This window comes from Metopolophium dirhodum, chromosome 1, assembly GCF_019925205.1.
Source record: "Metopolophium dirhodum isolate CAU chromosome 1, ASM1992520v1, whole genome shotgun sequence".
In the NCBI taxonomy this organism is placed as follows: domain Eukaryota; kingdom Metazoa; phylum Arthropoda; class Insecta; order Hemiptera; family Aphididae; genus Metopolophium; species Metopolophium dirhodum.
Genome location: NC_083560.1, coordinates 129,444,445 through 129,516,533, shown reverse-complemented (window position 1 = coordinate 129,516,533; position 72,089 = coordinate 129,444,445). Strand labels below are relative to the sequence as shown.

At 27.5% G+C, this 72,089-nt stretch overlaps 7 protein-coding genes across 7 annotated transcripts in view; 4 read left to right on the top strand and 3 right to left on the bottom strand.

Annotated features, from left to right (window-relative positions):
• LOC132935183 (pro-resilin-like) overlaps window positions 1–391 on the top strand; it is a 7,740-nt gene extending 7,349 nt beyond the window's left edge. The window contains exon 3 of the mRNA XM_061001655.1: window positions 1–391. This exon is cut by the window's left edge and continues 487 nt beyond it. The gene's annotated coding sequence lies outside the window, so the exon portion shown is untranslated.
• Window positions 392–1,347: 956 nt separating this feature from the next.
• On the bottom strand, window positions 1,348–3,480 carry LOC132953723 (KRAB-A domain-containing protein 2-like). Its single transcript, XM_061026085.1, has 3 exons — window positions 2,409–3,480; window positions 1,895–2,147; window positions 1,348–1,815 (listed from the first exon to the last, which is right to left on the bottom strand). The coding sequence occupies exons 1-3, from the start codon at window positions 3,478–3,480 to the stop codon at window positions 1,587–1,589; spliced, it is 1,554 nt and encodes a 517-aa protein (XP_060882068.1). The 3' UTR covers window positions 1,348–1,586.
• Window positions 3,481–12,698: 9,218 nt separating this feature from the next.
• On the top strand, window positions 12,699–17,657 carry LOC132934753 (pro-resilin-like). Its single transcript, XM_061001092.1, has 3 exons — window positions 12,699–12,852; window positions 15,359–15,541; window positions 16,910–17,657. Exons 1-3 carry the CDS (start codon window positions 12,838–12,840, stop codon window positions 17,393–17,395), a joined length of 684 nt encoding a protein of 227 aa, XP_060857075.1. The 5' UTR covers window positions 12,699–12,837; the 3' UTR covers window positions 17,396–17,657.
• An 8,014-nt stretch (window positions 17,658–25,671) lies between these two features.
• LOC132934300 (max-like protein X) lies at window positions 25,672–29,941 on the top strand. Its single transcript, XM_061000585.1, has 7 exons — window positions 25,672–26,275; window positions 27,353–27,426; window positions 27,508–27,615; window positions 28,253–28,464; window positions 28,786–28,953; window positions 29,376–29,489; window positions 29,763–29,941. The coding sequence occupies exons 2-7, from the start codon at window positions 27,405–27,407 to the stop codon at window positions 29,844–29,846; spliced, it is 708 nt and encodes a 235-aa protein (XP_060856568.1). The 5' UTR covers window positions 25,672–26,275; window positions 27,353–27,404; the 3' UTR covers window positions 29,847–29,941.
• A 16,361-nt stretch (window positions 29,942–46,302) lies between these two features.
• On the bottom strand, window positions 46,303–47,178 carry LOC132935633 (calaxin-like). The gene has a single exon (XM_061002228.1). The coding sequence runs from the start codon at window positions 47,176–47,178 to the stop codon at window positions 46,303–46,305; it is 876 nt and encodes a 291-aa protein (XP_060858211.1).
• An 8,494-nt stretch (window positions 47,179–55,672) lies between these two features.
• Window positions 55,673–59,436, bottom strand: LOC132936449 (uncharacterized). The gene is made up of 2 exons (XM_061003180.1): window positions 59,245–59,436; window positions 55,673–59,126 (listed from the first exon to the last, which is right to left on the bottom strand). The coding sequence occupies exons 1-2, from the start codon at window positions 59,279–59,281 to the stop codon at window positions 57,697–57,699; spliced, it is 1,467 nt and encodes a 488-aa protein (XP_060859163.1). The 5' UTR covers window positions 59,282–59,436; the 3' UTR covers window positions 55,673–57,696.
• Window positions 59,437–61,078: 1,642 nt separating this feature from the next.
• Window positions 61,079–70,764, top strand: LOC132934509 (probable ATP-dependent RNA helicase DHX35). The gene is made up of 11 exons (XM_061000822.1): window positions 61,079–61,325; window positions 62,117–62,334; window positions 62,628–62,807; window positions 62,879–63,019; window positions 63,088–63,250; window positions 63,318–63,477; window positions 64,768–64,916; window positions 68,646–68,787; window positions 68,871–69,466; window positions 69,533–69,686; window positions 70,415–70,764. The coding sequence occupies exons 1-11, from the start codon at window positions 61,298–61,300 to the stop codon at window positions 70,530–70,532; spliced, it is 2,049 nt and encodes a 682-aa protein (XP_060856805.1). The 5' UTR covers window positions 61,079–61,297; the 3' UTR covers window positions 70,533–70,764.
• The last annotated feature ends 1,325 nt before the right edge of the window (window positions 70,765–72,089 follow it).

The following is a 72,089-nucleotide window of genomic DNA, read 5'->3' as shown; positions in this document are numbered from 1 at the left end:
TAATACATTTGAAAAAATTACTTGGGCACAATATTTGAATTATTTAAATACTATTATTCTATTACTATTAATACTATAATTATTCAAATACTATTTTTAAATACTTTTTTCGTCTTACTTTGTTTACAGGGACGCCAAATTTAAATTAAATTATACTAATAATTTGATATTGTACAACATTTTTATTTATAGATCGTGCATCATTGTATTTTGGTATTTTGGTATATTGTAATATTTTTAGTGGTATAAAATACTAGGTATCCATTTAATTTAATGTATACAATCCGTCAATTTCCTAATAAAATTGGAAATACCTTTACTCGAATTATGTATATATAAAACATAACGATAGTCGATAGTTATAATATATTATATCTATACATTATACACGCAACCCGCATTCGGTTATTATTATTATTATTATTTTTTATTCCTGGTCATCCATCCTTGCATTATCGCAGAATATGATTGAATATAACATTTTACATTTGTTACCGTGTTAGACTGAATTATGGAGGGTACTAGTTAAAACTTAAAAGCATCAATACTTATAAATATCAATACGTCATTTGTATCATGCTGGTTTTATTATATTTATTAATATTTAAAACTAGATAGTGCTAAAACTGACAATGTCCATAAGCAGCTCAAAAAAAGTCAAAATATTTTCAACATTTTATAGCGTATAGCAAATGAAAATATAAACATTCAGTAAAATGTTCACGTATCTATAGTTATTCTTTTTTGAATAACAATAAAATAACAAAACCACTACCTGAAAAATCGAGTGAATTTCCAACATTGAGAAAATATGAACTTCAAACGCTCGTAAAAATTTAATTTGACTTTCTTATAGACATTTTTTTTTTTTTTGATAAAGGTAGATAATCTTATAAGGAATCTTGTATTACATTTTCAAATTTTAGATTTAAAAAGATAAATTTTTATGAATTCTCAACTCAAAATAATTTGCTAATTTTCGTGATTTTTCCGTATTTTGTCAAGATTTGAACTTTAAATGCTTATAAATAAAAACTGTGACTAAGGAATTTTAATTTTTTTCATCTGCCTTTGAAGCAATAACCTAGGAGCCTTTTATTAAATTGTCAAGCTTTTTTAACCAACAAATAAAATTTTCTCAAAAACAGATTTTGCGTAAAAATTACCGTTTTTCCTTAATTTTTATGTTGTTTTTCCCGGTGCTTTTGAAAACAATTGGAAATTTTAAATTTTGACTTCCCAATGCACTAACGATATTCACTTTCTCATCAAACATGATACTGAAGTTGAAAATCCAATCATTATTTCGACTACTTATCGTGTATATGTTACAGTTAAAACCCGAAATCCGTCGAAACTAGTTTTAACTAGTCAAAACTAGTTTCCACAAATCCCTTTAGTCATTTCTGGTTTTAACTAGTTAAAACTAGAATTTACTAAGACCTATAAAATATATTGGTGAAAACTAGAATTATCTAGTTAAAATCCTTAATTTTTATATTGATAGGTTAAACTAGTTTTAACTAGGGAAAAGTAGAAATATAAGTACACATTAGAATAATTATTATAGGAATTTATTATATTATTTATTTAGTATTTTGACAGGACAAACTATTGTGGCATTTAGAATTGCATAGTATTTTATTTTTTCTACATAAACAGCGATTTGTTCCGCAGGACGTTTTACATGTGCATCTTACAAAGCCTTGCCCCGACCCCGTCGATGCTTTTGTTGCGGCTGCACGGAGGGAAATATGATTGTTTGGAACTTGATTCTCTGTGATGAATTTTTCTTCGCATGTTATAAATTCAGATCTGAAACAATTTTTACTGATTAGTAACTATTTACTAATTATATTTTATTTGGTGTATGAAAATGTGATAATGGACGTACCTACAATAAAGTTTTTCTAGAATTCCATCCTTACTTCCGATTCTGTATAGATCGTGCTCTGTTTTTTCTAACACCACTCCGATGAGATTAGGATGATCTGTTTTGCCTTTGTCAACATCTGGAATGCGGATTACTACGTTGACACCAACATCAACGGCGGGAAATTTTTTTTCTGATCGAGTCATCATTCGGGCTGCCTGTTTTTCCAAATTTTCATGAGCTTCTTTTCTAATTGCACCTATAAAAGAGGTATCTGAAACATATCAAAGAAATAAACCGTGTTTATGTATTTATTAGATTTGTTGGTTACAGTATGAGCTATTTATACTTAACTATGAAAGTTGATTTTTTTTACAATTTTTCTAACTGAAAAATAATTTAAAAGTTATCGAAAAATGTTTATGGTTTTTAAATTATAAAATATGTAAATAAAAAATGCATTTTAACCGCAATATAATGTCGATAAATAAATGTCTAAAATATTAATGTCTAAAAAAATAATAAAAATGTTTACCTGCAGCTTCCTGCTCAATCTTATTTTCACTTCCAGTTTCAGTACATATAAGATTTTCCAGTTCATCCTCGACGTTTATAGTAGCAATCAAATCATTGGGGAGGTTAGAGGTTACGAGCCCCACTCTTGGATCAACCCCAAACATTGCTTTATAGGGCATCATATTTATCCCGGCGTGGTGTGCTCTATTTTTCATAAATTGTACGAACTTTAATCCGATAGACCAATTAGTGGATTTATTGTCTGTCATCCAAGAAGCGAGCATTCGTTCCACGTCTTGGTTGGCTCGCTCTACGGAGCCTTGGCTTTGTGAATGCCTAGGTTTCCCGTGCACGATTTTTAACTCTGGCCATAGCCCTGTCAGCTCTGTAATCACACTGTTAACAAATTCTCTCCCATTGTCTGAATGAAGAAGAACCGGAGCACCAAATGTTAAAAAAATGTCTAATAAATGGCTTGCAACTTCTTCTGCACGCTTGGTCTGCAAGGGGCGGAGCAGAACGAATTTTGTCAGATGATCTTGATAATTAAGTATAAACTTAAACTGTGCATCAGGTTGTGACTGCATGTCTATCAAATCTATTTGACATCTACTATTTAATTCAGTGTGCAAAATTGGTTTCGAAACGAGTCCTTTCTTTCCTAGTTTTTTCTTTTTCTGGCACGTTTCACAGAGAGACAAAAAAATATTTATCATGTCAGTGGTAATGTTGGCGTACTTTCTTGAAGTTTCAACCTTCAGACGATCTCTCCCTCCATGCCCTACAGCGATATGTGACAAATCAATGACATCAAAAATGTCTTCCATCGGCAAATAATATTTGACTGGCTCTCCGCGGGTTACCAGCTTTTTTGTATCGCCAAATTCCAAAACATTGAATCGCTTGATCCTTCTATATTGAGCAGAGGTTTTTTTAGTGGCTGATATCGCATCCTCAACCTCTTTTAGAAGCGAATCATAAGCATCTTTAGTAATGATATTATAATGATTGTCTTTTTTTCCTTCCACCGATTCCATAAGCTTCTTAAAAAACCGTTCTCGGGTACTCATTTCTCTTTCAGTTTCCAACATGATACCAAAGTATACAGTGACGTTAGGACAATTTTCAAAACCGGCGAATGTCAACAAGAGCGAAAAAACAACTTAGAACGGGCAATTCACGACAAAAACACGTAGGTACAACGACTACGACGAACACAATCGCACTGGCGAAACACAGCCGACGATATAAGCTGACCTTCAGATCAATATCGTATTATTATTAATATTATTGTAGGTATAATCTGTCGAAGTTATATCGTATCTAAGTGTTGGACGACTAGTTATCTTAATTGATTTGATAGTCGACCGGTCAAACAATTATCGAGCAATATTTATAGATCGTCTGTGGTCGCGTGAGTTTTATGTAGTACGAGTTTAAATACAATATAATATTATTCTATACTAAATAAATAATATAATAAATTCCTATAATAATTATTCTAATGTGTACTTATATTTCTACTTTTCCCTAGTTAAAACTAGTTTAACCTATCAATATAAAAATTAAGGATTTTAACTAGATAATTCTAGTTTTCACCAATATATTTTATAGGTCTTAGTAAATTCTAGTTTTAACTAGTTAAAACCAGAAATGACTAAAGGGATTTGTGGAAACTAGTTTTGACTAGTTAAAACTAGTTTCGACGGATTTCGGGTTTTAACTGTAACATATACAGACACAAAAAAAAAATAAAAAAAAAACACATCATTATAAAATCAATACATTCATTGTTTCACTCAGAATCTAAAATTAATTCAGTTTACTAACGATTCAATTTATCTATAAATGCATTAGGCCAAGGTAAAGAGGTAAAACACATTTAAAATAAAAAAAGATAGTATTTAAAAGTAATGGTAAGTATCTGTAAATTCTTTTTAAAAGATACTTTTTTTCCAAGTATCTATATCTGTACTTGAATACTTTTTAAAAGTATCTTTTACATGACTGGCCGCAAGTTATCTCGTGTGGATTTCGTCTTTTCCAAACGGTGTTAGAGGATCTTCTCAACCCAAACCCAAGAAGGATTCTGATTACATTTGATAGCAGTTATTTAATTGATTAATTTTTAATATTTTAAGCACTTGTTTAATTATGTATTTAGTTTTTAATTTTACAAGTTTTTTGACCGACAGAATAATCTTATATCAACAATATTTAAAAAAAAATAATAAAACTAGAAATTTTACGCCTATAGATAGTTCAAAACTCTTTGGTGTAACTAGAGGAGTGCAAAAGTGTTTTTAGCATTCCCAAGTTCTAATTTAGCATTCCTTGTTTTTTTAGGTTTAACTATCATTATTATATTTAAATACCATAAATTGTATGTTTTTAAAATATGAAATATTATAGCACCCCACGTTTTAGAGGTCTAGTTGCGCCTATGTTCAAATTTTTAAAATCCTTATTTAGGTAAATATATGTGTACCTAACCATGTTATGTGTGAACACCTCATTAAATTGTGAATTTTTGAAAATCCTTTCTTAATAGTTCACAATTGCATGATTCGGTTACTGCCAAAATGTCAAGTATATCTAGCTATCATAGTTTAGGTTCAAGGCTCTACTTTGATCAATGATCAGTCAGTCAGGCTACATTTGATTATATAAATAGATTATAGTAATTTATTTTACAATTTATAGTACCTAATACACCAATACAAATATTTATCATTTATCTAAGTGTTTTGAAAATATCATTGTGTGTATAAAATATAATAATATACATACAAGAGTTTTATAAAACCCCACGAAAAATATTTATTATTGTTATCCTTCGTTTAAATTTTGACTTTCGTACAAATTTTAATTTTAATTGTCCACAAGAAAAAAAGTGCTGAGAATATATTTTTTAGATTTTTGATTTCAGTAATTACAAGGAACCTTGTGTTTTAAATTGTTAAACATTAGCTATAAAAAATGAATGCACGTAATCGTGATCTTGACAAATTTTGTCGATATTTGAACTTCGAATGCAATGAAAACAATTTAACATGTATATCTTTCGTACCTACTTTTAAATGGCTTGTCATAATTTAAGTTAAAAGGAACCTTGTACTACATTTTCACGTTTTTTGAGTTTTGACCAATTTAAAATGTCTATAAATAGACAAAAGAGTCAAATTTTCAAGTACTTATACTGTTATTGGTTTTTGAATTACCTTCAATAAAATATTAAAAACCGTTTATGGAGAAATAGTTATTTACAGGTGAATATTCAATTTCATACAAATTGAATATCAAATGCTCATAAAAAATGATTTGTGGCTTTCCAGTGAACTTTGTTTTTTATAAAGGTAGAAAAACTTATGAGAAATCTTGTATTCGTTGTCATACCCTATAGATATAAAAAGAAATTTTTTAATGAATTTCTAACTCAAAATAATTTGCAAATTTACGGTTTTTTAATATAAAATATTAAAATGTCATAGCATATTATGATGTTTTGCTAAAATTTAAAGAATTTAAAGTTTAAACGCTTATAAAAAATATTGTGTATATTTTTTTAATTGATACAACTTATGAGAATTTTGGTTTTAAATTTTCAAATTGTTTGACCAAGCAAACATTTTTTAATCGATATTTATTGGAAAAAGTCAACTGTTTGTAATAATAGCTCAAAAAGCTTCAAAATATTTTCAAAGTTTAATCGTGTACAGAGAATGCTAAAATAAATAAACATTTGGTGAGAATTTTAAGTTTCTATACAACTATTCATTTTTAGAAATATATAAAAAACAATCAACTATGTCAAACACTGCGCAATTGTTTCGTAAATATTCTCTTTTTTTCCTTAATTTTTTTCCGGATTATTTTGAAAAATAGGTACTTGGAGTTTTCAATTTTGATTTCTCAAAAGTACCAACTAAATCCAATCTACTCTCAGAAACCACCATCAAAGTTTAAAAACAAAGCATTTTTTCCACTACTTTTACTAAAAAGTATTAATGCATATTAATTTACTAAACTTTAGAGGACCATAATTAATAAACTAGCGAACCAAAATTGATGATTTGACTATCAACATTTTCAGAAAAAAAGCTTTGCCAGAATCCATTAAAAAATATAATAGTTACCATTTGAAAAATAAAGTTGATTTTGCTATTGGTACACCTGCGTGTTTAAACATTTTTAAATTGTTATAGAAAAATTACCTGTTAAAAATAAAGAAACAAGTCTTTTTTTTGTTTTTACGAAATTCTATGTCATCGATCCAAAATCGTTAAAAATTCCCGCGTACAATGACATAAGATACACCCTGTATAATACAACCCTTTCTATACCAGGTAGGACCTCGATATTATAATTTTTTTTTTATTAAGTATAAAGGCTTCAACTTATAGGTTATTACTAATATTACTAATAACTTATTAGCCTATATTTTTGTTCATATTAATTAGTTGGGTAATTACGGCGATAGATTTTTTTTTTTTTAATTTATTTAGAAGTTGGAATGTTACTTTAACTTATTTTATTTTAAATTTTTATATCAATACCAATGTTTTTGAAAAAGAAGTTTTCCATGATCGTTTCGTATGAAGTGCTATTTTTTTTGAAGTGAAGAAGTCGAGTGTTGATTTTATGAGGTATTTTCCAGAAGGGATTAATTGTAAAACGAAAAAAGTTTCAGTGTTGATTTTCTATAGGTACATGGTAACATTTTCAAAATATTTTGAATCGTTTTGATCTATCTATAGACATTTTCAATTGTATTTTTCGATAAATGTCAATACAAATTGTTTGTTTGGTCGAAATACTTAAAAATGTAATACTTTCCTCATAAGTTGTTAGTATTTTTATTTATTTTTATAAGTATCTATTCAATGTTCAAATTTTGACAAAATTCTTCAAAATCTTGAAAATGTGTAAATTAGTTTGTAGTTATAAATGTATAAAATGTTCATTTTTTATAGCTAAGATTTGAAAGTTTAAAACAAGTATTCTCATAAATAATTCTAACTGTAACTAAAAAATCTAAAAAATGTATAACAGTTTTTTTATAGACATTCGAGGTTAAAATTTGTACGATATTAGATATTATAATTAAACAAATAATAACGTTTTTAGTTATTTTTTTGTAATTTACAAAATATATTATTCTTTGGTATTTGAAACTTTTAAAGTATAGTATTTTTTTATACAAACAATGACATTTTCAAACGCAATTTTTCGTTAAATATTAATTTAATATTATACTCTAGTACTCATAGACAAGCGCACAGGATTTGACACACCCTGTGGACTGTGGCTATTTGTACGACTTTTATTCATTCTGGGGCTTTGTTTAATGTTTTAGTTACAAATAAATAGTACAACGATAACCCAGGAGGATGAGGTATGAACAAATCTGTATAACTAGTTAAATAAAACAACCACTAATAGTGATATAACTCATCACCATTCAATGTTTAAGATCGATCGATATATCGTGATAATACTTCTTCCTATAAAAACTCATACCTGAGTAATACCTATAACTTTCTATTATTAAAAATTTGAATTTTTGTTGAGTGATATAATGATTTTATTTTATATTTTAGTGTAGTCGTTTTATTTTTTATTTATAGGTAGGTACCTATAAAATTATAATAAATTATGGGTACCTATTTGTTTTTTGATAATAATCTATTTGTTGAAACATATAAAAACATTTTTGTGAAAGACAAATAGTTACTATAGGGTAGGTACTTCATTTTCTTCATGGCACGCCCCATACCGAATTCCGTTGCACGCCTATGGTTGTACTAATGCCTAATAGTAAAATAAATTACTTTTATCCCAATAAAATCATAAAATATACTTAGTATAAGATGACTTAACTGACAGATAGTCTTCGATCAGATCGTTTTTCGTATACAATTATTTTATATCATTGAATTCAAATTTAAGTTTATTTAAGACATCCATTACAGTGACTTCTCTAAGCACTTAATGTACAACAGAGCGTTATCGACTTCTCCGCTTTTATATCATTGAACAACAAGATGCATATAGGAATAATATTTATTTTACAATGATTACTGTTGTCTAATTCGTTATATGACGCACGGATAGCCCCCAAATAAAAGTTTAAATTCCACTGACTGAGTAATAGTTGCTAATAGGTATTAATTAAACAAATCATCTTCAAAATGTACTAAAATAATTTTAAATGTTGCTATCCTAGTAAATATTAAACTTGCCTTGAAAACATTATATTTCAATTTAAGTATGAAACAAACGTGGGCCACCTCTAGTTATGGTTATGAATACCTGTACGGCTGTACCAACTACCAACTACAGTAATTATTCAAGGCATCTCTGATTCATAATTTTACTGAAATCTTTTAAAATTATACAAAAGACAAAAAATAAATTAAAATGTTGTAATTGGCATATTTAAATAAAAAATATCCAATTAAAACTCTTTGGATTTATGTTTGTACTGATTACTTAGCATTCCCATTCAAACCTACACGTAATTGCGCCTTGTAAATTCAGTTTTGCAATATTAAAATCATTTCAGGTCACATGCAATGTGGGCTATCAACATTCACGAATCGCACGAAAAAATTTAAATTTTTAATACGGAACAAACATCCACGTTATTTTGACGAAAAATAATTAGTCAGATAATTATTTTTATCGTGCTTAATTTGAATAGTAAAAATGTTATCATACTTGGGTTTTGACCTCTGTGTATTTAGAGTCAAAATTCGAAACTATAATTATATTAAATATTTATATTATCGATGTTCTTATCGGGAGCCTAAGACGTTATAGGTTAGGTTAGGCTCAATAGATAACCATTTACCGTGAAAACCATAACAAGGACATATTATACGCTATTTATAGTATACTATATTTACCGGATCGGATAGCGGTTTTGCTGTTTACCCCGTGGACACGATACATCAAAATATTATACATATTACCTAGTATCTCTTACCGCTCTTATTCTTTGCGTTGGAACCTGTGGCAGTGAGATAATATAATAATTATTATTATTAGGACCGATGCTGCTAGGTAACACTTGTTACGAATATTTTTATGTATGTGGGTATTATATATTTTGTATTTTCAATAGCACCACACCGTATATATACTTATATATACTTATATATAAGTATCTACTATATAAACCTATTATACCTATTTATAACTACTACAAGACCATGATTGCGTGCTTATAATTGCTAATCATGGATAACGAGCTTAGATGAGGAATGTACTTTATTATTATAGTATATAGTATAATGTACCTACTATAATAAGTAAAATTGTAAAAAAAAGGTACCTATTCTAAGTATTATTCTGTAGAATAATATAATAAAAATAAAAAGTGTAGTAAATACACCTTTCAAAAATGCTAATTGTTGACAACTTTTTTAAATTTAATAAAAATAATTTGTACATTACTTGTTTGATTGTGTATGTTAGTAGTTAATTTTATCTCATGCTAAATAAGTAAATCCTACGACCATTACTCTTATAAAGTTATAAGCGATCCCTAACCCCGTGAGGGGAAATTGAGCTAAAACCCACCTACACAAAATACAAGTATCAAATCCTAAGTCTTGAGGACAATATTTAATGCTTCAGGGTGTGTTCGTAATTTTGCACTCCACGACGGCTTTTAGCTACCCACAATAGCTGAGTAGGAACATGAAAAAATTAGCAATCAATTTCTTAAACAACATAATATTATATTCGGCTCGCAGTGTGAAATTCTACAGACCAAGTGAGTGACCCGCTTTCTGTACGCCGACTCAAGCGCGTGGACGCCCCCAAACGACCATTTATTATATTTTTTTTGTAATATTCTTGATTGTAAATACATTAAAACGTAGTAGGTAGTAAAATATTTTATTACTGATGTCATATTTAAAACACAGTACATTCACCAACTCTGCATATTATCATCATTACCTAATGACATATGATACTACTATTGTTATTGATATCTATTTTCCAAAAGTCAAAAATATGTAATGTTGAAATCAATAAGTTTAGATGACAATATCAGGGAAACTTTAATTAGTAGAAAAAAAATCAGTAATTGATAGCACAATACAACTTTGGTATTTTTATTTGAATTTATTTATTTTTTTTGGTACAAATTAGTATTTATAGTTTGCGAAAATAAGTAATAACACGTTTATGTTAGCTTTCATATTATGATCATGGACGATGAAGTATATTAAAAATAATAATGTGATATATGATCCTCATTGACATCGTATAATTAGAGTTAATAGTTATGTGAGCGTAAACAAAGTACATATATAAATATAAGATAGGTACACTATACTATAATATATAAATATTAAATATTATATATTTATATTAGATTCTGGGTAGAGTGATAAATGTACCAATTGGTTTTACAATGATATGTATGTTTTTTTGTGTCCGTCACTACCTAGACACTTCAAGTTCAAATGTCTATGAAATTGGATACCTATTTAAATGAAAAATATCTATATTAGTTATTTTATTGCAATTCAAAATAGATTATTCATTTAGGATTTGAAACTTCTCTCGCCACTACGCGTATACTATCTATAATATGCAATGCAATTGTCTAAATATTTAGATTAATTTTAATTTTAATAAAGACCGTCTTTGGAGGGGGCATCATTAATAAGTATCCAGAAAAATAATTAAAATTTTTCAACTGTTAACATTTTGTATTATAGGTGGGTATTAGGTAGACAAACTTATGTGAAATCTTCTATTATAGTTTTCTATCGCTATGAAAAGAATATCTTTTATGAATTTCTAACGGAAAATAATTTACAAAATTTGAAACATTTCTCATGGCTATAAATAGTTCAAAATTGTTTGAAAATTTTACCATGTATGGAAAATGGTAATTTTGACATTTGATTAAAATTTCAAATATTTAAGATTACCTACTCGTTTTTAAATTACAACAAAATATCAAAAATTGATAGATGAAAATTCGTTAATTTATCGATGAAAATCCAACATCGTAAAAATTTTAAATTCAAACGTTCATAAAAAACTAATATTACTTTCCAGTAAACTTTTTTTATAAGGTAGGGAATCCTCTATTAAAATTTCTAATGTTACCTATGAAAGAAAAATCTATAAATTTTTAACCAAGACCGGATCTGCCTCCCGGGCCTCGATAGTTGGAATTTCTTTAGGGGCCTTAAATTTGTCCATTACTTTTTAGTTTTTTCGTTATAGGCTATAACAGAGCATAAATCACCTAAAAAAAAAAAAAATCAATGATTATTTAGTGAGGAAAAAGCTTGCAAATTATAATTTATAAATAAAGTGATATATTATTCATTATTTATTGCTATGTACCTAATATCTATATATAACAGGTACCTAATATTAAATAATATATACATTATTATTTTTCTTTTTCGTACAGGGCCTTTAAAACGTTGGCCCCTGGGCCTCAAAATAGTCAAAATGTCTTAATTCGGGGTTGTTCTTAACTACTTAACTGAAAAATAGTTTCTACATTTTCAAAATTTTGATAAATTTAGTCAAGATTTAAAATTTTAAATGGATGTAAAAATTTTTCATGCCTATATATATTTATATTTTTGAACCTATATCAATAAAACTTTTAAGGAACCTATCATAAAATTTTCAAGCTTTTTTACTTAGAGAAAAAGTTTTAATTAAGAATAATATAAAATGTTACCATTTATGTAAAATACTAATGTAAATATTTGGTAACATTTTCAAGGCTCTACGGTTATTAATTTTTGAGTTAGGTTCACCAAAAAAACCTTTTGGAATTTTGACCAAAAGTACTAACTAGATTCACTTTTCTATATCAGAAAAGATGCTGATCGCGAAAATCGAAGCATTTTTACTTTTCCCACAATGTCGCTCCGCTCAGAAACTAAAAATTTTATTTTATTTTTATAACTGATAGTGTCTAATTTGTCGCTCCTAGATGGCGAATCTAAATGCGGCCCTGATTCTATCCCATTATTATACCACAAACAATTCAAACCTGCAGTATAGGTACTTACGTCGGTAATTCGGTATTGCCTTGGGTACAAAATTAATATCAGCAAACGCTAGTAATATATTACCTATAGATGACAAAATATATTATGTATATGAATATAGCCTGTGTAGATGGACTAACCCAGTGCCATCTCGGTCTTTTTTTTTTTTTTGTACAACCTACATCTTACAATATGCTAATTTCAGTTGCACTCCGTCGACGACTATCTATAAGACGTTCCGCCGCAATCAAAGTAAATCATTTGTGATAGTGCGGTCGAACGGGGAATATACCAACTCCTCCGTTGCTGTTTATAACTATTCCAGTGTGCGAATATCTATCGTCTACCTCCTGTAAATACTAAAATACTGTTCACACTAACATATTATTATCGCCCTCCACTACCATGAGCCAACAGAAGGTAAGCGAAAAACATTATTACCTATGTTATAGCGGTATACACACAATAATAATATATATACTGCACAACGTGTATATATTAATGTTATACCTATTAACACAATAATTTTCCATATTAAAATATTATTATTATTTCTATATACGCATGTAATTATGCCATCATAATAAAATATAAAATAACACTTAGTGCGACATTTGAAAATGTAATAATCATTGAAATGTTTACATATATCGGATGAAATTATAATAGTTAATCATATTTTACTCTCGGAATTTCGTGTTAAGTATTCAAAATAATATGGGTTGTACCAAAGTTACAAGTTACAACAATTGTATGTGCAATACCTACAATTACATTTAATCATACAATTCATTCGTTGTTATATTTTATTTATCACATAAAATTAATTAAAAAATATTCTAGGTACCTAGATCTGCTAGATATAAAAATATGCCCCCAAGTTTATAATTTATTGAATGACCATTTTCATTTTCAATTAGGTATTAATATTATTTTATTTTGAAAAGCTTTTTTTTTAAATCATATTCAACCCAAATGATTTTAAAGTACCTGTATGGCTGTACTTTGAAATGTTTACGAACAAATATTAAAATTCATAGCAGTTTGGGAGGTATCCAATCATAATACTAAATAATATTATTGAATAATGATTTGTAATAAATATAATGTAAATTGTTTGATTTAAAACTTTTTATTTATTGAATCCAAAAATATTTAATAGAATACATTTTCTATAGAATGCATACAAGTATCTACAAAATTAGTTTGTATAGAAACTATTGTACATTTATACGATTAAATTTGTCCATATAATAGACACGTATAATAATTTTTGTAACGATTATTATCCATTGCCTATTTGTTTATGACAATTTTAAAATTGCATTACATAAGTATCCACTGTACATATACTAATAGACGCTTAGCAGTTTTACTGCAACCTACTTTATACATATAATATGTATATTGTATAATATTATGATATATTGATACGATAAAGTATAAAAATAATAATTTGATAATTTTAATCTATAATATTTTTTTAAACTTTCTTATGATAACTTAAAAAATGATATAAATATTTTTTTATTGAACTAATAATTCATCGCCAGTGCACACCACGTATTTGTTTATATATTATTTTGTATGTGTACTTGTGCAGTACTGCAGTTGTGTAAACTACTTTTGTTATTTAAAACAAATATTTTTGTATGTATAAGATATTTAAATGAAGACAAAAAATCTATAATAGTTACCTACCATATAATATTATAATGACATGTTTAATATACAGTATTATAATATTTATATAGTTAATAACTTAAACTTGGATAAACTCGCATGGTTATATTTTAAATGTTGATCTTTTTTTTTGGTTCAATTATTATCAATTTCATAATTCATTGGAATATCGATAAAATCATAATTTTACCTAAAACAACAGTTATATTTTCTCATATCTCAATTTTCGTGTTCAATTTTTGTAATGCAAAAACATTTAAGATTTTATTAAACGATGTACAATATCCAGTACTTACACATTGTAACTTTAGAGTTTAGTTTACAATATGTACAATACTTGAATACGTATACGTATTTAATGCGACAATGATAATTTAAAGCTTTTAGAGTTATAACCTACTAGATGACCACGTCTCCGTGCACTTCATTGCCCATTAAAATGCCAACTCTATATATGATTCAAACTTTGTGTTAAATTCGTTACTTTATAACCGGTGTAGTGATGTTTACAACTTAAAAAAAAGATTTAAGTTTAACTTTGATTTTTTACACATTAATCACAATATTGCACATTTCTTAGCATTTAGGACTGGGTTTATTTTTGTAAAGATTACGCCTAATACGTTAACCTAAAGAATGTAATCATTTTATTTTTATTTTTTAACAAATAACGTTATTATTAATTTAATATAGAAGCTATAGGTGTACCAATCGTGCCGCTGACTTTTTTCAAAATCTATTAATGACCGATGTTTTTGCAGTACCTACCTACATTCTTTTAAATTATATACAACCATTATAATTTATTGAAATAAACCATTCACCGTTAATTTATGCCCGTCGATTTATCCCATTTTAATCTCCATTAAAAAATTTTAACACAATAATTTTGATATGTTATACCATAGATTATATAATACAGGTGACAGGTCTAAAATTAGCTTAATTCACTAGCTATTCACTAAATTATATTGTAACTTGTAGGTATCAATGGTACTATTTGGTACAGTATAAACAATTATTACAAATTGTATGTATTTTTAAATGTTTACTTCAATAATTTAAAAACTGGTTGAACATTAATATAATATTAATTGTTAGCTATTGGCGAGGGAAGGGTACTTGCCCTCTCTCCCAGCCATCCCATGGCTACGCCCTTGCATGTAGATATTATGTATACATTTGTATAATTTCAAAACTAAATTCATAGCTTTCATAACAAATAACCATTTCGTCTATTTAGGTCGTTGTCATTCTATTATTGAATGTATATTTGACATCATTCGTCTATGCTCAATATGGCAGTAATTTTGGCAATAGCAATCCCGGATACGGTGGTACAGGTACCAGTGTATCATCAGAAGATTATGGACACAAAGGCCAAAATCCCGTCAGAGGACCTGTTGAATCAGATGGAAATTCAGAGGTAAGTTCTATGTTTATTTGCATATTGTTAAAATATAATTTCACAATTAGCCGTTACTATTGGCAAACTAATCGTCATTTTGCATAATACAAATAAATTTCATAACAAAATATTAATATGTACCCACGTCTATATTGTCACTATTATAGTAAATTAGTTAACTACCTATAAACAATGGTGTCAGCCGTCAGGTAAGGTAGGTATTTTCGTATTAAATATACACAGATTATAGATAGGAATATTCTCAATTCGAATTAATTACACTTTGGTATAATTATATAGTTTTTAAATAGAATTTACTTAAGACTGTTAACTACCATAAGTCAATAAAACACAATAAGTATATCCATAAGGATTCTGTATTCCTCCTTCTTTAAAAGGCATAATTTATTTATCGAAATTAGTTTCAAATGTTCAATATGCAGCAATAATAGACTGTACACTAATTTATTGTACAGTTAGTATTTATAACAAGTCCATATTATAATTACTATTACTTGTCAATTATTACATATATTATTATGTTGATTTATTTTTTTTTTATTCCTATTAGTTATTAACTTATAACGTATTGTAATAATTATTATAAATAGGTTTATAATAAATATTATTAAAGATATTCGACACAAATTGTATTTTATTTAAATTGGAATGTCTACAATAAAGGGTGTGATAAGTGATAGATAACCACTGAATACTGTGACGTGTCGCGATTTGCAAATTACCAAATAATTTTATTTTTAAATATACCTATGGCTTGTTAAAATAATAGAAAACTATAAATATAATAAAATGTATAAGTGTTAACCAATATTATAAAATACACATTAACACATTAACCTATGGTGTCTAATGTGTATTTTTCTTAGCAAATGTGTTGTAAATCTTGTATTAAGATAGGAATATAGGTAGGAATCTATAAAAGTAATACCCGGTACATGTTCAACTAAACATTTTAATGACTTATTTTCGTACGTTCCTTTTTTTAATAGGTAATCTTCTATTATTATTAGTTAAACATTTGTCTATTAACTTCATAAATTACCCCCTCATAATTTGCAGAAATTGGGCTACCAATGTTTAGTGTGAACTATACAAGATTGTATATTCGAATGCACAGTTATACTTTCATTTTATCCAAGTAAAAGTGTCAAACAAATCAGTTTTAAGTTATAATTCTGAATTTTGATATAGCCATACAGTTTTAAATATTACACTAATACCTACATGAGTTATATGGCTATAATACGGTATAGGTATAGGCTTTATCTATTGGCATTAGTAGTATAGACTTGAGTTAAGAGATAGTTATAAGTTTATATTATAAATTATATTGACTGAACAATGTTTTTGTCTGCTTTAATGAAGCCCGAGCCGTTCAACTTTGCTTACCAAGTAAAAGACGCACCCACCAATACACACTTCACGCACGAAGCCAACAGTGATGGCAAACGAGTGACCGGATCGTACAGCGTACTTCTTCCGGACGGTCGTAATCAAGTAGTGACATATGTGGCCGACGAAAATGGTTACAACGCCAAGATCAGCTATGAAGGAGAAGCTAAACCACAACCACGTCAACCAGGCGTCCAAGGAGGTTATTTGACAGCACCGGGTTTCCCTGCTACTGCTCCTAAATATCCTCCTCCTGCATATGGTTCTGCTCCTAGTCCCGATAGTTATCCCGGATCTGCTTATTCTGCTCCCGTCTCTGGTTATTCTGCTCCCGTCTCTGGTTATTCTGCAGGTTCCTACGGTGGATCTCCCCCGGTACCAAGCTATCTCGTCCAGGTTCCGACTTTCAAAAACGGTGTTCAGGGATCTTCTCGACCCAAAATCGGGGATTTCGATTAATAACGTTTGTTTAATTGTTTAATTTTAATATTTTAAGTGATTTTTTGCCCTGTACTTATGTATTCAAAAACAGTCAAAATAAAGTATAAAGTGGTCACCGAATATTATAACGAATAAATATTTAATATTTCGTAGAACAAAATCTTCATAAATGCATAGGTACCGTATTTCGACTAATAATAGTTTCAATTTAAATTATCTTATAACTATGTAATAAAAAAATTTTTTTTATAAAATACATGTTATACTGTTATTATAGTAATTATTATTTATGTAATAAAATTTATCAGATTTGTCATCAATAATTTATTTTGCTATTCGTCAGGCTCAAAGTCATAACACAGTTTTACAACTATTTCGAGTTCTCCAAAGAAGCGCACGTATAGCCAAGGGGTTGCCTGGGGTGGCCCGACCACCCAAAATATTTACAGGCCACCCCATTATATTGTTAAAATACCCATGGCTCAAATAATTGAGTAAAAAAAGTTAAGCCATGCTCAACAATTTCTATTATACTATTTGTTATTATTACATAATTATCTTTAACGCTGTGTTCTCACGACGATTACAAAAATAAATTAATATAACAGCTTGTAATTTATCGCATCTGATGCAATTCGATTTTCGAAGAGCATGGTCTGATTGCCAGAACTAGGAATAGAAATCGTTCATCAATGCTCGTCGTAGGTATTCGTCGTGTTAACGTAGGACACAATGCATCTATGATCTATATTATGAACCCGCATTCCTATTTCATAATCATATTTCATTAGGCATTTCCCATCACGACACCATTGCTTTTTTAACGATGGTTAGCTTGGTAGCACAATAATAATTATTATGCGTATTATACTAGATACCTATTCAGCGGTGGATTAGCTAAATATTTGGGCCCGCGGGAAATTACAGTGTGACAGGCTCACCCAATATATTATAATAATTAATAATAGTTTTCCACCACCCAACTAGATTCACTTTTCTACCAAAAAAGATGCTGAAATAGAAAATCAAAGCATTTTAACTGTCTCGAAAAGTGATGACAGTCACAAAATTTTTTTTTTTTAAAACATATAATTATAAAATCAATACATTCATCGCTCTGCTCAAAATATTAAATATTGGAACAAATTTTTTTAAATGTTGACGGTTCAAAATTAAATATAAATTGACTCATTTAGGTATACTGGGTATTTAGTGCAGCCAAAATGACATCCAAATTCCAAAATCGTGATCAAAAATATAAATATTAAAACACGCTATATATAGTACACACGCTAAACTGCGCTAAAATACTATTAAATAATTTATAATCCAAGTACATCGGCCCAGAGTTTTAATACGAGGATCTGCTCACCGGTTACTTTCCTGGTATCCTGGTGGGCCAATCCGCCGCTAGGACGCTAGGTACCCTATCCATAAATATAGAAACAATCGTCGAATTCCTAGTCAAAAAACCATAACAAATAATGATAAGATAATATAAATATATCTATATACTTAATGCCTATTGTACTTTTTTTACTATAATATTATATTAAACAAAAAGACTTAGGTATGTTTCTTTATAATCTCAATTTTTTTTTTTTTACATTTATTAGAAGGTATACAATCTGTAATATTATTTACAATGAGCATATGAGTGGAATTTACAATGAATGTGACAGCGTGAGGGGAGTAGCTACCCAGCAGTAACACTCGACGTGAAGTTATAAATTTAAATGAAAAAATTAAAAAGCTCAGCAGCTTCTTAACATAATATGTTATCATTTTATTATTTTGAAATTTGTATTTATAAAAACAAAACAAACAGATATTGTATAATTGTCTACTATGAGAAATTATTTAATATATTATACAGGGTGATTCATAAAGTGTAAAACACTCATTATCTTAAAAAGTATTAATGTTTTTGAAAATAATTTTTTACATAGTTTCAAGTTGTTAAAAAAACAACATTTTTATCAAAAAATTATATTTTTAAATATTTTTTATCCTTTTAATTTTTTAAGTTTTTTACTTTTTTGAATGACAGCATAGAGTTTTAATTTCATTTTCCAAAGCAGAATATTTTTCTAAGTATTTTAATACATAAATATCAAATTTAGGACGAGTAGTTTATGAGTTATAAGTATTTAAGGTTTAGACAAGTGGAGTAGTGGACACACATTTGCGGGGTAACAACATACCACTCCACTCCGCCCATCTAAACTTTAAATGCTTATACCTCATAGACTACTCGCCCTAAATTAGATTTTTATGAATCAAAATACTTAGAAAAATATTCTGCTTTGGAATATGAATTTAAGACTCTATGCTGTCATTCAAAAAAGTAAAAAACTTAAAAAATTATATAGATAAAAATATTTAAAAATATAATTTTTTAATAAAAACGGTTTTTTTAACAACTTGAAACTATGTAAAAAAATATTTTTAAAAACATTAATACTTTTTGAGATAATAATGTGTTTTACGCTTTATGAATCACCCTGTATATCTAATAACAGTGTATAAAAAATTAAAAACGTTATTGGAATTAACTCACAAAAAAATGCACCATAATGAAAAACAATTTTCCTGATTAATATATAAACTATTGTATTAAAATATAAATTATATAAAAAGCGGACTGCTTACCCCGTTATTGTCAATTAGACACAGCTTAATATTCAGTACATTGTATATAGTGCTGTCACCCCACACACCCATCTACGAAAAAATAAAGACATCTGAACATTTAGTGCTGGGTAAAAGCAAAAATAACTACTAATGGATGATACCACAATATTATTAGGACGCAATGCACTGGACATTTAAGGGGTTTAATATAGGCAACTTTAATGTAATTTTAAAATAATTAAACATGTTTTATATTAAATTTTATAAATAGAGATAATTTATTCAATTACTGAATTACCTACTAATTCAATGTATTTTAAAAGTGTTCCCATGTCAGTACCAACAACAGTTGTTGCGTAATCATGAGATTATAATATAGATTAACGGTTTCGGTCGGGACAAACTTACGAGTACATTATTTACAGTTGGTAAATTTACTTTTATTTTTTTGATAAGAGAACTGAATAATATTTAACGAACAAATGAAAAAAAACAAAACAAAAAATAATTTCATACAAATTAATACTTTGGATTGCCTTCAAGTTATCAAAAAAATAGAGAGTCACTGTAATGGATGTGTTAAATTTGAATTCAATTATATAAAATCATTGTATCTATAAGAAAAACGATTCCGAGTGAAAACGGTCTGTCAGCGTATAATATTACTAAGTATAGGTATATTTTATGATATTATTGTGTTAAAGTAATTTATCTTACCATTAGACATACCTAAGTGACTACAGTTTGTAGGTTAAATTCATTTATGTCAAAAAAATTATATTTAAAAATGTCGTTGTGTGTATAATAGTATATGTGTGGCAAGGGAGCTATTTCAGTCGCGGGCGACGTGTGCGGCGAGGGACGCATTTCGCCCAAAAGATTGAAATTGCCTTCCCGCACGAGCCACACATACTATTTTTTTTCACACCTCTACATTCATCGATAACGGCAAATGTAATGCAGGGGATCTATGCAATAACTAGACTATAATTATACGACAGCAATATATTTAATGAAAGAAACGATTTGGTTTTATTTATTTTAAGCGTCACGCGTGGAGGTTATAATATGGTTATGAGATGTAACCAAAAGTTTATAATTTGTAAGGAATCGACGACCGTGTTATAGATTTCAGTGACTGTTTGTGCAGGGTATAGGTACGCGCGCAGCACTTTTGGGGATTTCCACTTTACCACCCCGCATTTTTTGGGATTTCCACTTTACCGCCCACTGCCCAGGACTTTTGGGAATTCCCACTTTACCGCCCGGCACTATTAGAGATTCTCACTTTACCGCCCGCTGGACGGAAAAATGACGCTTTCCAACGCTTCAACCGCTATTGAAAACCAAACATTCGGTGCAGGCGTGACAAAAAATATAATAATAATATTATTAGGTATTATTCCTGTTCTAAGTATTAAACTAGAGTACTGAAGTATCAAGTATCGCAAATAATATTTTTAAATTATATCAAAATAACTAAAATCAATATTCTTGGTAATCTATTTAACCTAAACTGATCTAATTTATTTCGTCCAATTTTGAAAAAAAAAAATGTTGCTGTCACTCTGCTGTACAGTAGGTTACAAGTGGGTCACTGCAATGGATTGTGTTAAATTTGAATGCAATGATATAATATCATTGTATAAGAAAAACGATTCTGAGAGAAGACGGTCAGCCAGCCTATGATATTATAAGTATATTTGATGATATTATTGTGAATAAAGTAAATTATATTTACGTGGAACTTTTTTTTTTTTTTTTATTGATCGAAAAGAATAAATATACTTAAATTATTATTGAAGATAACATTTTCGATTAACCATCTCCTTTAAGCAAAGCTTGTGTTGGAGATAGAGAGTTATTAAATTATATAATATAATTATTAACAAAAAGAAATTAAATTAAATTAAAATTTTAAAGATTCAAAGTAAGATTCTAAATACATATAAAACTAAATAAACAAATATTAATGTAATATTTTTAAAAAATTGTACACGATAAAAAGAAAATTATAAAAATATCATTATATTCAAACATGCACGAATAAAACAAACATAGATTACAATTATTTACATAGCTTAAAATATAAAAAGAATTTGATTTAAGATAAATGGCACAATAACCATTCATTAATTTTTTTTTTTGTTTTTTGTTTTTATAGTATAGTAATTTCTGTTTTGTGTCATAATCCAATGAATTGAATGTAGTAGGCCCAAGGTAGTCTATATACATTTTTGACCACACGTTGTTTTTACATATTTTACTAATGCATCTATAATGCCCTGTGTTGTCTTTTATTCTTATATAACTCTGTATTGAACCATGTATTTCTGTTAGTTTCTTCAATTATATAGTATTATTGTATAAGAGAAATGATTCTGAGCGAAGACCGGTCGGTTATCTCCCGAATGCACCAACTATATTCACTTTCCCATGGAACAAGATACTGAAGTTGAAAATCGAAGGTATGCCCACCCTGCCCAGCCAAATGACGCAACTGCTGAGAAATCACCCTCAAAGTTGAAAATCTAAGCATTTTTTCTGCTTTTTCTCGCTCCGCTCAGACTCTAAAATTAATATGCGGTATAAATTATATTATTATCAATATTGTATTTGTTATAAACATCTTGTATGATTGCTAAATCCCCATTATAATTGCGCTTATGATAACAGATATTGAATTGCCGTTATGGAAAAATGAAATATGAAAATTTAAAATAATATACCTATTGTAAAAATACACTTATATTTTTCTATAAAGTTCGCACGGTGTGTAAGTGTACAACTATTAACCACCCAAGGTTACCTATAATTAATCCAGTTATCAAGCATGCAACGATTACATAAGTACGTGGCTATATCCACTTTAATCAGTATATTATCGATCAGCTACAAAATGCAAAACACCATAATATAGTCACTCAAATACTTAATACCAACTAATTACTAATTAAATATTATAAATATAGTGGCCAAGTAGGTACGAGTTTTAAAAATGATAATCATTGATCCCTATATTAATTACCTTTAAAATGGAACATTAGGTAGTTAGGTACATCATCGTACACCGTTTGTATTATATTATTCAAAATAAACAGTAATCATATTATTTTCTTAGAATCTAGATACTAAGATCCGTGATGAATGGGGGGGGGGGGGGGCAGATCCCCACAAAGAATTTTTTTTATAAAATTGTATGGAATAGTTTTTAGAAAAAATCTTAAAAAGTTGAAAATATTATATTTTAGTTCATATTCATGAAAAAATTGTATTATAATATTATATATTTCACATATTATGATATATAGTGCCAATACATACGAATTTGATATAATTTATTCAACTTACTATACCCACCTACTCGGCTACTCAATATTATAATATTATACAAAATATACCTACATAATGACAGTTATTAAATAGATCTAATCACCAATCTCACTTTCACTAGTTAGCGCCTACCGGGGTCCATATACGATGATAGTAAAACGAGATACCTACCTATTCGGTATTCCTATCACTTCTAAAGAAATAATAGACGAATAAACTGGCAAACAATGTAGTTTTATAATTTAATTATTTTAGTATACAATTTTTAAATTCAGTGTATTAAATATGTTTATGTTTTATTGCAAACCATTAACAATATAATATAACCATACCTATTTAACTTGAATAACATAAGCCTATATTACTTATATTTTTTATGAAATTATAAAATATAGGAACTTTGAAACGCACATTGTTTATACACAGATACAACAGTTTTTCCACTGATCCTCGGTCCTTATTATATGCCATACAAAATAGTTATGTATACACGCGTGTAAGCTACTCAGGCTAGTTTTATTATTTAGGTTTTGCATAGTGTTATCGCAATGACACAAAATATAAATACTAATTGTTTTAATTAATTCCAATAGGGGTACCTCTATTGTTCATCATAGAGTATTTTTGTACACAATATTTTTACAACATTAATGTGAAATTGTGAACATTATATTATAATAGGTATATTATTATAGTTCTTATAGTTAGCCGAAATAAGTTAATGTATAGCCGTATAGGGCATGGTTATCTATATATGAAGAAATCGAAAACTGTGAGTTATTAATCGTCTCATTGTCTGTAAATTGTAAACCCATACCTTGTATTATTGTTTTTACATTCGATATTTTATTTCAATGTTTCTAAGCACTAAGCAGTACAAACGATTAGGTATTTAGAGTACCATTTAATATTAAAAAAAATAGGCAGGTATGATAGAGAGCTAGGTAGGTATGTTTGTAATCAAAAAATGCTTTAGACATAATATGTAAAAAATATATACAAAGCAAGTACTAAGATGTGGTCTCGGTTATAAAGGTTTACATAATATTTTAAATGTTTTTATTTTTGAAAGTTTTCGTAATAGTATTTTATTCCAATTGCCAATTAGCTACGGTCACCATCTGGCATAATTGCTAGTATAGGTAGGTAATTACCTAATTATGATTATAGCAGGTTAGGTACACTGTTGTCTGTAAATGTTTGCCGTGGGAAAATCAAAGCTGGATGGGAACATTCTCTTAAATTGTCTACGTAACTGCAGCAAACTTTCAATAATAGGTTTATTACTATTGTGAATTTTTGATTAATTTGAATGCTTTGGAAATTCTGTTTTGTATGGTGGTATAGCTTTCTCCAATTTTGTTGACATGTTCACTTTTTTAAACATTAAATCAAATTATCATAGAGACTAAACTCTATTTATTACAATTATAAAAATGTGGAAAAATAATGAATGAGTACATTTTACAAATTATATGACAACAGCTATATTCGAACTGTGGTACATGTTACACTGGTGGTAAGCTGAAGGTTACATGGGGATACTTAGCAGGCAGGTGGTTGTGCGGAAAATGAATAAATAAATATTTTAACTACCTACCTAATATTTGTAACGCATCTAACATGATTTTATAGTAAATATAAATACTGTAAAATATAAATTATTATTATTGTACATTCTTAATGTTCCTTATGAATATGTACCTATTGCAATTTTTTGTCATTGTTGAAAAAAATGTTTGAAAACTTCTGACCTAGAATGATTCTAAAACAAATTCAAAATAATTTTTTGAAAAAAATTGATTGTTAATAATAGGTATTCTATTGTGGTGAATACAAAAATATAAAATTGTAAAAAGAAGAGGAAATTTAGTGTTGGTCTTATAATCTTAAGTAATGTAGCCATGTGCACATAATATATAGATACCTACCTCGTATCTAGGTTTAATAAGTATTAATTATTACCCATAGGCGATAACTACCTAAGAAAAATAATTGTTCTTTTAAGTCTCAGGGAATGTAATATGTTAAGACGTATAATGGACTTGTTTTCTAACGAATATTTTTTTAGTAACTATTTAATTATTATTGTAAATAATTGTATAATTATATTATCATAGTTGCGACACGTAACACCGTAACACCGCGACCGTCTTCCCAATATCCCATAAACAACGACGACGACAATAATTTTTATAATAACAATAACAATAATAATAAAAACTGTTATCAGCGTTTCCATTATCATCGGCGTATCATTCCACGAGCCGAACGTCGCCGCTCTACAGGTGGTATAAGCCGGTACGAGGGCTCCCCCCCTCCAAGGATACCGATGCACGACAAGACGCGAGAATCATTACCATATTTTACGATTATTATCGCAATCGCAAATTCGCAAAAGATAATGCAACTATTATAATATAATATTATAATTAAGTAATATTATTATTTCTTTATCATCTCGCAGGCCTCGTATCAAAATCGAGAGGACGTAGTGAACGTTTCCTATTCCGACGGACCACCATCACTCGTCACCGCCGCCGTCGTCTACAGTACAACCGCACGTAACCGCGTCTTATATTATATTATTATTATGGCTCTCTATCCATTTCCCGACGGACGGCGTTCGTGCTGTTACGTTCGCTAAAAAACGCACACCGTGGCGACGACGGCCGTGACGGCGCTACCGATTAATGCAGCGCACATAAAAAATATTATTTTTAAACGTTTAAATTTAACTGTTTCTTTGCTTACGAATTATAACTCGTTAATCGTTATTAGTTATTAATATTTTCCTTCACATTTCTACGTTTTCGGTTTCGGTGGCATTGTCCACACCTCCTTGGTAAGAGGTGAGAGGCATCTACTAAGAGTGACACAGTGAGAGAGTGATTGTCGCCGGCGGAATGACAGACAAGCTCTCCGGGATTGGTAAATTACATTTTTTTATTTTATCTATATAATGACAGTGATTATTCGGCCGTTTATAGAGTGCAATTGAATTTGTATTATAAGTCATTATAAAAAAAAAAAATTAATTAGAAATTAATAAGCAATAGGTACCACGGGTGTTCTTGACATTAAATTCTGCTACTATTAATTATTCCTAGTGGCGGGAGATATAATTATAATTTCTCTTCTCAGTTAAATATATAAAAAAAAAAAATAAAACACATTTACCTCGACATTTACTTTGATTCCTATACAATACTTAATGTAGTGGTAGTAAAGGCCATTATAAATATTATAGGAGTTTGTCCACTAATCAATTGTTTAATTTTTACCAATTTTTTGCAGTCTGCTACTACCTCTGCTCAATCTGATATATTAGTCATTTAATAATTGACAAATATTTAAAACTGCTTTTGAAATCTTTTCAGTTTTAAACCACAATTTCCAGAAAGTGTAGGGCACATATACCACCCCTGAAACTTCACAAGCTCATCAACAGATGGCCAATAAAAAGCTTTTAAATTAGTTATTGTACATTAGTATTAAGTGTTATGGGTCTTGCTGTCCTACTGAACTAAAAAAATGCATATTACAGTTTTTTTTTTTAGTATTTATACAAGTCCTGATTTTAAAATAATATTTTATTCAAAAACTTTATTGAATATTTTCAATAAGTTTTATTTTTCTAAAAACTGTCAAATTAATTTATCTTCTCTATATAAATGATTTTATTTTGATATTTAAAAAAATATGTATTAATAGTTCAAATACCTAATTAAATATAATACAATTTAATTGTTATTGAAACATTTGAAACTAACAAATATTATTCTGCTGTCAATATTTTAAAGATTCTAGAGTAAAGATCCTTCAATACACATTATAGTTTCTATCATTTAATTTATACTAACTATACACAAAATTGTATAATGTACCACAATTAAATGAACACTTCTAATATCACCTGACATAGGAATTTTATGGCTTCTTTATACTTAAGTTGTATGTAATAATTTCATTAATAACAATATTTATTGGCATATTTTTATTTTTTAGATTAATAAAAATATTTAATGCATTACAATTTACAATCATTAAAAAAAAAATCATGGATTCTAGAGATAGTGATGGTATGACATTGGTATTTTTTACTACTTTCACCCAAAACTTTATATTTTACTAATTATAAATGTACATTTTTACATTTTTAGATATGAAGGTTGAACCATCTAGTCCAATACGAAATACAAATCCATTTAGTCGATCTAGTAGTGGGAGTTCCCTACATGCTGGAAATCATAGTAGTAGTAGTGGTCATGGTATGTATTTAAATAACAAGTCAACTTTGTAGGCAAGTTGTAAAATTAAGCCTATTTATTTTCATGTATTTATTAAATTTATAAATTTAAAATTCTAATAAATATCAGACATTTGTAATTAAATTATATACATTATTATATTGGAACCATCAGGTACATTTCCTTGAACATATATACATTTGTATTCAATAATTCTCTTATTTTTCATAATGAACGTAGTTAAATTAATAATAATACTATATAATACTTAACCATGATTTTAGTTATGTTGCCAGTAATCCCGATGTGCAGAATTCGGTGTAAACAACTTATACCAGATGAGTTTGTACAATAGTGTAGGATGAGAGAATTGGCCCATCTGGATTGTCGATGTCAGTAGTATCACAGTCTATAACTGGGTGTCTCTTCATAATTAATTGTAGGTGTACCGATGAGGGAGTATAATAAGATTGTAAGTTAAATCTTAATAATTTCCAAAACTTCATATCTGCGTTTTCATTCTTTCTTCAAATATTTTACACTATAGCATTATTTACTTAGCAGCTTGCCTCTTTTCATCTTTTATTACTATCAACTATTACAACTATTATTGTTGTTAAAAATTTATATTATTTTACTTGTTTTTCTATATTTGTAGAAGATGATGACAGTGAAGAAAAAGGTTCACCAAATAATTACAAAGAAAGGCGAAGAGAAGCTCATACTCAAGCTGAACAAAAACGTCGTGATGCCATAAAAAAAGGCTATGATTGTTTACAAGATTTAGTTCCAACTTGTCAGCAAACTGATAGCAGTGGTTATAAACTAAGCAAAGCGACAGTATTACAAAAATCCATAGATTACATACAAGTAAATTTTAAAAAATTCAATTTAATTTAAAAATTCTAATTAAATTAAAAAGTGACAGTTGGAAGATTAAAAAAATAATTAAAGTTCATAATGATTAAGGTGATAAGGATTATAATATTTTATGATAGTACTAAATTATTTACAGGTTATAATATATAAAACAAAATGTCTTAACTATACATATTTATTTCAAAGTATTCTTCTTATGTAGTATATTATTGTAATTTGTATTTCGCACACATACACGTACCTATATTTAATATATAATTTTATATGTACTAAATATTTATTGCTATTTATATGTTACTTTTGTTTTACTAGTATTTACTGTTGCAAAAGAAAAAATTAGAAGAAGAACGAAATGCTTTACGAAAAGAAGTTGTTGCATTACGAATTATGCAAGCTAATTATGAGCAAATGGTAAAAGCTCAACAAATTCCAATGGGTCACGTTGAAACTAGAATACCCGATGAAGAAAAATTTCAAATGGTAATTATAGTTGTTATAAATAGATATAAATACATTTTTTTCCTAAAATTTAAATTGTATATATTTAATTAAAGATAAACCTTTGCAAAATTATACATTTATACGCTTTATTTAATCTGGGATCTTTTACTTTAATCTTCTAAATATCCTTAGAAGATATGATGGCTACCTTCGTTTCCAATTTGAACTTAAAATGTTTACCTTTTATGGCTTTTCTTCACTATAAATAATTCCCCATGTGTAATTAATATAATCATTTAATATTTTAAAGGTTTAATTTGATTCTTCTTTCTCTCTCTCTCTTTCTCTCTCTCTTTTGCTTTATTTCTTTCTCTTATTTGAGTATGATAAATAAATAACTTCTACTTTTGGGCAATCTTAGTATTATTATTTTTGTAGCTAATACAAATTGTATTTTGTAGTTTCAGAATATTATCGATGAATTGTTTTTTACATTTTGTAATATTAATGTTAACAACTTTACTGAACTTTCTGCTTGCGTGTTCAGTTGGCTTGAAGAACACTGTAAACCTCAGGTGACTATTTTTTTACCTAACTTAAAAAATATTTTTGACAATCAAAAAATAAAAATAAATTCAAAATATAATTTAACAATTTATAAAATGTATTCTCTGATGTAGACTTACTGTATAACATAATAATATAGGTATTAATATACTATTTTGTATTGAATATTTTTATCTATTATTATGATTCTATGAATATTTATATTTAATAAATTCATAATACATTCCATTAAGTAAATCTCTTTTATCAGTGAATGTACCTATTAGTTATTCAATTTTCAGACATTACAAAATTTAATAGAAACTGTTCTTGAAAAGGAACCAAAAAGTCATACACCTACCTCATCCGACAAAACTTCACCATAAAGTATATTTCATTTATTAAATTTTATTTTTTACCAAGTATCCGATTATTATTGTAAAATGTTTAATTATGTTAAAATAAAATATTTTTATAAATATATTGTTTTGTTATTATAACAAATTTTATTTGATATAACTCCTAGTAAATATTATTGTTTCAACATGTTGGGCATCAGTACAGGTATACAGTTAAAATAATGAATTATAATATTATGGTTGATATAGCATGCCGTATATATTCAGGTAGTCCAGTGAGGTTTATATGGGTATGGAGTTGCTATGTCTCTAAAAAAAGTTAAGTGGGATTTAGTGAAAATTATAAAAATGTGTGCAATTAATCTTAAAATGACTATAATCTATAAACTCATAAAAAATTAAATATAACATTTTACGACCCACTGAATAATTTATTTTCAGTTATTACTTTATCTTATCTATATTTTGCAATGAATTATCTTTGTGTGACAGCTAATTACATTTATTATTATTAGTATTAATTTTATTTTTTGATGCATCAATTGTTTACAAAAACAATTATTAATTTTATTAGGTATCATCTTTTATAAACTTTTAATTTTTTGTATACCTAGTTGCGATGTGTTAAATATAGCAGACACTTTTCAGGTAATTTTTTAATGAAAATTATCCATAGCATGTTAACTCTCTTAGTTGAAAAACCGAACCTCTCCAATAATCTCCCCCCCCCAACATTGTAGGTTAGAGCATTCCATAATATAATAAACAAGTGTAAAAATCATCTAAACCGTTTGTTTTTACCACTTATTATTGTTCAGAAAAACTTAATTTGTTATAATTTGTAATCATATGTCATTACAACATACTATTTTGTGATGACATATATGGTGACGGCCAACAGCAGATTTAAAAATCCAAAAAAAAGGAGGTATATTTTAAATGTTGGCTCTCTAACTCACTTAACAAAAAAAAAAAATACGTCTGATCACCATAATAAGATATAGGTAGGTATATAAAGAAAAAATACTGAAAACTAACTTTACAGTAGATTATTAGGGCCGGATTTTGAGAGGGGGTGGCCGAATAGGCTGCATCCCAGGGGCTGTTTTGTAATTATTTAACGATAAATAAAGAAAAATGTATTTTCTATTTAAAATAAAATATTCGCATTTTATGTATTACCGTAAAATTAAATCTACCGTTCAGATAAGTGGTGTTCTAGTCGTAGAATCGATATTATTATATTATTATGGTCGATCGTAACAATATTATTATAAAATGCGTTTCTAAATATACACGCACGTGGGTCGGGAGTTATACGTCAAAAGTCGTAGTAATAATAACATGACGGTCAACTACGAATTCTACGTCAAAAGCAATTATCGGTAATATAATCAGTAATCATTATCTTTGTGGTCTGACGTAATACAACGGCAAGTGAATGTTTACAGTTTATACAAAGTTACCTACACAATAATGTTTTAGTAAAGACTATATAGGTAGTACCTATAGGTACTTGTTATTTGTTGTATTTATTATTTAACGAATAGTGTTATCGTTTTCTAAAAATGTATAATGGTGGGCAAGTGGGTAGTGGGTACCTACCGATATGCTGTATATTAGGTGTCATCTTAACCGCAAAAAAGGGGGGCTTTAGGGGCCGAGCCCCCCAAAAAATGTCAATAACACTTGATAATTTATATTCAGCTTATTAGAGTAGGACTTCAGATCCCCCCAAATTTCAAACGCTATTTGTGCTTATGGGTGTCATGTGGATCACTGTAATGTATGTGTTAAATTTTAATTGGATGATATAATATTATCATTGTATATACGAAAAACGATTCTGAGCAAAGACGGTCTGGAGCCTACTAATAATATTAGGCTTCATATTACTAAGTATGTTTTATGATATCTATTATTGGTCGAATACATTTTTGCTGAAAACATTGCATTTGAAAATGTCATTGTGTGTATAAAATATAATAATTAATAATACAGGTACTTTAAAAGTTTCAAGTACTCACGAATAAATTATTTGAAGTACAAAAATATAGCTTCAATAACAATCTTCGTTTAAAACACTTTAAATATCTAATTTCGTCCAAATTTAAACTTGAAATATAGGTAGGTAGGTTTTTTTTTGGTTGCAGTATGAACTAGTAATGAGGAACCTTGTTTTAAATTTCCAATCCTTAGTTATAATAACTAAATATTTTATAATTTTTTAACTACAAAATAATTTGCTAATTGTCATTATTTGAATGAATTTTGTCAAACTTTGAACTTTAAATCTATATGAAAATCGTTCCTATATGTCTTTAATATTTTTAACCTGCACATATGACAGCGTATAAGAAATCTAGCTAGGATTACATTTTTATAAAAGCTTTTTGACCCAGCAAAAATGGTCTTATCGATATTTATAAAAAAAATTTCATATTTCAAATCCCGATAAATATCTTAGAAATTTTCCAAATATTTTGAAAATTGCATGATGTATAGAAAATGGTAATATAAACATTTGGTGAAATTTGCATGTGTTTACAGTTATTTAGTTCTACCAAAAAATAAAAACTCGTTTTGCGTAAAAATTCCCGTTTTCCTTAATTTTTTTTTTGTTTTTCTCCGACGCTTTTGATAACTTATGGGAATTTTCCTTTTTGACTTCTCAAAAGTACTAACTAGATTCACTTTTCCACTAAAAAAGTTACCAAAGTTGAAAGTCGAGGCATTTTTTCGACTACTTATCGAGTACAAGACACACAAAAAAAAACATACTTCTTGGTTTTTTGTTTAAGTTACCCATTTGGGTTAGCAAAAAACTTATGAGTTATGACCACTTCTATTTAAAACTGAAATTACACCATTGCGTATTGGTACAATGTACCTTCCTACCTATAAGGAATACGATCTCGATTGGAAACGAAAATTTCTATGGATACTATCACATATCATAATATTATATATTTAATATAGGTAAGCTCGTAATATAACTAATATTATATAGTAATTGATAAAAATATTTAAATATCTATGTTAGAAATATTATGCTCTAGTACCTATTAGTAATACGGTTGGTTCAACTAATTTTTGACAATGTCATCGCGTAATAAATATATTATTATTAATTATTCTAATATTATATCATACGGTTATTAGGTAGGTACTTATTACCTATTATAACTTGATAGGTTGTAATATTTAATACCTACTCAATATTGACGGATCGTAGAATGGTTCAAATAGATATAGGTAAGTAGGTTCGTGGTATACGAGGTTGTCAAGGTGGCATTAGTAGCTTAAAATTAGTTTAAATATTTTGAAACTGTCTTTATGCACAGAAAATAATAATATGTGTATATCGTATGTACATAATAACAAAAAGTTTCTATAGTCTCTATAAACAAACTTTTTTAAATTACAAAAATAAAAAGCGGGCAAGTGGATGTCGCTCTGCTTTACAGTAGGTTACAAATGGGTCACTGTATAATGGATTGTATATTAAATTTGAATTCAATGATACCATATTATCATTGTATACGAATCTGAGCGGTGACGGTTCGTCGGTCTGGATATTTTATATTGTAATTATATTTTATTATAGCCTGTATGTAAAATCGTTATTTTTATTTTTATTTGTTTCTATGTGGATAAACAAAGCGTTAGAAATTAAAATCCCATTGTTGGCGGTTTTTTGTAATTTGTCAATAGTTTTTCCAGTTGCATTAAATAACTACTGATAAAATCGAAAAATGACCTCTCTGAAGTACCACCTTGATCCAATTTGCCAAAAGATGAGATACTATATATTGAAATCGAAGCACCCTTCTGGTAAAAATTTTGTATAGGTACAGGATGAAAAAAAATAAACACTATTGTAAATAACACCACTGCACTATTTATTATACCCTCGCTCCTCTCAGAATCTTCTTTTTTTTTTTTTAAATTTTTTATTAGAGAATATACAATCTATACCCAAAGGCATAATGAGAATATGTGCTACATTATATTAAAAAATAACATGAGTAGGGTGAGGGAAGAAACCATCCAGTGATCGCACTTCCGACCGCTCAGAATCTAAAAATAATAATAATAAGATCGATGATTTTTGTCTTATTCAATTTTGTTGAAATTTGAACATCGAAAGTTTATGAAAAATATATCGATTGTCTATGGAATACAATATTTAGGTACTAACCAATCGGCAAACACACTTGCTGATAAACTTATCTAATAATTATAAATTATGAATTATGATAGGTACAAATGTGCAACATTATATTATATCGTAATGATTTTAAAAGTGTTATCAAGAATATCAAGGTTTCATCGACAACGAACCATATTAAAATAATGTCAAGGTCCCAGTCATCAAGAAACCCAAATAAATTGATAAGTCAATTAAACAACCAAACTAAACTAAGGTTAGTACGAAGTACCAAGTACTTAATAAGCTATACTGATAGGCATTTTATAATTATTAATTGGTAAGAATCATCTTATACCTTTCGTATTTTAATAATAAAATAAAACCAGTGGTTATATTATAGTTATAACTTTAATTAATTAATACATTAATTCACTATATAGGTAGGTAACCTATCAGTGGCGAGGTGAACGGTAATTTCAGAGGCAATCGCCTCCGAGATTTTTCTTAAATAGAGGGCTGGGTGGTAGCCGGTGAGACCACTAGTAAAAAATGTAATATGATATACTCAATAGCTAGTAGCCAATAATGATCTGAAATATAATTAGTTGTATTATATTAATACATTATTATGCATTAATACTTGGGATATTTGTAACTTGCCTCTGGACAATTTTCAATTCGCCACGTCACTGGTAGGTATACCTATATTATACACATAAATAATATATGTATTACATAACACAAAAACCAAAATGATACAGATAGGTATAAACAATAAACCTGCTAATTAAATTACACACAATAAATAAATGCAATAATTATTAATATTATAAGCAACGAGCTGATACACGGTGAATATGTCTAAACTTGTATACACAGTTAAGTGTAAGCTACGACTGATAATCACCGGATTTGAATGGCGTGGCAATTGTGGATATGTGAATTTTCCGCAGTTTATCAGCAAAATGGCCAAAAAGGGATACAAATCAACACGTAAATGTTATTTAACAATTAACTGTAGGGAGTTACACATACAATTATGACTTAGGTATAATAAACAAAAACGTTCTGCACTTATAGGTGCAGATTAGGTTATTGGTTTACTTTTTCACAAAACAATGATTAACATGATATTATATAATATAATATACCGTTTTCCATAGGTAATATAGGTAGGTACTATACCGGTGGCATACACAGATAGATATTTTCGATGGGGGGGGGGGGGGTTATTAAAAACTTATATGTATGTGTAGGTATATCAAAATATATTTTTAATTGTATATTAGTGTTTATATTTTTATTATTCGAATGATAAAAAAAAATACCAAAGTGGGGTTTGAGCACCCCCCCCCCCCACGCATGTGTACACCACCGTACTAGACCAAATCGCGGAATCGAGAATGATTACAATTTCACAAAATAACATAAATTAGTGGTGACCCGTCTGCACTGTACGGTTTTCAGTTGTCTGTTGTTGTAGTGTATTAGATTCTGAGTGTGGCGACGAATGTATTGATTTTACAATGATACGAGTTTTTTTGTTTATTACATGTATGTGTGGCATCTGTACACGATTTATAGTAGAACAAATGCTTTGATATTCAACTTCAATATCTTTTCTGGTAGGAATGTGAATCATATGGTTAGGCTAGAGGCTTAGTGCTTTTGGGAGGTCAAAATTTAAAAAAAGGTGGGCAAGTGTTTGTCGCTCTGCTGTACAGTAGGTTACAAGTAGGTTACAATGTAATGGATGGTGTTAAATTTGTTTTTCCCTGCGATTTTGAAAACGAATGAAAATTTCAAATGTTGACCTTCCGAATGCACCAACTATATTCACTTTCCCATCGAACAAGATACTGTTGAAAAAAATTGAAACAGTGTTACTGCCCACAACTACGCCGATCAGGTGATGACCGACACGAAAATTAAAAAATTTTAAAAAACACACATCATTGTAAAATCAATTGCTTCGCTCAGAATCTAAAATAAGTATATTAATCTTACACATTTATTAATATTTTGAATTCAAACCTTCACACAGTTGTCTGTTAAATAAATAATAAATTTTAACTAGAGTTTAATTAAATTTAATACTTTAAAATTGTTATATACTGTAAACAGCACAATCAAAGTTATGTCAAAAAAAATCTGGTGGCCCTTAGAAAAAGAAGTCCATGTCATACCTTATCAAACCCTGGTTTTCCGGACACATTTTCTATAAATATCTGTTTGCGGACATATTGAACTTTTAATTTTTTCTTCTATATTATTTTGGACCACCAATAATTTCCAAAATTGGACCATATAAATACTGTGTAATATTATGTATATTTTGTACATATTTCAAAGGTGGTAATTTATTTTAATCATTTTTAATTGAATTGAGAATAACATAATTTGTCTGTGAGTAAAATATATGATTAAAATAATACTAGGAATGGTGGTGCTATAAAACATATAAATTATAGGTGGTCCAAATTAAGCAACCAGTTGCCAGTTACCAGGTTGTATTTTTTTTAAGAACAAAAAATGTAACCCTTAAAACTTGTGAAAAAAAAACTATGCCAAACTGTTTTTTCACATGTTTAGCTACCATATAAGTACAGTTAAATATTTATAATTTCATATAGGTAAGGTACTATAGCTGTAATTCTCCTAAATGTCTAAAATGGTCCAAAATAGGCTATACTCTTCCCTAATTGTCAATACAATTTTATTTGTTGGGTCAAAAATACAAGGCTCCTGATATATAGTTACTATAGCAGTTGAAAAATATTAAGAATACATAGGCACAATTTTTTTTAATAAGCATTTAATGTTCAATTTTTGACAAAATGTATCTAATTTAAAATTTAAAAATGATTTTGTAGTTAAAAATTAATAAAATGTTTTTACAGTTATTTTATGTTCAAATTTGAACGAAATTACATATTAAATAACCAAGAATAACAATATCCTAGACTGACAAACTTTCTCCCCTCAGAATCGTTTTTCGTTTACAATGATATTAATATATTATATCATTGAATTCAAATTTAATACCATCCATTATACAGTGATCCACTTGTAACCTACTGTACCTACAGCAGAGTGACATCCACTTACCCACCTTTTTTTTTTTATAAATATCCTAACCGAAAGTCAAAAAATTTTACATTTTTTTTTAGTATTCCGGTACCCGGATACTTACCTAAACACCTGCTGCCCGGGGTAAGAGCCCTTAAAATCCTCCGTCAAAAACGGCCCCGGTAAAATGTATATTAAACAATATAATATATCATATTCATATATTTATGTCAATATGTCCATGTTCTGTGTTTGACAAGAATTCGTTGGTGCAAAATTGTTGTTTTTTGGATTAAAAAATGTTTATGACGTTACAGATATACCTAATTTATAACTATAGGTATTAAACAGCTCCATTCTAACACGTTTCCTCAATCAATAATAAATATCTATAATTAATACCTTATAGATAGTTAGCTACTATTTAGTGCGCTCAATATTCGATTGATTATCTTCAATTTTGTGCAAAATCCAAATGAATTACAAAATTTTTCATTTCAAGGAATGTCTAGGTTATCATTTTTCCACCATACTTCATAGACATTTGTAAAGTCAGAAACATAATTGCTATACTATTTACTACAATACTACCAATATGTTAGGTTTTCGCATTAAATATTTAATTTGTTTCATGATAAATCTATATCTATATATCTATCCACCTATTTTTACTACGATGCAATTTAAAATAATTGAAAATAGTTTTAGATTCTGAGTTGAGCGATGAATGCGTATTACAATGATGTGTGTTTTTATTTGTAAAGTACCTATTAATGTGTTCACATGCTACATCATAGTAAAACGTAATTGGAACCTACGAGTCAAGTTAAAATTAGTTAATACCACTTAAAAGTTAAAAGTATTATTAACGAAAAAAATTAATTAACTTATAAACTCTTTAGTGCTCGGATTTGTCCTCAAATATTTATACAGTTGTGGTGACTTGTGAGTATAGAAACTATTGTCTTATGTACAAAACAAATTATAATCTTTTAAAACATAAAAATATATTAATTCTGCAGTAGATTGCACTATTGTAATTTGTAGTTATCTGCGTAGAAGTATGTACCTATACTCTATACATTATACCAACTATATACTTTCGATTGCCTATATACATTTAAATAATTGTTATGTAATTGAAAGTAATGATGAAAGCTTAATATATTAAATTACCTAACTTATTTACCTACTCGAACGAACGATATCGCTCGCTGTGTCCACTCGAGTTCTTATGATTATTCTTTATCTTTGAGGGCCAGAGTGAAATCTGGGCTTAGTGCCACAATAAATTAATTAGGTATATACCTGCCGTTTACCTATATGTTACATGTGATATGGGCAGATTATTATAATATTATTGAATAAGTTATGCCGTTTGCGTATAATTTATGGTGTAGACTGTAGATACACGAATATTTATTACTAATATAGGCATATCAAGAGCTTAAAGATAATTTGGTTCTGTTCTTATTTTTATAACATTTTCCAGTTACAACTGCGCATATTTACTTATCGCGTTGCATAAACAGCGAACATTTAATGAATCAATATTCAATAGGTACATGATTTATTGGTCCATTCAATTAATACATTTTTTATACAACTCGGCATCAGTTAGCCATAATATGTTATAAACTATATTATGTCTGCATCTGAGATACGTGCCTGGTTTGTGGATAAATAATAATTTTAAAATTTCCCTTACCACTGTCGGCAAACAAAATAGTTTAACTGCAGTTGTGCACAGTGAACGTGTGGTTAAAATCATACCTATACCCATCACTATTCATTATATTGAACTAAATATAATATAATATATAGCAATAAACGTATATCATGCATATAATATTATAGTAGTTATAATAATAATAACAATATACCTACAGGTATATTACCACTGTTTTTAAAAGTTAAGTATTATAAATTAAATTATATAAAAATGTGTATGCTGATTTGTTAACTAACTCAAGCCACGTTATTTAGTTATTTTCATACAATAATTTATCCATTATGTTTCTTATGCAATATTTCTTGTTATTTTTACATGTATTACAATATGTTTGATCTATACAATTTCAATGAGGTATAGGTAGGTACAATAAAGTAAACATATAAGTAAAATCCTGTGATAAATGATAATATGTAAGGTCTTAGCTATCATTAATGCCACACTCTACTCGGACGCATCAAAAATAAATCGAGCATGCAATAATAATTATTCGGTTGTTATGATTTATCTGCCGCACGCAATTCGGATGCGTCCATAATAATTGACTATTGTACCTCTCTATATTATTATTATAATTATGACTCCGTTCTCGGGGGCGTATTATAATAATATATTATATAGGAGGGGGTTTATTTATTATACTTAATCTAAGTTAATATAGAAATATATATAATTGCTTCCTACCTACTTTTAAAAATTATAAAAAAACCACCCACGTAACTATAAAAAACATTTTGATCATTATTGTAAAATACGTCATCGTGGGTTCGTCTTTAGTAGACATCTTTTTTTTTTATTTATTTTTTTCAAACGAACAGTACTGACTAAAATAGGTGGGTAATAAATATTAATACCTACTTAGGTATAGCATGCAGCTAGAATAATGTTAATAACAATAATAAGTTAAATGTTACCTATGTAATTTAAAATTATGTGCTAAAAAGCAGTATTTTGTTTTTTTTTTAATTTTGATAATTTAACCTAACCTATTTCAATAATTTTTCCATACATTTCTATGAATCGAATAAATATTTTTTTTATGAATATCTCATAAACTTGAACTGTTACAAATTTCCTGCTCACTAATCCCGCTAGTCATTGTATAGTTATTCAATACACTATTTTCGTTTGTACCATACCTACATATAACCTACTAACTTATAGTACCTATATTAAGCACAAGACACCTATACATTTCCCAGAATACCAGCAAATTTTGGATAAATAATGAATAAATCACAAATCGTTGTAAAATAACGTCGTGTTCTATCTTAAAATAAAAAATGTTATACACAATTTTAATACTTTTATAATATATATATATATAATAATTATTATTAGGCTATAAATTGTAGACAAATCAATTCTTTTTAGCTCATTGTAAAACATAGCTCTCTTAACACAAAGTTTTAATTAGGCATTAGGTATAGTATAGGACATAAGTATACTAACAAATTTAATTTTCAAACTTTTGTTTTGCATTTTTTGTTTATACGTATTTTTTTTACTTTTTATCTATTTTTTCTCACTATTTTCAATATTTTTAATAATTTTTATCAATTTAAACTTTGGATACAGAATTTTTTTGAATTTTCGTCTTATAAATATTTTGCACATTCTGTATAATATACGTCATAATTAATATTATTAATATAATTTTTTCAAAATATTTCACATTTGATAGATTTTTATAGTTTTTAAATATTTTGATTTTTTTGTATATTTATAGTGCATTCTTTTAAGATTTCAATTAAGGTATTAAGGTGTTTTAGTGCAGATATAATAGTGCCAACATTTCTATTTTCTATGTTAATTATTTCCATCAATCACCATAATATTATATTATGCCTATATGACTATACAGGGTGATTTATTAAGTGTAAAACACTCATTATCTCAAAAAGTATTAATATTTTTGAAAATATTTTTTTACATAGTTTCAAGTTGTTAAAAAAACTGTTTTTATTAAAAAATTATATTTTCAAATATTTTTTATCTATATAATTTTTTAAGTTTTTTACTTTTTTGAATGACAGCATAGAGTTTTAATTTCATTTTCCAAAGCAGAATATTTTTCTAAGTATAACGAGTAGTTTATGAGTTATAAATATTTAAGGTTTTGACAAGCGGAGTAGTGGACACACATTTGCGGGGTAACCCCATACCACTCCACTCCGCCCATCTAAACTTTAAATGCTTATACCTCATAGACTACTCGCCCTAAATTAGATTTTTATGAATAAAAATACTTAGAAAAATTTTCTGCTTTGGAATATGAGTTTAAAACTCTATGCTGTCATTCAAAAAAGTAAAAAACTTAAAAAATTATATGGATAAAAAAAATTTTAAAATATAATTTTTTAATAAAAACAGTTTTTTTAACAACTTGAAACTATGTAAAAAAATATTTTCAAAAACATTAATACTTTTTGAGATAATGAGTGTTTTACGCTTTATGAATCACCCTGTATAGTCTATAAAGTATAAATTATAATAATACATTTTTTTCTTACTGCTCGTACACATCTTATACACTTACTTATACATATTATATTAAAATAAAACATTTAAGCATGGTGTTAATATTATTTTTACCTGCGGATGGAACTTGTTTCGACTGAATTCTTCGAACAACGAACAAAAAAATTATAACTGAAACAATATTACAATTATTATTTTGTTAGACTGGACCCACGGCACAGTCTTCTGGAGTGCGACTGTGTATTAATGAATCTCGGACGAACAAACAACGGTCATTTATTCGTTTTATTTTTTGTGATAGGAAATGAAATGAATTTTTTTTATTTCACATATCGGTAGCCCTCCACTATTCGTTTTGAATGGCTTCCGCACAATCCGGAAGTAAACATGAATGAATTCGTGTAGGTACAATGCATCGTTAATAGACTGCAGCGCAACACGCAAAATGTATTAATCGGCCGTTGACATCTAACACAATTGGTCCAAAATGTACTGCTCGTATTCAAATTAAAAATCTATCGTGTGTTCATTATTATCGGTCCGGACGTGCATTTTTATTTTAACCGAGTATATAATGTAGGTATATTGTGTCGTATATATTATATTTATCTATATATGATATTATTATATTATATACAAGACTGAATTGGGTACTTTTCTAGTTGTCTCTGGAACCACTTATCGTCCGATCATCACGCGATTTTTTTTTTACATTTACAAAGTACACCACTCTTGTAATTATTATAATATTATAAAAAAAAAATGGAAATTCATAATATGTAAATGTTTATGTTCCAGCATAACTCTAGAACGTTTGGAGCGATTTTAACCATATCTGTTACACATACGACTTAAGTTTTGGAAAAAATACTGTAGAGGTAAAATACCTTTATGGGTGGGCGAGGAATTGACAGCTGAGAAGGGTGACTGGAGTAAACTATCCGGGACTCCGGTGCTCGATTTAGATAGAAATATCATCAATGAATGGGTCTTTATTCCCTGATCAACATTAGTATACATATCATATAAGACTGACTCAACTCCTGCTCCCGGATAAACGAGTGGTAGTTAATAACCAAAATAATATTTGAACACCAAATAATTCATATTCAATGGTTGAATTTTGTAAACGTTGAGTATTCATAATGTTATGTTAACCTGCCTAGTACCTACATATAATATATTATTATAATTTATAATATACGAATAAATGTGTAGTAATAAATAACATTAAATTAAAGGTGTATATCCTATCTACCGATTCTAGTATTGTGCATCCCGTGTGTATAGTTCAAGTAATGCATATATAATATAATATATATATATATTATATAGGGTATATTATTTATTGGCGCTATTATATAATTGTTAATCTCATTAATTAATATTGCGCAACGCAACATAACGTATTTAATTAGTTGCATACTTAAATATATAATAATCAATATCATAGACCTATGAGGTCTGCGTTAATAATGTACAGACAGATATTATGATGACGCATTATCGATAAGCAAATGCATTAGAAAAAAAAAAAACTTTTATTACTTTTTTGGGAAAAGGCCCGTCCGTCTCGTATATTTTAGGAAACGGTTTGTGTTATCATAAAAATAATGTTTGTAAGATTAAAAAAAAAAGTGTACGATAATATACACGCGCAGTGTTTAACATTGAATAATAATATGAGATTAGCAAGAAGCCGCGGAGATATCAGAGTTCGACTTCAGTAAACGGCCAATTAGCTATTTAAAAGGAACATATTTTATCATTATTATTTATTTTATTCACGGCCGTTACATTAAATAGGCATGAAAATTAATAACATCTTTAGTGAGATAGGTACTTAATCAATACATATACACGTGTATTTCGATCAGACCATCGTTATTGGTATACTGATGTCTGATGTGACCTCAGCGACAGTCTGCAGCAATAAATATTAACAAAATATGTTTCAAATTATAATATAATATACAATTGTAAAGTAGGTATGCCGCGGCAAGACCTTTACTAAAAAAAAATTCCAATGAGGTGATCAAAGTTTTTTGAAAATATTTTAATGAAAATATAAAATCATTTTTGATACAAGTAGTAGGTATTAAATGTGGCTAAAATTGTAAATTTTTTTATACATGTTGGGGAGGGGTCTGGAAAGTTATAACTTGTATAGGTACAGCCTTGCATGGTATGTGATATAATATAGCTGCAATAGTCAATAAGTATTTTACCCCTATTATATATTATAATAGTCACAGCCGAAGACTTCAAAATAACAAAATATTTTTTAAAAAATGTATGCTATACAGTGCCGCAACTACCGCAGGTGCAGGCGGTGGCGCGGTGCAAGACACCACCTGATGAGCCTCACAATGTACGTATGATAACTGACGCAACAGTTTATTCTTGTTTATATACTGGGCTAATAAGCTCGCTACACAATATATTATACCTATTACCTGTATTACATATGCCGTGTGTCGACCGGAATAACGAACATGAAAGGGAAAATATATCCAACCACAACAATCAAATGATATATATAATATTAATTCTTATAATATGTCCCTACTCTCTACAAGTTGTCAATAATTTTTCATTAATTTTTAATAATTATTAATTTAGAATATTAGTGACAATTTGTTGAGACATGTTATAATAATTTATAAACAATATTATGTTCTCTTTTTGAAAAATAAAAATAACCTACAACAGCTGCCATAAAAAGGATAATTATTAAAAAACCCATAAATATTTCAGATTTTTTTTCCATGTTAAATAAAAACCGTCTTTCTAATGGTGATGCCATCGTCTTCTATCTAAAAAATAGGAAACAATTATTTTATTTTAAGTCATTCACGCGTAATAACTGCTAATTTAATTCTTTTACTATATGGGTACTTATGATTACTTCACATTCAGCTCCAGCCACTCCAGCATTTACAGTAATTTTATTAATAATATTATATAATTAAATAACTATTTATATTACACAAAATAAATACGATACTAATGTATTAATTCAAATATAATATTAATTTGTATCCATGCAACTTATTATATTATCAGTATAATAAGCCAGTATTTTGTATACAAAAATAAAATTTATTTAAATTGCATTATTTAATATGGGAATAGCTATACCTGCTATATTTACGTATATTTAAGTTCTAATTTAGGTAATAAAAATGTATACTCATTAAATAGGAACATAATGTTTTGCATAACATTATTATAAAAACGTTTTTATCGCCTTTCACTATGAACATGGCCTTCATATAGACATGTATCTAAATTAAGTTAATTTTCGTCCGAAGAATAATACAAATTTTTGAATGGGTTTTTACTTTGATGTATCATTTTAAATTTCCCCCGTAATTTTTTCGAGCGTAAATAAAAAATATCTAATAAACAATATGTTATGTGTCTGGAATTTTTATTTTTGCAAATAAGCAAATTTTAACTTTACACTAAGTTAAGTAACTTTTTTTTCAAAGTTAACTTTTATCTTAACGAGTTAACGAAAAAAAATACGAGTAACTTTTAACTTAACTTAACTTAATTATTTTAAAATAATTTAACTTAACGAATTAATAAAAATCGTTAACTTGTCCAGCCTTGTATACAAGGCGCTCAGCATTTGCATTTTTAATATTTTTGCTGCCAATAAATGTTTGCTTTTTAAGGTGCCTCTTCTACCGAATAATGGCAATATACAGTTGATAAACTGACAATAATTATTATATTTTTATTAATTTAAATTTTCAATACTGATAATATTTTAATCTACAACATATTATTAACATCGTTGCGTGAGGAAATATTCTAGACTGGACAAAATGTAAGTAGCTATTAAGCTCTATTCCAGTATTATATGTATAAGTATATATTATTGTTTATTATAATATTGTATTGTATTAAAAATATAAATTGTAACTATTCAGCAGCGGGTTTGTTCTCGTACGCACATGATGCACGCGTATCATTAAAGCGATAAACATAAACTTCATATTTTTAAATTACTGAACGATTCCGTATAATTAGTTATTTCTTAATCGTATATTATCTAATTGCTATACAGTAATCTAACTTAATTCCGGAAAAAATGTATCATAAAAGCACTATAATATGCCTACAGAACGAAACACTTCTTTATACTACATAATTATTTTATTTGTATAATAGGAAAAAAACTAACATTTTTCATGGTAGAGAACATTCTTTGAAAGTGATTTGTACAATATATTCGATATATATTAGTACTTATTATATTGAATCAAAATTGTAATCAGTTAAAACTGTATACCTCTTCGACTATAATAATTAGGTACATTTCCATATAGTAAAGAATGCGAGATAGTATAAAGCGTTACTGGAAGTACACATGTTACTAAGATCTGTGACAGTTCTTCAAAACTATTGAAAATATGCTTATTTAAGTGTATATAAATTATCAAAAATATATATTTTTTGTGCAAAAAAAAAAATCTTCTCGAAAACTTGTGCCATAAAATTACTCAGGCAGTAGAATACAATTAATTACATGATACCTGATACCTATTACGTAGGTATATTATAATGTCAGGTAAGATAAACTGATAAATAGTTAAATATATATAGACCAAGCCTGGGCAAGTAAATTATCATTTTAATTGAGTTAAGTTAAGTTGATGGAAAACATTTAAAAAAAGTTTAAAATTAATAGGTAGCTATCCTAATTTAACTCAGAAGTCAAGTTAAAAGTTATATGAAAACTTACAATTAACTTAGGTTAAGTTATTATTATTTTTATATTTATAATTAGCCAGTAGGTAATACGGTTTAAAATAATAAAAAGTCAATGTTTATGCAGTGTATGCATCATTAATAATAATTTTATTATATTTATAAAAAATGTATCTTTAATTTCATTAAAAATCAGTTAAGTTAAAAATTAAGTTATCTAATGAAAATTAAATTAAAAAAAGTTAAGTTAAAAAGTTTAAATTAACTTACTAATCATATTTATTATTCGTGTATAAATATAACAAACCACCCACATCTATAATTGCTTAAAACAATGTTAAATAATTTTCATCTGATATTAATTGATTATTTTTAGCCGCAAGAGTCATGTCGTGATTAACCACCAAACTAGTAGAATTGCTGGAAAAAGACGTACTACTAGGGATGTTCTCGAATTGGCTAATTGTCGGTTTCAGCATGGTCATTTTGGCAATACTCTCCCTGTTGTTTCGAGTCATTGCTGCTGCTGTAGTTTCTATATTATTAACGTAAGGTTGATCCGTAAATAACTGCATAAATGTCTCTTTTTTAGAGCAATCCGGAAGGATTTGCCCCAAGAACTGCAACCAAGCGACATTTTCGTGCACAGCTTTACGGTAGTCCTCTAGTGAAATCCTATTATCACGATCCTTGTCCACCTCGGTCATGACGAAATCTACGAAACTCTGATCGTACTCTTCCATATTGACTAATTTACACATTTTCATGCTGTTCCTTTTGGCCATCAGTAACACGTCCTCTTTTTTAATATATTTCGGTGACCTGATCATCTCCGTGTAGACTTCAAAGCAAAAGTTAATCAAGTCGGGTAGGGTTCCTTTTAACAACATCGACAATACCTTGACGAACTCGGGCCCAGTCAAGTATTCCTTATTCGTTTCGGAACAAAGTAGATATATTTTATCTATGGCATCTTCGTTCCTCACTCCTAAAAAAACGTCCATGAACTGTATGAAATTTAACTTATTCATAGGTATAGTGTTGTCTTTTGTCAGCACGTAATGCATCTGTAGCAATCGGAGCACTTCTATTTTATTGAAATGTGTCGTACGGGAGAGCTCCGTACCGACGTCTGAATATCTATGTTGCAGACGTATGTCCAGAGTAGCCGGTAAACACTTATTTATCGGACTATACGGCATTTTGATTTAATTTGAAACTATGTAATATTTGTCAACCTCTCAGTAATTCAAATAGTATTTCAAAATTAAAATATGAATGCATCTATTATTTTGTACTGACAACCAGTAACATACGCGATTTTATATTAATATTTATTTCCATGAGAACCAACGCTTATTGATGCTATTAAAATAAATTTGTTTGATAATTTTAGATCAATTATATTATGGAGTATCGAATTTAAAAGCGGTTCATGGGCCGTGAACAATTTAATATTAAATATTATATATACTTAAAATAATATTATTATAATCTAATAATATTTCTGGTTATATAATAATATTCAATCATTATTAACTACACTGCTACAGTGTACAATTAACGCTATCTAACTTTGAATGTATAGTTTTATCTCATGTAGTTCATTTATTATTAATTGGTTCCTTTTATTTGTCATTTTTATCGTATTTTATCGAGCACGGTGTGAAGCAAGTGACCAAGATTCGTTGATTGATCTTTCATGTAATCAGACTCTAAAATTGTTTTTTAAAAGCACACCATTAGTGCTATTCTGGTTAAATGTTCGGCAAGACTATCCAAAAATCGCTTAAATTGCACTGATAGACTTAATGGGCTTTTCGACAACTTACCTATCTGTGTGAAGTGTCAACGTGCTTTTTCCACTTTAATTTTTTTTAAATAAACGTAGAAATTAACTGAATGATGAGAGTGATTTAAGGCTAAAACTATTCAGTTTTAATCCAGATATAGACTCTCTATCGTGGAAAACAAGCAATATCAAAAATCACATTAAATTGTGATTAAGTTAAATAAAGTTTTTTTCAAGTTATAAAAAAAATTGTGTCTATGTATTTTTCAACTGCTATTAGAACGATAAACCAGGAGCCTTATATTAAATTGTCACGCTTTTTTACCCAACAAATAAAATTTTATAGAAAAAAAACTAAAAAAATTGAAAACTGACGATGTCAGTAAATAACTTAACACGTTGAGCTCCGCTAGAAATGTCGAAGCATAGCCCGGGTCGCCGCACCAAAAATACGATTTTATGGAAAAAATAAATAAAAATTAATAAAAATAAAAACCAATTATATCGTTAGCTTCTTGAGACAGTACCTGATCGCCTACAATATATTTCAAACGTTATCTCATCGCCATCAAAATTATAATTCATAAAAGCGAATTTATATTTGTCGACGGGTAGTCGACACCAGCGACCCGCGCAATGTTACTGATGTCGACTACCCCGTTGAACGTGTTAAAAAGTGTCAAAAATTTTTCAAAATTTGATGGTGTATAGAAAATGAAAATATGAATTGGGAGTAAGTAACGGCCACAGCTACTAGCTCCCGGATGGGTGACCACCTGGGTTCATAGTAGTTAAAAACCTTTCCACACATACACGTGTTTGCTACATACTGTAACAATCGTAAAACAATCATAAAAACAACCTACCGTACCAACCTTACCCTTAGTCCCTACCACAGCTCATAACCCCTACAACAGCTAATGGCCTTAGTCGCCGAGCTTATAAAGTTAAATCAAAAAAAAAAAAAATAAAAACAAAACCGCTACATGAGAAATTGAGTGAATACCTAATCTTGTAAAAATATGAACTTCAAACGCTCGTAAAAATTTAATTTGATTTGCTTGTAGACATTTTTTTTTGATAAAGGTAGACAAACTTATGAGGAATCTTGTGTTACATTTTAAAATCTTGGATTTAAAAAGAACAATTTTTATGAATTATCAACTCAAAATAATTTGCTAATTTTCATGATTTTTCCGTATTTTGTCAATATTTGAACTTTAAATGTTTATAAATAAAAACTGTGACTAAGGATTTTTAATATTTTTCAAATGTCATTGTACAATTACGTAATAGTATAGTAGGAGCCTTGCATTAATTTATTTTTCAAGCTTTTTTACCCAACAAATAAAGTTTTATTGATATTCATAGAAAAAAAACTAATAAAATTGGAAACAGAAAATGTTCCTAAACAGTTCAAAAGAAATCAAAATATTTTGAAAATTTTATCGTGTATAGCAAATGCAAATATAAACAATCAGTGAACATTTCATGTATAGGTAGGTATACGTTCATTTGTTTTGAAGTTACACCAAAATGTCGCTTTTGAAAACTACTGGGAAATTTTTACTTTAGACCTCCCAAAGTACCAACTAGATTCACTTTATCAAAAAAGTTACTATTGAAGAAAATCCAAGCACTTTTACTGTCCTAAAAGGTGATGACAGACACAAAAAAAATTAAATTAAAAAAAGAATTAAAAGTTTAAAAAAAAAACACACATCATCGCTCCGTTCAGAATCTAAAATGTAATAAGATTAAACTTCAAGTTTAAGTTAGGACAGTCTGAACAACTTCAATTCTATATCTGTTGAAGCATATTTATGGATGGGGGCGGATTTATACATTTAACCGATATTATTCAATTAATTAATTTTAAAAAATAACTTATTTTATTATCTTAACAATTAGTCGTGTTTCTTTTTAATCAATTAACATAATGGCTATGTCCTTACCTATACAAGTTGAACATTTCATAAATTTTTAACTACAAAATCATTTTTATTTTTAAATTTGATAAATGTTGACAAAAATCCAACTTTAAATGAATTTAAAAAAATAATATTTTTCAACTACTATTTAAGCAATTTATCAGGAGCTTTGTATTACATTTTGACGCTTTTTAACTCAACAAATAAAATAAAAATGATATTTATAGAAAAAATACTAAAAAATTTGAAATTTGAAATTGTCCTTAGACAGCTCAAAACAAGTCATCAAGAAAATTGTATCAAGTATTCAAGTATGGGAGTTGATAAAATAAACATATGATGTACATTTCAAGTGTCTATGATTATTCGTTTTTGGAATATTTTTGTGAATTTAAATATTTTTGTAATTACGTTCAACTTTTTATTTAATTTCACCTATAACTAAATACTTATTACTCAGTTATGGCCTGAAGAGTGGCGGGCAAGACTCGCAACTTGCAAGAGTCCAGTGAGGTCATTTCAGTTTTTGAGAGGGGGACAAAATTTTTGACCGGCCCATAAAAAAACTGAAAAAAAAACCGCTCGCTAACAATTACATTAAATTACATTACAATTGCATTTTTATCTCAATACAAATAGCATTCTTACATAATTTTATACGGTTATCTGAGGTTACATTATAGGCATAAATAACCCAACTTTTTGAGAGATAACAAATAACAATGACTAAATAATTAATACTATGGCTATAGATAGTCACAGATATCTATGCTAATGTATAATGCATAATATATTAATGAACATTAGATGATGTCCTCTAAATTCTAATGTTCATGAATGTACAACTATATGGATATTTGTGTAGATAGTATAGTACCATCTTACTATCTACTATATAGATAGTACAAAGACTGGGCATTAACGAGTTAAAAGTTAAAATTAAGTTAAAACGTTAAATTAATTAACTCGTTACTTTTTTTTCAAATTAACTTTTAACTTAATAAGTTACTTTTTTCAAAATTAATGAGTTAATTTCAAGTTAATTTTATTTCAATAAATCTAAATTAAGTTAATTTTCGTCCGAAAAATAATGCAAATTTTTAAATGGGTTTTTGCTTTGATATATCATTTTAAATTTCCCTAGTAATTTTCTTGAGCGCAAAGAAAAACTATCTAATAATTAATAAACCATATTATGTGTCTGGAATTTTTTATTTTTGCAAATTAGCAAATTTTAACTTTGCACCCTAGAGATGGTAAACGGACAGAGGAAGATGGCATACGACGCACATCGACATGACAACACTCACTAGGGAAGAAGACATTTTGAAGTATCAAAAATAAAAGCAATGTTTATAGCACTTTATTTGGTTGTATCTCATGTTACATAGACGACAATTCTCTAAGTTTCATTGGTTTCCAAAAGAAAACGACAATAATGTTAAGGGGGTCGGAGCCGGTGCGTCTTTTGGTACAAAAACATGTCTTATAGAAAAAACTCTCACGCCCTGTAGAATAGTCGGATTTCGTTAATTTTTTTTTTAATTTAAAAGTAGAGAAGATTTTTTAGGCCGGATCAAAGCTCGATTTTAAAAAATATAATTATAGATGCTGGAATATGCATTTGAATAATGCACAATATTTGTTCTTTTTCTAACGTATTTTTCTACTACTATCTAAAGTAAAATTAAAATTCAAGCTATGATCCGACCTTCAAAAACTTCTCATCTTTTAGATAAAAATAAATTACCAAAATCCGACACATCAACGAGGCGTGAGGGTTTTTCCTGTAAAAGCATTTTTGTTCATCAAAATAGTGCTTGGATAATAGTCATCGAAGTAAATCACTGACTTGTGCATGCGTATGCGTAAATTTCTTTATCTGCGCGTGTAATTATAGCTCACTCACACTAATATCGATTTACATACTCACACACATGCACGTTCCGCGCAAAGCCGATACAACATGTGAATTGAATTGCCTAAATTGTTCTCCTTAATACATGACCGGCCCTGACACCCTTAATTTTGGGAAAATTAAAGTGGTGCAAAAGAAGCGACTGATAAGCGTAAAACTTGAGCTATAAATCTTCGTATGGATAAAAAAACATTAAAACAATTGAATAGTTAATTCTAATCATTTTAAAAGCTGATGACAAATTTCCAGTAACACCAGGTAATATATAATACAGATTTGTATTTTTTTCAAATATTAACGCTCTGCACTAATGAGTTATCAAGTCAAAAATGTCATTAAAACACACCTAAAAATAACCAATAAGAAACCTTACGTGTAGTTGAAAAATAAGAATTTATTATGACCTAATTAAAAATATATTTAGAACTTAATTATTATTTGACGCTCTAGTAAAATTACATAACCTACCAAAATTAAATAGAAATTAAATCCCTCATGGGATATAGGATGTAGCACACTTCCATGAGAACCATTGACAGCCAAAATCTAAAAGTATGAACTGTTAAGTGTTAATCATCAAATATAGTAAATAGTAGGTGTATACTGTATATTATACAAAATTGTCTTATATGCATTCATACAGCGTCAAAATAACCTGTATAAGCCGGCTTAGTAATTATTATTATGAGTCAATTACACCCATATCGAGGTACTAATATTTAGATTTTCACATTCCTATTGAACAATTAATTTTTTGTTTTGTCCCTGGGTGGCAGGTGTTAGTAATTGAGTGGCTTCTTTCTTTACAATTTTTATATTTTTCCCAATACTATTTATTATGTCAAGTATGGTATTATAGAGTAAATATTTTTTTCTTAAAACTTAATATTACCAATTATAGGTACCTAGTTATTGTGTAATGAATATTGCCTTTGATGTATATTGTATAATGTGCAGTGTTGGGGAAGTTACTTATTTAATTACATTACTAATTTCTTATCAAATTTGTAAGGAAATTATTTTTAAGTCAATTTTTTTCTTTTGTTAAGTTACATTACTTTTGTTTAAAAAAGAACTCAATTACGATAGAAGTTACTTTTTTTTCAAAAATATCACTTGAGCTTAATAATCATGTTGTTAATACAACAATACATCAACTAAATAATGACAATCAACAATATGAAAATATTAACAGCTACTCATTTTGCTAAACTATTTTTATTATTTTATTTTTTATTGAATCTAAGCCCGGAAACTATGGCCATTAGCTGTTGTAGGGGATTATGAACTGTGGTTGGTAAGGTGTTGTTATGGTAGGTAAGCAAACACGTGTATGTGTGGCAAGATTTGTACAACTACCAACCCTGGTGGTCAAATTTGGTGGTAGTTTTGTTATAGTAACTTGTAACTTAAATTAAGTTACTTCCAAACACATATCATGTGTGTATTGAAATCTATCCCACTTGCACAACCATAGATCATAGCTCAATGTTATCTAACTTTCCAAATACTTCTATAGAAAAACTGACATACTAATATGTAATAAATATAATACAAATTCAGTTTCAGTTAAAATATATTATTAATGACATAAAAAGCAATTTTTTACTAATAAACATTAATTGGTAAATACATTTTACATCACATATGAAAATGCACTGTAATTTCTTTTCAAAATTAGGTATAAGTTAATAAATATAAGTTAATAAATTAAAACTGAAGACAATATTATTATTAAATACAATTTGCATTTAATAAGCTGTCAAAATTTTAAGAATATAAAAATAATCTCAATGAATAAATATTACTTTACAAAAATAAGTATATATTTATAATAATCTGTTAATAATTGTAAATAACTGTCTGGCTCACTAGTTCAAGACAACATTTAAAAATCCATAATATTGAATTACTGAAATTTATCGTTACAGCAATCAACATTTTTATACCTTGGTTTGTTAAGTCAGTTATCTAGTTGTTCTGAACTAGTGGTATCTCTGATATATGTTTATGACGAGGTCAGACGTTTTTACATGCATATATATCAAACAATCTAATTGCCGTAGTGTTGGCACACAAACTTTTATCACATAGCCATAGTTTAACCATCTGATGAAAACAAATGTGCCAACGCTGTGGCTAATTGACCCTTAGACTGCCTGGTATACGAACATAAAAACTGTTGTCCTCGTTGTAGAATTGCTGCAGGAACAGGATAATTACCAAGCTGGACATTAATGAGTTAAAAAGTTAAAATTAATTTAAAAAGTTAATTGAATTTAAACTTTTTAACTTAACTTGTTACTTTTGGATATTCATTAACTAGATTTTTTAATTAACATGTGAATTTTTTATTTTAAGAAGTAAGTTAAGTTAATTTATTTTGTTTTTAATTGAATTATATTTCACTATTTCAGTCTATTTCATTTTTATGTCAAAAAATATGTATCGTAAATTGTTTAAAGTTAAAAATTACTTATATGGAAATACTTTATAAAGTATAAAAACTATAGTCTATAATTTAGTTTTGGGTTAGTGTACAGCCTGCAGTTTAGTTACTAATTGTCATCTTGAATTCTATTCAGCCCATATTGATGGTTACATGTTAATACTGTAAATAAATAATAAATGCAATGTTAAATAATATATTGACAGGTATAGTTGTAAATATGATCAATTTTATTGATTTTATTTTATCAATCAAATATATCGAAATGGTTTTGAATTTTTAATATTTTCAATAAAATAAAATAAGTCATGTATTAGGCCCTTTAGGCCTTAAGAGGACGCTAAACCTGGATGTGGTGTCTCCGTCTTATAAATGTAAAACATAAAAAAAACTGTTTCGAGCAAAAACCACTTAGAAACCTCACTAGAAAAATTAAAAACAATGATGTACTGTCAAAATTTGGTTGCTTAACTTAGCTTACAGCCCGAGTAGTTTTTGCGCCATATTTTACATTTAGATGTAAGGTCAAGACATACCATGCGGGTGTAGCAACCTCTTACGTTCGAGAACTGAGAAGACATAATTACAAAATAACACTATTTAAACAGAACAGTAAAATAGTCAAGTTCTAGTATACGGTAGTAACGTAAAGCAAATTATAAATTACTGTAACGCAATTACGTTTTTAGTAACGCAGCAGTAATTTAATTACATTTTATCAAAGTAACGCAATTGTAACAAAATTACTTTTGAAAAGTAATTTCTATGAAGTAACGCACTAACGCGTTATTTTTCACGTTAGGTATTATAATAGTTTTCAATGTAATACAAAAACATGCCGTTAAAATATCCCAGAAAAATGAAAAATCATTTATATTTATTTTTGATTCCGATAATAGTTAACAATATTACTAAACATTCCAGGAATAAATGTTATCACTTTATTAGCAGAAAGAAAAGAGTTCAGTTTAAAAATAAAATTTAATAAAAATGAATTATGATTTATGACTTATAGCCAGAGATAGATAGGAGAGATGATTGTAAGTACATTTTTTACATAATACTATAATAAGTCTATTATCATTAGATCTATGATCGTAAAATATATACATAATAATTTATTGAATCATATCAAATACTAAAGATTAGTCTATAGTATTTGATCATATGAATTGAATATTGTTTCAAAAAAAAATGATAAGAAAAAGTAACGTTATTTGTAACGCACTACTTTATTAATGAAAAAGTAATGTAACGTGATAAAAATAATTTTAGGTATCTAACATAAATGTAATTTAAATAAAAATATTTGAAGTAATAAGTAATGTAATTTCATTAGGTACTTTTTAAAAGTAATTAACCCAACACTGTTAAGTTCAAAAATATAATGTCTGTATTGTCGATTGTCACGGGAATTACCTGGTTGACCAGCCTCCATCGGTTATATTTCTGCTCTGAGATCTTCTGTAGATTAGACACTCACTGTAGTACTGTTGGCAGATTGCTTAAGAAAACTTATAATTTTTCAAGTTGACAGTACCTTGAGAAATAAAAATGTAAACATATGTGGACATATGTAAATTTTGAGTAGCACGGAAAATAAATAAAATACCATTTTTAAATAAGATATTAAAATTAAAAGTGGATTTATTCAACAGAGTAAGTATTTGTGAATATTAACATAATATTTAAAAAATTATAATTTACTTTCATATCTTTTTTGTATATTTGTATAATTGTTTTTAGAATAAGTCAATTAATGTAGGTATACAATATTGTGCATTCTTGTTCTTATGTTTTATTATTTTAAATAAATTACTAAAAGATATTTTTAAATTACTTTCCCGTAAAAAATATACATAAATAAAAAAAAAATACAATTAAAAAAAATTTTATCATCAACGTGTAAATTAAACATTTGCTATTGTTAATCGAATATGATCTGACATTCTTACTACACTAATTATATTCAAAAATATTAAACATTGCTTTATTAACCAGCATTCTTCAGTTATATTTCTGCTCCAAGATCTTCTGTAAATTAGACACTCTCTGTAATGCTGTTGCTAGACTGTTTTAAAAAAACTTATTCTAATTATTTACATACGTTCAGGAGCTTGTCATACATGCATAGATAGGTGGAAGGCCAACTTTTTATCATACTGTGGCAAATCCATAAAATAACATATAGAGATGTTCCATAAATGATAAAAACATTTTCATCATTTAAATTTTAAAATAATTATTATATTGGAATATTTCTTAACTTTCTTAAATTCCAACTACTAATACGTTTTCTTACGTTTATTTTAAATTTAAATAGTTTTTAAATAAGTGAAAAACTTTATAAAGTCTCAGAGCACTTAAATTATATTTGTAGAACAATATAGTTTTTATGGTTTTTTTCTTTTTTATGAGAATTTTAAATTGGTTTTTGACTACTATAGGTTAGGTAAGATAAATCCTATTTAATTGAAAACAATTTAAATGAGTATTGCACGCCAAATTATATGTTTTCCTATTAGACGCAAATGTGGTATACAATAATATTAAATACCCGTCAGATTGGCCACCTCTGAAATAAGTAAATCGTAGATGTATGCACTAGGAATTCAAAATGTTAAAATTTAAATTTTGGAAAAAAGACATAAGCATTTTGTTTTAATATTTAAGTTGCTTTTGAAATATTGTTTGAAAGTAGTCTTTATTAGTTTCAAGTTTAAAACAAAAATATTTTGTTTCAATCAAATTATTTTGGATTTTTTCATATTTATTATGGTCTTGAAGTTTATTTTGTGTAAAGTCACAGGATTATAGTATAAGATAAATGAATATCATAATATGCCAACAATTTGTTTTTGTCATAATTATTATAAAAATATTTATTATTTTGATTTCATTATAAGCAAATAGTTTATTTTATGTAATATTTCAAGTTAATAAATCATAATAAATCATAATATTAAAATGCTTGGTAAAAATAAAGTTACAAGTTCAACAGTCGATGTTGACATACTTAATGTATTTTATGTTCAAATTTATTGATATTATTTAGATTTCTAATCAATAAATTAATTAAACCTAACAATAAGAAATTAAAATATGTTATTTTTATATAAATAATTAACATTAATAAGTTCAAATTGTATTTATAAATATCCTTTTTAATCAAAATTATTTAAATAGTAGGTACGTACTGTATAGTACTAAAATTTCCAATAAATTCAATATTTAATAGACTCATCGAGGAGAAACTACTTCTTCAAGCAAGTACATATATTATTAAATAATAATACAAATTAAAACATAGCATATCTCATGGATTAAAAAAGAGAGATCAAAATATGTAATACTTACACAATAGTAATATTCAGTCTCAAAATTATTTTATTTTTTTTTCGGTTATTAATTAAGACTTGTCACAAATATTCTTACAACAATTTGAGCATTAACATCGCTATAACTGTAATTCTTGTTTTTGAGTTTATCTGGTTTCTTAGCTTTTAGATTTTTTACTCTTCTTATTTTTACAAATAGGTTTTTTTAGCATTATTTTTTATTTCATCTTCCATTTCTATTTTTTCAAGCGTATTTTCTATTGTACTCTTCACTTTTATTCTACTTACTATATTACTCATTATGATGTAGTTCAAATAATAGTTTCCTGGCCAGCTTAGAAGTTTTTGGACCAGCAATAGAAGATCTGTCCAGATCAGAAATTGGAGGAGTTAAACTTCTTTCTGCTTTCAAATGAGGAATAATGTCAATATTCGCTGGTTCTTCAGTAATGCTATTGTTTGGTTCTCTAATTACATAATTTATTGGTTCTTCATCAACATTATCTATTAACATATCGTCAATACCTTCAAAAGCTGCTAGCGTAAATGTACCCGTAGTAAATGCATTTCGATTTATAGGCCAAATCCCTGACATAGAGAATCCGTTAATAATATTTTCAGGTGTAGCAGCACTAACTAATGCTCTTATACTAGATGACACTAAAGGCACATCATATTTTCTTAATTTTAACCCTGGATTATTTTCAATCCAGGCCGATATATTTTCGTTCAAAAATGCATTAAATGGTCTATACACGGATCTGTGAAATGGCTGGTGTTTTTTAAAACAGTGAGGTGGGAATGATAATAATAAAATGCCTGCTTCCTTGCAAAAATCAATCACTGGCAAACATAAGTGAGATTCATAACTGTCAAGTAGAATAAGAACTTTTTTATCAACTGGAAGGCTGACATATTTGGTAAATTTCTTCAAAATCTTCAAGAACTCAACGCCTTGCATGCAGTTTAAATTATTGGCAGCCTTAGATGATATATGCATGGGAGGAATAAAGTTGCCCGCTGCATTTATAGCTATGCACATGGTAACTGTACAATTTTTGCCACTTATGATCGCTTTATTAGGTTTATTACCTAGAGATGCTACTATTTTTCCTGTTTTTCGGACAAATGTAACCCCTATTTCATTCATGTTGTAAATATCATGTGCTTGAAGTTTGTACTTCAATAAAATTGACTCATATTTATCCATAAAATATTTTATATTTGCTGGGTTGAAATAGCTAATAGCTCTTGATATACTAGTCGCTTTTGGGAGACAACTAGACAATGATGGGTTTCTTTTTAAAAAGTCTGAAACCCAATCGGGACCGGCTTCCTTATTTTGTTTCCAACTGTTTGGTACTGTTAAATCGAGTTTAACTGAAAATTCATAAGCTAGTTTTCGAATATTTTTAGAATTTAAACCAAAATACATATCTGTAGAAATTTTTACGTAATCTGCAAGTTGTTTTTCTTGAAAATTGTTAAATACTTTATTATGTGGTCGGTAACCGAATGCTGGTTGACAACTACCTGTTTCCCTATGAAGTTTAAATTTGTTTATATACCTGTTTAAACTCACATGGCAAATATTAAATTTTTTAGCTGCAGATCGTTGCGACATAAGATCTTCCAAACATAGTTGAGCTGCTTTTTGCATAGTGCTCTCCGATGTGGTACCTCTCTTTGTGGTTTTCACACGTTTACGAGGCATCTTGTCAACTATAGTAAGAGAACAAATTAATAAATCAACAAATCATAATATTAGACAATATGTAATGGTAATGATCTATAACGATATTGAACCCATACATATTTATTCTGAAAATGATTAACTTACTTGATAAATTATTTTTTGTTGATGAATAATATTCCATTAAAATAAGCTAAGATAATATAAACATTTGACGGTAAAAAAAAACTATGAGAAAAATGTTCATCCGTCAGGCGTCAATATCTGTTTGTATTGTTGTATTGTACTTACTTGTCCATGGTTTTTTCTAGGTACGAATTATCTATTAAGATATATTATGATTCGTGGTTTTTTCATAATATTTTATAAACGAAACTGATAACAGTCAATGACAAGCACAATTTCAGATAATCGTGATAACAAGTGACAACACATATTATCAGAGATATTAGAGTACAAATCGGTAAACACATTTACGATATTTTGAAAAGAAAAGCCCGGGAAAAAGGCCTCGGAAAACATTGCTTTTAATTATTATTAGTTTATTATTCTTAATTAGTCTGTAGTCATATTATAAACTAGATGAAATTTTTATCTTTAAAATTAATTAATAAAATACCTAAATCTAGTGAGTGGTTTAATAAATTAGATGTAATTATGGATAAACCTAGTTATTAGTTATGGGGGTACCTACACTCAGGGCCGGGTTGGTTGGGCGAGCTACCGAGGAAATATCGGTGGGTGGGCCGCTTAAAGTTTGGGCCGGTCGTGTGAGTGAAAATAAATTCATGCTTAAAATACGATTGGGCCACCTATAAGCTCTTAATAATCATAGACGTAATTTTGAGCTCCTGAATATGTAAATGAGCCGCTTAGAAGTGAAAATCTCGATGGGCCGATACACACCGATCCGGCCCTGCCTACACTTATACAATTTTTATATATTTTTTGATTTATTTCTTAGGAATGTACTATATTTTTAATATACTATTATTACGACTATCGTCTATTTTCCTATTCCAAATTTGTTAGTAGAATTTTAAGAATACACAATGAGAAACTACCCGTTTCTAAAATGCTTAGGAATAAAAAAGTTCTCTTTAGCAGGAAAACATTCCACTTCAGGGGCGTAATTTCAACTTTATGAAAGGTTAGGCATTATATTTTATAAACATTAATTACCCAGGCATGCCAAAAAAATGTTTAGCAGGCCAATATAAAATATTATATTGTACCAGAGATATTAGAATCTTTATATTTTCAATCTAATAGGTAATCAAATCCAAATGTATTATGAATGTATTATGTACCTACCTAAAGTTAGTAATTAAATTATTTAAATTTAAATTGAATTGTTGATAGACACTATATTGTACTTAAACAAATCCTGAACTCCTATTAGTCCTTACTCCTTAGTCACACATAAAATATTTTACGCAAATCAAACATTTTTATATTTCATTTAAATGATACATTAATAATAATATCACATATCCATATTTGTAAATAGCCGAATACAAAAAAAAAAAAAATTATAATTACCCGGCTCAGAAAAATATAGAAATTATAGTCAGGCCAAAATGCTCTCCCTTAAGCTCTCCCTTGACCCCCCCCCCCCCCCCAAAAAAAAAATCCTATGGATTACTTATTAGCATTATAATTTATAATAATTAAAATGTAATAAAAGTATAATCAATGGTACCTTTAACATATTTAGTAATTATAGTATTGTGTAGTACCTATACCACAGAATAGATTCATATCCACTACGTATAAAAAATAAAAATGTATAATATAATATTTAATCAATTTGTACTTATAGTCAGTAGGACTTATGGTCAGTAGGACCAGTAGGACACTGTCTATGAGGGACTTAACGACCGAGGAAATACTTAACCTAACGCCTAAATTATTGTATACACTATACACGCATCAGCACCAGTTTGATAACGAATATGTGATAAACTGATAAATAAATCGGAATTACGAAAAGTTTTGAAATGAATAAGTAATAACAATCTACCTATGTAGTAACTATTATATTATTTTCAATTCATCTGGCATAATATTAAATTTTGCTATTCTACATTCGAATAAATATTTGATTGCTCCGACCACATTGATTGCGAGTTTAAATTATACAACAGTGTTTATTCGAACATCGATCCTATGTTGTTACCTGCCTAGGGGATAATCAAAAATGAGTAGTTTTCGATTTAAAAATGCTGGTAAGTTTTCTATTTATTATTTAGGTACTAAGATTCCAATTTGTCTGTGAATAAATGTACATTAATGATGTCATCGTATTTTATTTAAATTTAATCAAATTTAAATAATTACATTTTTTTTTTTTTTGATAAATACTTATTCAAAGAATTAAAAGATACATCACAGTTTTTAATTTAGGATATTGCATAGAATACAATCACACAGTAAGTTGCATTGGGTCATAAATCAAAAAAGAATTTAATAATAAATTCATTTTTATTTTAATTTTTTTAATTTTTGATCAAAGAAACATACATTTTATGTCCCTATGTACTAATTTATAATTGTCTTGTTCAAAAAACTCTTCTCAGATTTGTGACTTACCTTATCCAGTTTCTATTGTTCCTTTGACAGTTAATTTCAAGTGGCCAAACACACCAAAGTTACAAAAAGACCATCATTGCTATGTAATGCAGATGATCTCATAATTTAATTTTGTTTTCCGGGACATAAATCTTTTATCATCATCTCAATTTTGGAATATAGCTGATTAATTTTCAACCATAAAAATCTAATCACTGCATGAATTGCAAATACCTTATATACACGACGTGACAATAGCCATGATTAATTACTAATGACATCATAATTAAAATAGATTTTGTGACCTGTACCTTGAAAGAAAAGCTTAAATTACATTGTCTTAAATTTTGATTAAACTATCTTTATTGACAATATTGTAAAATGATAAAACCCAATGCAACTTAATTTTTAATTGTTTCCTATATTAACCAGATTATTTTTATTCTAGATGAAAAACCAGGATATGGAGAAGAAGATTCTAATTTTGAATCTGCTATATCTTCCTCATTTGTTTATAATCCATATATGTCATTGGATTTACAAAGCCAAAGAAATAAATTACCTATAACCAAATATCGAAATGAAGTTCTGTATCTTTGTGAAAAGTTTCAGACATTAATATTGGTCGGATCTACTGGGAGTGGAAAAAGTACTCAAGTGTCTCAAGTATGTTTAATTTTATTTACTCAAATAGTAAAATATATTATTTTTACACTAATGTTCAGCGATAGTGTTTTTAAACGATTATAAATTTGTACCAATTATTGACTTGTTAAATTCTAGAAACATATTTTAAATAGTATTATATTCTTCAATTGTTTACCAAAAGCTCTTACTTAGTTACCCTATTCCTTATCCAAATAACTGTTTTTTTATGAATTAAATTGTTTATATATTTATTGTTAATAACAATGTACAAAAGTTTTTTCCCTAGTTTATCATTACAAAATTGTTTACAGATGCTTTTAGATAGCGGTTTATGTCAATGTGACAAATCAATTGTAATTACTGAGCCCCGGAAAATAAGTGCCATAACATTAGCTACTCGAGTAGCACAAGAACAGAAAACCAACCTTGGTCAACTAGTAGGCTATTCAGTGAGATTTGATAACTGTTGTCAACCAGATACAAAAATTAAAGTTAGTTATTTATATTTTATGATATTATTTATATTTTATTTATATATTAACACAAATTATTTTATGAATAGTACATCACTGAAGGTATTCTTTTGAATGAAATGATGAGCAATCCTTTATTAGTAAATTATTCTGTAATAATATTAGATGAAATACACGAAAGAAGTTTAATGACTGATATTTTAATGGGACTAATTAAAAAAGTTTTAAAAGTTTGTATATATTTAATTGTATTTATTTAATATTTTGCTATGCATTTTTTATTTTATATTATTTTCAGAAAAGACCAACTTTAAGACTCGTAATACTATCTGCCACTTTGGATTCTTCACAGCTTAAATCATATTTTAATTTAAATCAAAGCAATGACCCTGTTAATGATACTGCAACTGTTTTGGGTATTGAAGGAAGATCCTATCCTACAAAAATATACTATATAAAAGGTGATGTTTTTAAACATATTACACTAAATTTGGTATCTAATAAATTATAATAACATGTTTTTTTTAGATCCAACACCAAATTATGTAGATGAATCAATTAACACGGTATTGAAAATTCAACAAGGTGGCACATCAGGTGATATTTTGGTGTTTTTAACAGGAAAAGAAGAAATAATGCAAGCAGTTAACACACTAGACGATTACAACATTAAGAATTCTAATGAAAAGTACCTAAATATTTTAACTTATTATTAATATATTTACCCTGATAATTCATAACCTTATAAGTAATTTAATTTTAATATGCAAGAATTTGAAATTTACTATTCTTATCAGAAAAGTTACACATTTTTACTTATTTTTTAAAATTATTTTTATGTTAAATTATTCCAAAAAATATATAATATATTTTTTATAAGTATATATCTACTAGCAGACACAGAAATGCGTTGCTATTGTTAGGTTTTTGTGATTATGCGAGCAGTTTGTTATCAGATAGGCAAAACACCTGCGATAGATCGCGGACCCCGCGTGGTGCGTACGTAAATGTATGAGTTAACTTAAGTATCAAAAAATAAAAAAAAATTGGTCCACCAAAACCGTGGTCCGAATTTGATAGTTAAATTCTGTACCATTTTTATACACAGGCTTTTCGCATTAATAATAATAATTATTATTATTAAAACTAAGTAAAACCATTAGCAACCATTTATATAAAAAATAATAATAATCTCAAAATCTCAGTTAGAGAGGTTCCCCTGGTTGGACCTTTTATTTACCTTTTTTCCCCACAAAATGTTGTCCATCTTCTTTCCCGAGGTCTAATATATCTTAGTACCAAATTTCATTGCAATCGGATGAACGGTTAGGGAGTGCATAAAGGACACAGTCAGTCGGAAACATTGTTTGTCTTATATATATATATATATATATTAATAGGGATTTATAAATCTATTAACACATTCATTTATATAATTTTGTTTCTGTTATTTAATTTCTGATTGGTTAGGTTACATTAACAAAGTTCATAATATATTGTTAAAATTATGATACTTCTACAAACCCAATACATTAATTATAATTAGTTAATTACCTAATGCTCAGTTAATATTATTATAGGTATTTAAAAAAAAAGTTATGAAGTATTTAAGTTAAAGTGATTGGATTAATTTTTTATACTACGGGTCAATTGTGAAATAATGTCAGAAACCTGAGCTCTAAATTAATTTTTAATAAAATTATATAGGTACTTACCTAACCATTAAGAAATCAATTATTATTTTATTCAATAAGCTCTTTCTCAGTTGTTATTAATTTGCATGCGTATCATATAATTTTTGTTATGTTTATATCTCATTGAGTTATGTCTATTTTAATGTTGTTTAAAGAGTCTAAAAATACTTTCATTTCTTAAAACTATCTAGTAATAACTAATAAGTAATAACTGAGTTTGCAATAGTACTATATTCAAATTATTTTATTCTTTTAAGTTCTTTAATATTTCATTTTTTTCGCAGGATAAAACTTCTTCCTATACCTATGCATGGTACATTAACTAATGACGAACAACTTAAAGCCTTTCGTCCAGCACCTAGAGGATACAGAAAAGTAGTTTTTTCAACTAATGTTGCAGAGACATCAGTTACAATTTCTGGGATTGTTCATGGTAAATTCAAGATTTTAAATTAATCAAAATGTTAATACAATTATAGTATATAGGTATAAGTTAGTATGGAACATGTTCAGTGAGGCCCATTATCTTCTTGAAGAATAAATACAAAAAAATATGTGTATTATTTTTTAATATAATGGTATAAACTTGTCCCCATAAAATCAGTTCTGAAAAATCTTCCTGGAAGATAATTAAATTTAAGTTTTTAACAAATATAAATTAAGTAATAAACAATTATTGATGTATAGTGTATACATTTAAATAAACATCTTTCAAAAATGATTTTATAGAAAACTTTGAATAAGTTAAATGTAGGTATTACATTAATAATAATACATTAATAATAATAATAATAATAATAATAATAATTTTTTCACGGAAATAAATTCCAATTATAAAAATATTGTAGTGACAGTTTGTGTTAAGTGCGCATAATATGGGTTACAACTTAAAAGTAATGTGAATACAAATAACATAAAACAGAACAAAATAGAGAAAAGAACAAAAGAAAAAAGAAAAAAAAAGTATATGTATACAAATCTTAAATATTAAATAACGATTTAAACTTAAAGATATTATATAAAAGCAGCATAATATGAATAAATAATTATATTGAGAGTATAGTGGTTATAAATGTAGGTAGAAGAAATAAAGGGGGAAAATATGATATAGAAAGCAGAGAAATAGAAGAGGATAAGAGATGATTAGATCAAATATTAGACAAATTAAATAAGGTAGTGTTAAATAAATCTAAGTCTTTAGTTGAATTAGCTGCTGACATAAGTATATTTGCAGGGGTATATAGCATATAGTTTGAAGAGAAAGAGGAAAGATAAAAAGTGGAATTATTTCTGGAATTAGATTGGTTTACTCTAAAATTTAAACGTTCGATTATTTCGGGACAATCTATAATATTATGTAATAATTTATATAAAAATTTACAGTTTAAGATAATAAATCTTTTATTTAGGGGCATTATTTTAAAGAGATTACAAACGGTTTCATATCCAGAATGAGGAGTTCTTATATAATGATATTTATATGATAGGTATCTTAAAAAGTTATTCTGTACAGTAGATAGACTATGGTTTTGGATAATATTATTAGTACACCAAATTATAGAGGCATAGTCAAAGTTAGAACGAACTAGCGTAAAGTACAAGATTTTTAGGGCTGATTCATCGTAAAAATCTTTACACATACGTTTTACTAAGCCAAGTTTCTTGTAGGATTTGTTTCTTATATAATTAACATAAAAATTGAATGAAAGTTTTGTATTGAAAAAAACACCTAAGTCTTTAATTACATAATTACGTGTTAAGATTGAATTATTTAATGTGTAATCAAAAAGTAAAGTATTCTTTTTTAAAGAAAATGAGACTATAGCACATTTATCAATATTCAAAGACATATCATTTTCAATACACCATTGATAAAGGCTGTTTAAGTCACATTGTAGTTCTAATGCATCATTAGTGCATTTAATATTCTTATATATTTTTGTGTCATCCGCAAGTAAAAGACAACTTGAATGTTTTAAAATTTTATTAATGTCGTTTATGAATATCGAGAATAGTAAGGGTGATAAGTGATCACCCTGAGGAACGCCGGATAAAATATTAATTCGATCTGAAATATAATTTTCATATTTTACGGCTTGAGTGCGATTGGTTAAGAAGGAATGAATCCATGAAAGAAGTGGGTCATAAAAACTATAAGCTTTAAGTTTTGTTATTAGAAGAGAATGATTAACTCTATCGAAGGCTTTTTCAAAGTCCGTATAAATAACGTCAAATTGAGATTTGTTATTGAAAGATTCCAGAATTAATTGTTTAAATATACTAAGATTAGTTATTGTTGAACGCCCTGGGCGAAAACCATGTTGTTCATTTGAAAGAATGTTTTCACATAATGGAAAAATTTTATTATTTACTAATTTAGAAAATATTTTTGGTAAGATTGAAATTTTAGAGATAGGTTGATAATTAGTAACTAATGATTTATTACCTTTTTTAAAAATTGGTGTAATCTATATTAGTCCATAAATATTTTATTTTTAAATAATTCTAAAGAATATTTAAATTATTTTTTTGTTTTAATAAAACATACTGCAGATACCACTAATTTAAAAAAAAGATGTTTTTGTTCAAATATTTCAGTAAAAGTATTGTTTTTTTTTTTTTTGAGAATGATTAATATTTATCAAAAACATTGCTATAAAGATGATACAATGTTTGTTTTTATCCCAGACCCATGTGCAACATAGACAATACGCATTTATGTAAAATAATAACTATGATTTTTGAATAATCTTGAAATAAAATTACCTATTATAAAAATTATAAAGAATAATATTTTTAAAGGTTTGACATATCACTTTTATATTATTATTTGACTAAAAGAAGTTTGAGTTTAATTTGTTTTAAATTGATATGTCGAACCTTCAGAAATATTATTCTCTGTAGGTAAATTTTGTAATTAGTGATTTTATTCTAAGATTATTCTTACTCATAAAAAAAATTGATAACATTTTGTTATCAAATAAATATAATAGAAATAGAAATGCCTCTTTTCATATATAATATAAAATATAAACATGGTGATTTACTACATGCTCACCCCTCCTCCCCTCAATTATTTCTGTAATTATGAATTTATTCAAATTCTGATTTTTGAAATTCTTAAATATATTCAGACCTATAGCTATATTATAAAATTTGATAAAATATTATAAAACATGATATTTATTTTCTTTAGATTCATAATTATTGGACCAAAATTATGCAATTTCATTTTTGAATTAAAGGATAATAATTAATAATATATTGAAAGTTTTAAGTAGTATTCTAAAAATATTAATTGAAAATCTAAAAATGTCCATATTATAATTTACTGTTATTATGTTGAATTTGTAATATGCGTAAACTATGCATGACACTCTGTTACTATACAATTTATAAGTTGCATAGATATATCATATTTTTATATTTATAAACAAAGTACCTACTTTCATCATAACACTATTGTTATGTCTTATTATACAGGGTGATTCTTAAGCTCCTTTTTCCTTTAATAATATATTATTTATTCAAATTCAAATGTTTAGAATTTTTAAATTTATCTAAAGACTATATTTTCAAATTTCTGATACTTTTTGTACTACTAAAGGTCCCTACACACTGCAGCGGTGGCGTTAAATTCTATTGTATTGGCTTTACCGTCGCAGTGAGCGGTGAAATGTGTCCTGCAGTAATTCACCGCCACCGCTGCAGTGTGTGGGGACATTTAAGGATATTTTTCAAATGAGAACCCTCCTGCCCTTTTTTTACTGCAAATTATTTAGCAGATGATTTTCTTGAAAATGTCTATGTATCTAAATCAAAATTCTAATGAGTAGTCTTTGAGTTATTAAAATGTATATATTATGGATAATAATAATCCTTAAAAATGGTTTTATAAAAATTAAAACAATTTGTAATAGGTAGTAGATGTAGTATTTGTTATACTTGGATAGTTTTTACAAATTATTTATATTGATAAATCAATAATAATTACTGACGCTTTTAAAATTGTCTAAGCCCCCATATCGACTTAATCCATTACCATAGACACATTAATATATTATTAATGTATAATAGTAATGATAAATCAAATTAAAATATTTATGTAATTATTATTATTATTATCTTCATCACTAACTTCACCAATGTCTTATATTTATAGTTATTGATTGTGGATTCGTTAAACTAAAGTGGTTTAATTCTAAGTTTGGCGCTGATTCATTAATTACTGTTCCTATATCCAAAGCATCAGCAATTCAAAGAGCCGGTCGTGCAGGAAGAGAACGACCTGGTAAAGTATATAGGTACATTTTTAGGCAATTTCTAATATTTAAACTGTAAATGCTTGGTATGTCATGTTCATTTTCTTATATAAATTACTTTTCAGATTATACACAAAAGAAGCCTATCAAAATTTGATAAACGCCACTCCTCCAGAAATGATGAGATCTGATTTAACTAATGTAACTTTGCAGCTTAAAGCCATTTATATAAATAATGTTTTAAGATTTCCTTTCCTTAGTCCACCTCCAGCTAAAAATCTTTTATATGCCATGGAAATGTTAAAAGCTTTAGAAGCCATTGACAAGTTAGGGAATCTAACAGATTCATTTGGAACAATTATGGCTGAATTACCATTACCAGCAAAACATTCAAGAATATTATTGAAGTCTGCTGAAATGGGTTGTTCTTCAGAAATTGTATCTATATTAGCTATGCTTCAACTTCAAGATGCATTTGTACGCCCAAAGTACGGAGCTACAATACAAAAAGCTAAAATACAACATAGGAATTTTGAAGTTGCCGAGGGAGATCTACTTACTTTATTAAATATATACAATGGATTTGAAAAAAATCAGTATAGTCAACCATGGTGTCATAGATTTTTTATAAATTATAATGAATTATGCAAAGCCCGTAAAATTCGATCACATTTAATAGATTTAATGAGGACATCAAAAATTCCACTTAAATCCTGTAAAGGTGAATATAATATATTTTTAAGAACACATTTTTATCATAATAAATTATTTTATTTTTTATTTACAGGAAATACAAGAATTATTGTAAAAAGCATTGCATCTGGACTTTTTAAAAATGCTGCTTATTTACATTATACTGGAGTATATAGATCGGTTGGCCTTGACGAAGATCTTTTTTTTCATCCTAAGTCTGTTCTGAATTATGTTAATCAACCACAATGGTAAATTATATGTCATATTTTATTGTAAAAAATAGTTGAAATTTAAATTTACATACCAGAAAAAAATAGCTAAAATCTTTAAGTAGGTATGTTAATTTTTAAAATAGTTTGTATAGAAAAAACTAATTTCTTTTCAAATGAAAAGGAATATTGAAATTTGTTTTGTGATATCATTATTTTGTATTCTATACTTCCTTTATTTACCTTATTAAATTGCCTATTTTAACTTACTAACTGTTTGTAAAATTAAATAATATATATTAAGCATTAATGTCTTGTAAAAAAACATCCCAACTTCATTGTACCTTAAAGGAGTTCTGTTTATTGTAATCACTGGGTAATATCATAATACAATGAATACAATTTTGAATACAATTATATATTTAAATTAAAAACCAAGCGTTACAATATCATCTATAAATAAATGCTAACTATTTTCTTGTGGTATAAACATAACAATATGTTGGAATACTGAAATATTACCAATAGATATAAAACTATTATTACCTTTTGTTTTAATGTTCTAACAAATGATTTTAAAGAAGCATATGTTTTAAACTACAATGGGTTTATACTACATTAAATTTAAAAATAAGATTTTAATAAAACTCAAAATATACATGGTTGATTTGTATTCTTGTCTATTTAGATTATAATCATAATATCATGTATGAAGTTTTTCTTCATTTGTGTAAATGAAATAACTATTAATTTTGTGTTTTTTTTAGGGTCCTGTATGATGAACTTCTGGAAACTACAAAAACGTACATAAAAAATTTGGTTGAAATAACTCCATCGTTATTATTAGAAGTAGCTCCTCATTATTTTTCTACACCAACATTATAAAAACAGATTTTTTTGTAACACTGAAATTTTTACTAGTTAATAGGTTTATAATTTAAGTAATTTAAATTCATTAACTATTTCATTTTACTATAGCAGTTTTGTGAATATATTATATCATGTTTATTAATTATAAAAATAAATGATGTAAAACTATACATTTTATACTCGCATTTATTAATATGTTTTTTATAATAAAATATATTTTTCCAATTAATTTACATTATTTAGTAACTCTTTTTAATATTATTACTACTTTAAGATTAAACATTAGAGTATTGATATTATGGTTATTTTGTAATTCTGTTATAGTTTTCATATAAAATTGTTCATATTGGATTTTATAGTTATCCATTATTTCAATTTTCAATTACCAATTAAATATTAATTTGTCTTAATTATTTATTAAAATAGTCTAATTAAAACTCAATGAAATTGGTTGTATAATACCTAATAATTTAAAAACCAAATGTATTGTGTGATTTACTGATATTGGTGGGTACGTAGTTGTAATTAGATAGGTAGGTCGTAGGTGTAGGTAGGTAATATTATCTTGTTTTCATGCAGTGTGAAACTGTTAACTAATAATAAATTAATATTGATTATTTAAAATAATTGACTTAATTTAGATTAGTAGATACTAAGCGAAGTGATTAAGAGAACACCATATCTGCATGCGTTGTTTCCGTCTTTACAAATGTACAATATAGCAAAAAACTGTTTTGCGTGGGATAGAACCACTCCCTTGGTATTTATAGTAGAATTATCAAAATTCCACACCGCATAGGGAACAACTTGATCTATGTCGTAGCATTTTTATTATTGGGATAACATAAATTTATCAGTTTGAGAACATGAGGATTTTTTATGTTTTTCTCATTCAAGTATTAAAAATTATTGGTAAATGCTATCAAAAAAATAAAAACGCTATGACACAAATAAAGTTGTTCCTTATGCATTGTGGAATTTTGGTAATTCTACTATAAATACCGAGTGGTTCTATCCCGTGCAAAACAGTTTTTTGGTATGTTGTACATTTGTAAGACGGAGACAACGCAAGCAGGTATGACGTCCTCTTAATGTATTGATTTTATAATGATGTTTGTTATTTTTAATTTTTGAAAATAATTTGAAAATAAAACGAAATAATTTTTGGAGAATAATGAGGATTGCCTTCATGTGGGATCCTCTGACCTCTGGGTATAATGCTAAATGGTTTTCAAAAATATTTTAATAAAATTATTAATTAGATATGAAAATCTTGGCATAATATTTTTATCCGGGACTAGGTTACACGTCAATAATTTTTACCTAAAAAAAACCAGGTGGAGTTTACAATAGACCTTTTGAACATTTTTTTCTCCTGGCCGAGTTTAAAATTGCTTATTTGAAGTTCAATTTTGACAAAATTTGTCAAAAACATGAAAGTTTGCATATCATTTTATAGATAAAAGTAGTTTTTATTGATATAAACTCAATAAAAACGAGTTATATTAATTTATAAAAAACTAAATAATAAATATAATATAATTATTATTGCTGATGCATATTGCATAAGCA

What these genes read in the sequence shown, in the direction of transcription:
- LOC132934300 (XM_061000585.1), top strand. Translation starts at nt 27,405, where the DNA reads ATGGATTCTAGAGATAGTGATG. An exon ending in TAGTAGTAGTAGTGGTCATG is followed by an intron (nt 27,616 to 28,252) that starts GTATGTATTTAA and finishes CTATATTTGTAG; the next exon opens with AAGATGATGACAGTGAAGAA. An exon ending in AAGAACACTGTAAACCTCAG is followed by an intron (nt 29,490 to 29,762) that starts GTGACTATTTTT and finishes TTCAATTTTCAG; the next exon opens with ACATTACAAAATTTAATAGA.
- LOC132935633 (XM_061002228.1), bottom strand. Translation starts at nt 47,178, where the DNA reads ATGCCGTATAGTCCGATAAATAAGTGTTTACCGGCTACTCTGGACATA.
- LOC132934753 (XM_061001092.1), top strand. An exon ending in AATCAGATGGAAATTCAGAG is followed by an intron (nt 15,542 to 16,909) that starts GTAAGTTCTATG and finishes GCTTTAATGAAG; the next exon opens with CCCGAGCCGTTCAACTTTGC.
- LOC132934509 (XM_061000822.1), top strand. Translation starts at nt 61,298, where the DNA reads ATGAGTAGTTTTCGATTTAAAAATGCTG. An exon ending in TAATTAAAAAAGTTTTAAAA is followed by an intron (nt 63,020 to 63,087) that starts GTTTGTATATAT and finishes TATTATTTTCAG; the next exon opens with AAAAGACCAACTTTAAGACT. An exon ending in AATTTCTGGGATTGTTCATG is followed by an intron (nt 64,917 to 68,645) that starts GTAAATTCAAGA and finishes TTATATTTATAG; the next exon opens with TTATTGATTGTGGATTCGTT.
- LOC132953723 (XM_061026085.1), bottom strand. Translation starts at nt 3,480, where the DNA reads ATGTTGGAAACTGAAAGAGAAATGAGTACCCGAGAACGGTTTTTTAAG. An exon ending in GATTGAGCAGGAAGCTGCAG is followed by an intron (nt 2,148 to 2,408) that starts GTAAACATTTTT and finishes GATATGTTTCAG; the next exon opens with ATACCTCTTTTATAGGTGCA. An exon ending in CTAGAAAAACTTTATTGTAG is followed by an intron (nt 1,816 to 1,894) that starts GTACGTCCATTA and finishes AAATTGTTTCAG; the next exon opens with ATCTGAATTTATAACATGCG.
- LOC132936449 (XM_061003180.1), bottom strand. Translation starts at nt 59,281, where the DNA reads ATGGAATATTATTCATCAACAAAAAATAATTTATCAA. An exon ending in AACAAAAAATAATTTATCAA is followed by an intron (nt 59,127 to 59,244) that starts GTAAGTTAATCA and finishes CTCTTACTATAG; the next exon opens with TTGACAAGATGCCTCGTAAA.